Source organism: Leucoraja erinacea, chromosome 18, assembly GCF_028641065.1.
Source record: "Leucoraja erinacea ecotype New England chromosome 18, Leri_hhj_1, whole genome shotgun sequence".
NCBI lineage: Eukaryota > Metazoa > Chordata > Chondrichthyes > Rajiformes > Rajidae > Leucoraja > Leucoraja erinaceus.
In genome coordinates this window covers 18,419,188-18,482,359 of record NC_073394.1, presented here as the reverse complement: position 1 = coordinate 18,482,359, position 63,172 = coordinate 18,419,188, and the positions used below count along the sequence as shown (strand labels likewise).

Below are 63,172 nucleotides of genomic sequence, written 5' to 3'. Positions count from 1 at the left end.
CATGAGTACATTGTTATACGATCAAAAAAACCTTTCTGAAATCCTGAAAAATGTAATTACAATAAACCCTCATTTTTATGAACCTCTTTATAACAGATTTCAGTTATAGAGTACGGACCTACTGACACCTCCTCCAGGGTCTTCCTCGGCCATGCCTGCTGATACCACCCTCACCCACAGAGCTTCTTCGACTGTGCCTGCTGCTGCCACCACCTGTATTATTGTATTTATGTAGCTGTAGCTTTATAGCTTTGAGCAGGTATGGCTTTGCTTTAATGTTTCAGCTGAAATAAGGTACCTCTGGCAGTTCTTGCTCAGCTATATTTTATTGTTGACTCCCTACACATGAAATGCCACATATTACACTTGGTTATCGTGCACAATCGGTGATAACAGACACCACCCCCCCCCCCCCCCCCCCCCCCCCCCCCCCCCCCCCCCCCCCCCCCCCGCTATGGTCTGTTATATCAAGAGTCTTCTGCAACATGGTTTTTGTTGATCTTTTTAATTCGTGATATAGACTGAAAGAACTGAAGTCCTTCACCGTCTGATACAAATATGTCTAACTGGTGCAGAAATGAAACAAAGATGGAAGAATGTTGAACATCTATGCAAGCAGAATTATATAAACTCAGAAGAAATATAGTTTTTATTGTGCTCCAGTGAAACCTTTTGAATTCTGAATCAAGATCTGATTACCAAATATTAGAACCATATTTGGCAGAAGAGATTAAAGGTAATGATTCCAGTTCTATTTCATGTCTTTTTAGGAGGTCACTTGAACGCATTAGATTTTGTTTGTACAGTGCATTCAGAAAGTATTCAGACCCCTTCACTTTTTCCACATTTTGTTACGTTTCAGCCTTATTCTAAAATTGATTCAATTCATTTAAAAAAAAAATCATTAATCTACACACAATACCCTAAAATAAAAAAGCAAAAACAGGTGTTTAGAAATTTTTGCAAAGTAATTAAAAAGAAATAACTGAAATATCACATTTACATAAATATTCAGAACCTTTACTCAGTACTTTGTTGAGGCACCTTTGGCAGCGATTACAGCCTCAATTCTTCTTGGGTATGACGCTACAAGCTTGGCACACCCGTATTTAGGTCATTTCTCCCATTGCAGATCCTCTCAAGCTCTGTCAGGTTGGATGGGGAGCGTCGATGCACACCTATTTTCAGGTCCCTCCAGAGATGTTCAATCGGGTTCAAGTCCGGGCTCTGGCTGGGTCACTCAAGGACATTCAGACATATCATGAAGCCACACCTGCATTGTCTTGGCTATGTCCTGTTGGAAGGTGAACCTCCGAGGCCCAAAACGCTCTGGAGCAGGTTTTCATCAAGGATCCCTTTGTACTTTGCTACGTTCATCTTTCCCTCAATCCTGACTAGTCTCCCAGTTTCTGCCACTGAAAAACATCCCCACAGCATGATGTTACCACCACCATGCTTCACCGTAGTTATTGGCCAGGTGATGAGCGGTGCCTGGTTTCCTCCAGACATGACGCTTGGCATACAGGCCAAAGAGTTCAATCTTGGTTTCATCAGACCAGAGAATCGTGTTTCTCATGCCTTTTGGCAAACTCTAAGCTGGCTGTCATGTGTCTTTTACTGGGGAATGGCTTCCGTCTGGCCATTCTACCATAAAGGCCTGATTGTTGGAGTGCTACAGATATAGTTGTTCTTCTGGAAGGTTCTCCCATCTCCACCGAGGAACTCTGGAGCTCTGTCAGAGTGACCATAGGGTTCTTCATCACCCACCTTCTGGTGGGTGACAAGGCCCTTCTCTCCCGATTGCTCAGTTTGGCTGAGCGGCCAGTTCTATGAAGTGTCCTGTTCCAAAGGTTCCAAAGTTCTTCCATTTAAGAATGACAGAGGCCACTGTGCTCTTCGGGACCTGCAATGCTGCAGAAATTGTTTTATACCCTTGTCCAGATCTGTGACTCGACACAATCCTGTCTCGGAGGTTTATGGAAAATTCCTTTGTCTTCATGGCTTGGTTTTTGCTCGGACATGCACTGTCAACTGTGGGACCTAATATAGACAGGTGTGTGCCTTTCCAAATCTTGTCTAATTAATTTAATTTACCACTGGTGGACTCCAATCAAGTTGTAGAAACATCTCAAGGATAATCAATGGAAACAGGATGTACCTAAGCTCAATTTTGAGTGTCATAGCAATGGGTCAGAATACTTATGTAAATGTGATATTTCAATTATTTCTTTTTAATTACTTTGCAAAAATAAAAAAATTGCAAAATTTTATTTTTAATTACTTTGCAAAAACATCTGTTTTTTGCTTCTTCATTCTGGGGTACTGTATGTAGGTTGATGATTAAAAAAAATAATTTAATCAATATTAAAATAAGCCTGTAATGTAGCAAAATGTGGAAAAAGTGAAGGGGTCTGAATACTTTCTGAATGCACTGTATATGCTTACCTCATATGTAGCAATGAATTATACTTGGAAGGAGAAAACATGTTTAAGAAATTATTTTAAAGCTTTAAATAATAGTAACTACTCACATTTGAAATATTTCCTGATGCTGAAGTCAGCATTTGAAAGTATAAAATGTGCAATATTGGGTCTTATTTCATTTTAAGTTATAAATGTAATCTTTCTAAACACAAGACATCAAGGATTATAGATGAGCATCAGATATATTGAGATTGTTTAAGAAGGAACTGCAGATGCTGGAGAATCGAAGGTACACAAAAAAGCTGGATAAACTCAGCGGGTGCAGCAGCATCTATGGAGCGAAGGAAATAGGCAACGTTTCGGGCCGAAACCCTTCTTCAGACATTGAGATAGTTGATCAACTGTATTGAATGGCAAAGTGGGCTTACGGGGCAAGTCCTGCTTCTATTTCCTGCTCCTTATTTTTTATAATCACAATCCCCAATAGTTAAACAGGTTACAGCAATATAGTACTTTGCATATTAGCATGCAATGAACAAACCTCTCCTAAACGTCTGCCTTAGCCAGATAAACCTTTGGGCCAATTTTCCTAAATAACTATTTTATTTGTTGATTTTGGTAATCTTCTCCTTCCATGTTATGGACACCTCTAGATCGCCACATGGTAAAATATAACTGAGCTGAATTTTTGAAAAGTGATAGCAACTTTAAAAAGCAAATCTAAAATGTCAAAATGTATTATTAATAACCTCAAATAATCGTTTGGATATAATCTTGTTAGATGCAATACCTCTTGAATAAACATGATAATGCCATCCTAAATCCCACCATGGTTGCCATCACAAGAGTTTAGTAATTTTCATATCTAGATTTATAACCTACAGTGGTAGATGGAAATGTGATCGTTAACTCGTTTATTTGAAATGTTCATACTTTTAGTAATAAAAACAATTTCCTGTTTTGTGACTGGTCCAAATGTATCTTACAAATTCTGCTTAGGGGTTTAATTTACTTTGCAACTGTACCAACCAGTAGTTGCTTTTGGGGAGGAGTGAAGAAGGAGGGGCAGGGTGGGGAATAAACCCACGAACAACCCTGAAAAAAGGGAGATAATAATCGACACCTTGTCGGTTTCCTGGCAATGTGATGCAACTGAGCGACGACGATACAAAGGTTTTTAAAAAGATTTCTAACTTATCCTTCTGAAATGCATTAATTGAAAGTAAGATGAGTTGGAGCGTGAAGCGCTGCTATCTTGTCACCATCGAGCGATGTTAAAGGGAAATGAATTGTTTGCAGAGGTGGGGAGGCAGGCAGGAACTTTTTTGTGTACATCCGCAGTTAGAACAGAGGGGATTTAAACATAATTATCTTTCAAAAAACGACTCCTCGTTGAAAATATCGGTCGGTGAAAATCTTTCCCATTGGCTATTTTACTGGAGGAGACAGCTGGTTTTGGAGGGGAGCTGCGACGGTGTGATGGCGGTGGTCCGGGCAGGGGGCGGCGGACTATTTTCCGTGTGCAGCGGGAGCCGCTGTCCGCCCGCCCGCCCGCCGCCATGTTGGATTTTAATGTTAATTTTGTAAAAATTGTCCCAGAAATTGGGATCGAGAACCCCGGCTCACACTGAGCAATCAAGCCAACAACCAAACAAACAAAAACAAGCGAGCTTAAATTAAAACAAAGGAATAAAGGACGACTGTGCGTTTATGTATTTATGATTCCATCCCTACGGCCGCGGAAAGCAGCGAAGTTGGGTAAGGTGTGAGAAATGGTGGCCGGCTTGTCTCTGTTTATAGATTTTAATTTTTTTTTAAACTTGTGATTGTGCTGTTTCGTGAACGAGTGAGAATAGGGACCGGCTGAACGGGTGAGAAGGAAAGGGGAGTTGGCGCCTGCTGTCATGTGGATGGGTTTGTGGCGAGGCTTTGCTTTCGGCCTGAACATTTGTCTTTTTCCTCTCTGTAAGCGCACAAAATGGAACCGGCTTTAACTTCACTTTCTGTCGTTTGCTTTTACTGTGTTTTTTTGTACCTGTAACTTTTTAAAATCCTCCCCTTTTTAGTGTTCCCTAGAAGGCTATGTGATTTTCTTTATTTCTTTATGTTGACAGCTGTATGTTTATATTTCTGCTATCTTTTTATATATTGGTGATTTAAAGAGACGAGTCTCAGTTGTAGAATAAACGCACGCGCCGCCAGGTGGAGGAGAAAGGAAATGTATCTTTGAGTAGAATTAGATTAAATGCAGGCAATTTGGTGCTCAGAGCATTTTCGTACGTTAAAAAAAAATCGCTTTTTTATTCCTATTGTGTCGATTGCCGATAAACATAGGCGACACGGATTTAATTCCCTCTGCGTCCTAGTGTTTCTTTTGGCTGGCTGCAAAGAATCTGGGTTTTAGGTTTTGTACTTGAGGTTTTGTTCAGTCGGAAGGGGGCAGTGGAAGATCATAGGAGTTAGAAAAAAAAGGCTGCAAACTCTGGCAGGCCTGACGTCTGCATTTCGTCTTCGAGGTCAAGGGTAAGAAATTATTCAAAAAATATGCATTCAGTTTGATTTGTGAATTTGTTTATTGCAATGGTTTATGTTTTATATTGATTTTTTCTTTGCAGTGGGTGGGTATTTTTTTGTGAATTAAGGAGAGTATTTCCCTCTAACCTTCCCCTTTTTTTCTTAGAGCCACTGTAATGACTCGAGCTTGTTTGAGAAGTAGGATTCAATTTCCTTTCCACAAGTCTAAGAATTGGTATGTGGAAGTTTTGACTATTTTTGAAGGGGTGCTTCCTTAATATTTTTGTTCAAAATTTATTTACTCTGTATGTGGTAGGCACATAAGAGGTGATCCTGTTTTATGCAGACGCAAGGAACTTACAAAAAAGCCACGAAGTGCTGGAATGGGTTAAGCGGCATCTCTGGAGAGCATGAATTGGTGATGTTTCGAGTTGGGATACTTCTTCAGACTGATTGTAGTAGGGAGGAGAAAGTTGAAAGGGAGGTGGAACAAAACCTGGCAAGTGACAGGTGGATGCAGGTGAGAGGGGTGATTTGATAGGCTTCACCTGTATCCACCAATCGCTTGCCAGGCTTTGAGGGGGGTGATTTGATAGGCTTCGCCTATCCACCCATCACTTGCCAGGCTTTGACCAGCCCCCATTTCTCTGCTTTCTCCCCCTTCTGCAATCAGTCTGAAGAAGAGTTCTGACCTGCAACATTGCCTCTCCATGTTTTCCAGAGATACTGCCTGACCCTCTGAGTTATTCTGGCACTTTGTCTTTAAAACAGTTTTATGTTGGCTTTGCATTGAGAGAGAATACTTTTTGACAATAAAATTAAAACGTCTGTAGCATGTTTATTGGTACTTATGGCAATGGCTCAGATATTTATGTTTAAAAAGGTTTATACATTTGATGCTGGAGAGCTGTATTTTGGTCTGATAAGAAGTAGGGTAAATCTGGATAACTGCCTCAATCAAAGCCAAAGCAAGAGGCACAGGTTCGCAGTACCAAAGGGGGAACTTTAAAATTCTACAGGGAACAATCATAAATAACATTGGCTTTTTGAAAGAGTAACAGTACCTTTTAAAGGAGCATTATCCATGATAGAGGGAGGAAATTATGATATTTCTATATTAATACTGTTATGGATCAAATAATTTACTCTACCTACTTCTGACCTGGGAAAAGATGTCAACTTGGTTTAATGATAGCATGACTTTAGATTATAGAAGAAATATTTAGATTGAATACACAATCCAGATGTTTGAATAATTAATTTATGCGTAAACTGTATTGCAGTCGTGAGGGATTGCTTTGCTGGTGATATATTCTGATTGAAATGTCATCCCAAGCCTGCCCTAAGCAGGTAACGTTAAGGTCCTACATCTCTGGACAACAGGAATTGGAGTGCCTTGACTTAAATAATTTATTGAGTCATTATCTGTCTTTCTGTTAACTTGTTGAATATAGTTCAGCTACTGTTTTTTCTCTGGAGAATATTTTTATTTGGTCACAAAAATTGTGAAAAATATGTATTGTAATTGACATTTTGCCTTACCCTAATTTCTCAGTTGCTAGCATTGAGATGGTTTGCGGTTCTGATCTGAAAACTTTTCTTACAAGAGTTGGGTAGTGATGCAAACTGATCTGGTGGTTCTGTTAGATTTCAAAATTATAGCTGTTCAAGCATTTAAAGTTTCAAAGTCATGTATCAATAGACAATAGGTGCAGGAGTAGGCCATTCGGCCCTTCGAGCCAGCACCGCCATTCAATATGATCATGGCTGATTTGGTATCAATTGCATCAAATTGCCAGAACTTGCATATTCATAAGTTAAACTTGGTCATATAAGAGATGAACGCTTGTGGGAAGTTTCTGACTTTCATATAAAATACTAAAATCAACAGGTGAGGTATCATTCATCTGCTGAGATGAATCACATTCAAAGTATGGAATAACTCTCCCAGTGACTTGGGAAGATTTTTTCCTTTATGCGGTGCAACCAGAAGCAGCATTTTTGTTAGACCTTGATGCAAATTCAATGCTGTATTTGCCCATAGTGCATATGTATATCACAAAAAAGTGTAGATGATTATTAATTTAGTTATTGATATGTGGGATCAATTAGATTTTCCACAGTCAAGAACATAAAAGAATGAGTTGAGACAAATGGATAGATCAAAGATACAGATCAGCCATGGACTTGCAAAATTATAGAACAATCCTGAGGAGTGGAATGTCCTACTCCTGTTGTTTGTTTTTATCATTAAATGGGGTATGCAGTTTTGCAGAAATGTTTATTCAGAATAATATCCATAAAATCATGGCATTTAATTTGAATTTACAATCGTGCTCAACTACAGAAACAACTTGTGCTTAAAAAGTACATTTGAAAGTAGATCAATTGTATCAGTAATCTTGCTATTTTTTTTCGTGAAGAGTGAATATTAAAACCGTCCTATTCAAATTGTTATCAATATACGAACCATTAATCTAAGAAATCATATTTGGTTTTTAAAAAATAATTTCTAAAACTTGACAGCAGCATAATGAAAAAAACATTGAACTTATGAAAGTTTAATGACTTGAAATTGCGTTCTTTCAGCTACAGTATATGTTAAAGACAGTGCCCATCTATGACAATGATTAATATTAAACACTTAGTGACATTTTTTACTTTAAAATCTACCCGTTTAAAATCATAGATTGTACATAGGTGCCTTCCCGAGCAAGTCCCATTTGTCTGCATTTGGTCCATGTTACTCCAAATCGTTCCTACCCATGAACCTGTAAATATGTTTTTATTAATTCTTATTGGACCTACCTCTAGCATTCTCAGATCCCTTTTAAATTCTTACCCTCTTGCCTTAAACCTATGCAGTCTAATTTTAGAAAGACCATCCATAACATACAGGAGTACAATTAAGCCATTCAGCACATCAAGTTTGCAGATGATGCAAAAGTGGGTGGTATTGAATGATACTGAAGTTGGTTGTCAAAAATTGCAGCAGGATCTTGATGGGTTAACCAGCTGGGCTATTGAATGGTTGATGGAATTTAATGCAGAGAAATGTGAGGTGTTGCATTTTGGAAAGTCTAACATGGGCAGTGAATGGTAGAGCTCTGGGGAGTGTATAGTGCAGCGGGATCTAGGAGTGCAGGTACATAGTTCCTTGAAGGTGGGTCACAGGTAGTTTGGGTCAAAAAAAAAGGCTTTTGGCACATTGGCCTTCATCAGTCAGAGTATTGAGAGTATAGACGTTGGGAGGTCATGTTGCAGTAATATAAGACATTTGTGAGGCCGCATTTAGAGTATTGTGTTCAGTTCTGGGCACCGTGTTGTAGGAAAGATGTTGTCAAGTTTGAAAGGGTACAGAGATGATATATGTTGACAGAACCTGAGGGTCTGAGCTCTAGGGAAATGTTGAGCAGGCTGGGACTCTATTCCTTGGAGCTCTGTAGGATGAGTGGTGATCTTATGGAGGTGTATAAAATCATGAGAGGAATAGATCGGGTGGATGCACAGAGTCCCTTACCCAGCGAAGGGGAATCGAGAACCAGATTCCTTTTAATATAAAAGTTTTAATAGGAATCTGAGGGGTAACGTTTTCACACAAACGGTGGTAGGTGTATGGAATGAGCTGCCAGAAGAGGTAGTTAAGGCAGGGACCATCGCAATGTTTAATAAACAATTAAATAGGTACATGGATAGGGCAGGTTTAGAGGGATATAGGCCAAATGCAGGCAAGTGAGACTATTGTAGATGGGACATGTTGATCGGTGTGGGCAAGTTGCACCAAAGGGCCTGTTTCCATGCTGTTTAACTCTGCGTCTACACTGCCCTATCTGCGCCCTTCATAATAATATAAACCTCTCCAAGGTACCTCTTAGTTTACTTCGCTCAAGGGAAAACCGTCTCGGTCTTTGGGTTTAGGTATATTATAGGCACATATACATTGAAATGCTTTGTTCTGCATGCTATCCAAACCAATCAGATATATGTGTTGGAAGGAACTGCAGATGCCGGTTTATATCCAATCGGATATATCATACATGGATACAGATGGAGCAAAGGAGAAGATGTGAAGTGCAGAATATAATTCTCGGTATTGTAGCGCATCAGTTCCATAGACAAAATTTCAATGTGTAGGAAAGAACTGCAGATGCTGGTTTCAATCGAAGGTAGACACAAAATGCTGGAGTAACTCAGCAGGATGGGCAGCATCTCTGGAGAGAAGGAATGGGTGATGTTTCGGGTCGAGACTGCATCTGCAGAAGTTTGTAAGAATCATTGAAATTCCTCAGAAAGTAGATGTGTTGGTGTATATACTTGAATGTCAGATTCAATGTAGTTTGTCTATCCAACCACTCATTACTCAAGTCCACCAGTCTCCACAGCATACTTGCAAATGTTTTCTTCCCCCTTTTGGAGCTTAACCACATCCATCCAATTGTAAGGCACCCTGAATTGCAGACAGTATTCCAAATGTCACAAACATTGTATTTAACTGTGATGCGACATCCCAATTCTTGTACTGAGTGCCCCATCCAATGAAGCCAATCACATTGGATGCCACTTTGCCAGCACTTCCAGGAAATTATGACGTACCGATAGATCTGTTCTACAACACTCTTCAGAGCCCTTTGAAAGTCTTGCTTAACTTCCCAAAAAGGAAACCAACTGACTAGCTCACCATCGATTCCATATGATTTCACCTTCTGGACCAGTTTACCATTGCCAGACCTTATTAAGAGTCTTGTTAAAGTCCATGTAGACAATGTTAACTGCTCTGCCTTCAGTCATCAATCGTATTTTTTAAAACTCCCATCATGAAAATTGAAGTCAAACTAAATGGTGCATTTACATTACTATGACTGCTTTCAACTAACCTATTTTACTGTCTGAAGAAGGGTTTCGGCCCGAAACGTTGCCGATTTCCTTCGCTCCATAGATTCTGCTGCACCCACTGAGGTACTCCAGCATTTTTGTTTACCTTCAATTTTCCAGCATCTGCAGTTCCTTCTTAAAGTATTTTACTGTCATACTATTGTAACACATTCTAGTTCCAGGATGACTCATAAACAAGATCACAAATCACATTTTGAATTCTCAAACTATAATGTGATTGTGAATAATTGCAGAGCTGCCAAGTTTCACAGAGCATTTCTGTATTTTGATGGCTGAAAATCAGTATTTTGTTGGGGAAATCGGTATTTCTCACATAAATGCAATAGAATGTTCTACACAGAAACTGGATTTTTGAAAATCAGTATTTTGCATGCAACCTCATGTATTTTCAAATATCAGTATGGGATACTGAAAATCAGTACAGGTGCACAACCTTTTATCCGAAGATCCAAATAACGAAAACCTCCGAATAGCGACATTTTTTCGGTCCTTGAAGAAAGGTCCTTGAAAACGTTCACCGAGGGCGGCCCGCAGAGGTGACAGCGGAACCTCCGGTCGGTCCTCGAAGAAAGGGGAACTAAATCCCCATTCATAAAAGAGAAGGTGAGGGTATATTGCGCGGGAGGGTTAATAATTGACAATATGCTGCTACCTGCCAGCTGAGTTAAAAAGTTCCCACGGTAGACACGATACACAGTGTATCGTGAGTCTTGCGTGGGAACTTTTTAACTCGGCGTGCAGGCAGCAGTAGATTGTCGCTCCCTTCAGTTTCACCCCACCTACACCCCTCTGCTTCCCAGCCATGTGTGTGACCCCCTTCCCTCTCCAGCTCCCCGCTCATTGCACCGGCGCAGGGGCTTTGTACTGTCCTCACGTCGCGATGCTAGCAGCACAGTGCCAGTCACCGGAGACGTCAGGACCAACGGAAGACCGACCCCCAGGCCCACTACAAGCATGGAGATCCCAGATCAGCAACTCCAGCCCAGCCCCGTTCCAACTCCAGAGGAACACGCAGTGTATGGGCAGAAGCTGATGGTGTGCAAGGGGTACGTCTTGTTCTTGGGGTCGTGCAGCTCGGGCTGTGGGCGAACTGCCACTTGTCGCCATAGCAGCCCATCGGGGAGCGGATTCCTCTGGAGTTGGAGGGGGAGGGGGGTATTGTGCTGTTTAATCGCCCCTTACTATTCCAGGGACAGGGAGACAGGACGTTCACCGAGGGCGGCCCGCAGAGGTGACAGCGGAACCTCCGGTCGGTCCTCGAAGAAAGGGGAACTAAATCCCCATCCATAAAAGAGAAGGTGAGGGTATATTGCGCGGGAGGGTTAATAATTGACAATATGCTGCTACCTGCCCGCTAAGTTAAAAAGTTCCCACGGTAGACACGATACACAGTGTATCGTGAGTCTTGCGTGGGAACTTTTTAACTCAGCGTGCAGGCAGCAGCAGATTGTCGCTCCCTTCAGTTTCACCCTACCTACACCCCTCTGCTTCCCGGCCATGTGTGTGACCCCTTCCCTCTCCAGCTCCCCGCTCATTGCACCGGCGCGGGGGCTTTGTACTGTCTTCACGTCGGCGATGGCAGAAGGCCAGTGCAGTCACCAGAGACGTCAGGACCAATTGGACGTCGACCACCAGGCCCACCGCAAGCACGGAGAACCCAGAGACCTACAGCGAACACAGCAGCCCAGCCCAGCCCCGCTCCAACTACAGAGGAACCTGGGTTGCGGATGACGGGGCGCAACTCGGGGCGTCGTAGGGGCCCATCGGGGAGCGGGTTCCTGTTGGTCCTGACGTCTCCGGCCACCTGCTATCCTCCGGGAACTGTACCGCCCTTGCAGGAGAGTGGAGTTGTTTGCAGTTGCAGAGGGAGGGGGCAAGGGCGGTACAGTTCCCTGTCTCAGCTCCAGTCCAGGGGGGTGGCCGGAGACGTCAGGACCAACGGGACAGCGACCCCCAGGCCCACTGCAAGCACGGAGATCCCAGAGACCCACAACCAGCAGCAACTCCAGCCCAGCCCCACTCCAACTCCAGAGGAACACGTAGGGGCAGAAGCTGATGGTGTGCAAGGTGTTCTTGGGGTGGCGCAGCTCGGGCTGTGGGCAAACTGCCACTTGTCGCCGTAGCGGCCCATCGGGGAACGGATTCCTCTGGAGTTGGAGGGAGAGGGGGGTATTGTGCTGTTTGATCGCCCCCTGCTATCCCAGGGACAGGGAGGCACAGTGGCTTTTTAGACTGGTGGGCAATCACTTCCAAAGTTCTGCCCACACAGTCAGTACACCTCTCCTACACTGCATTTCATACAAACATTTATTCTGCAAGAAAAACCGACATTGAAGACTCAAACTCGCGACCGAGTAACTGCCGGGATCAAGGCGCAAACTCGCGACCTAGCGGATATGAGCCGAGCACTCTACCACTGAGCCAGCCATTAAAATCTACGCTAAAAAATTTCCATTCCGAAGACCGACAAATTCTGAATTACGAAAAGTGTCTGGTCCCAAGGCTTTCGGATAAAAGGTTGTGCACCTGTACTACTGAATTGTGGAACCGTTTTTGAAATGTGAATTTATAATTCTTCATTTTGAACTCAGTCTGAAGAAGGCTCTCGACCCAAAACGTCGCCTATTCCTTCGCTCCATAGATGCTGCTGATTTTCACCAACTTTGCCTACCAACGGGATCACACCACTGGCCACATCTTCCCATCTCCTCACCTGTCGGCTTTCCACATAGACTGCTCCCTCCGTAATTCCCTGGTCAATTCGTCCCATCCCACCCAAACCACCCCCTCTCCAGGCACTTTCCCATGCGAATGCAGGAAATGCTATACTTGTCGCTTTACCTCCCCCCTTGACTCCATTCAAGGACCCAAGCAGTTTTTCCAGGTCCGGCAGAGGTTCACCTGCACCTCCTTCAACCTCATCTATTGCAACCGCTGCTCTAGGTGTCAGCTGCTCTACATCGTTGCGACCAAGTGTAGGCTTGGCGATAGCTTCTCCCAACACCTCCACTCGGTTCGCATTAACCTACCTGATCTCCCGGTGGCTCAGCAATTCAACTCCCCCTCCCATTCCGAATCCGACCTTTCTGTCCTGGGCCTCCTACATGGCCAGAGTGAGGCCCACCGTAAATTGGAGAAGCAGCACCTCATATTTCGCTTGGGCAGTTTACACCCCAGCGCTATGAACATTGACCTCCAATTTCAGGTAGTCCTGCTTTCTCCTCCCTCAGCCCACTCTCCCCCTCTTCCTTTCTTCTTCCCCCCCCCCCTCTGTTGTGCTGCTGCAAGTAAGAATTTTATTGTTCTAACTGGGACGTGAGAGAAAACACTCTTGACTTGCGTCGCTAATGTGTGGGATAGAACTAGTGTACGGGTGATCGGTGGTCGGCGTGAACTCGGTGGGCCGAAGGGTCTGTTTCCACGCTGTATCTTTAAATTAAACTAAAACCAGAGGAAATCTAAAGAAGAGTCTCTACCAGAAACGTCACCCAATTTCTTCTATCCAGAGATGCTGGCTGCTCCATGGAGTCCCCCCGCACAATTAAAGCATGGAATAGTCATCACCCTACCATAGTTACCCAACCAGACACAACTAAATTTAAGGTAGCTCTTATTTCCCAAGAACCCTTTTTTGCTTAAGTCCAAGTCAATTCAAGAAAGTTTTATTGTCATGTGTCCCAGATAGGACAATGAAACTCTTGCTTGCTGCTGCACAACAGAATATGTAAGCATAATACAGAACAGGAGATAAAAATTCAGTGTGTCTATATACCATAGACCATGTATGTACACAATAAATAAACAGAAAAAGTGCAATAGGCTGTTATTTTTTGGAGTTTGGAGTTTGGTGGTGGTGGGTCCACTCCTGTTTAAATTCCATTTGGAATATTTTTGGAGGGCCAGGAAACCAAGAAGCAAGAGTTACTCCAGGGTGTTAATATGCGTTGGTTTTCAGTGGTCGCGGCGAGCGGACAGCAATGGCAGCCAGATCTCCCATAATGCAAAGGGAGGGAGAAAGTGGCCGACGCCGACCAGTTGCCGTGGTTGTGCGCATGTGCAGGAAGGAGGATGTGCAGGCCGCAGCAGTGTGCATGTGTAAGGCAGCCGGCCGTGCCGGCAGATGAGGAGAGAGCTAAGACCCGGACACGGATAAGGATGGTGGGCAGAGACGGAGAGTGACACAGAGAGAGAGAGAGAGATAGAGTAGCAATGTTACAAAATTTTGAGATTTAAAAAATCAAGTCTGTAATTTATCCCATCAGATAAAGCATAAAAATAAGTTTAATTTGACACCTAATTCACTTTCATATCGCAAGTATTTAAAACGTTATGGCCATTTTCATACTCGCAAATTAGCATCTTGTTCCCTATTGATTTTCTATGGACATAACAAAAAAGCTGTGATCGTGTGCTGTCAAAAGGCCATAACCTTCTTAAAAATTAAGAGAACTGAATGAAATTTTCAGTTATCGTAGATTGAACCATTCTGAAACAAATATAAAATAATCTAACTTGGATGACCTGAAATTGAAACATATAATTAGTTAGTTACCCAAGTGTAGCAAATTTCAAACTTCAATTACTAGATCTAAACATCTATCCATTTCTTAATAAATGATTAACATTTTTAAATAGCCCAAGTGTCCAAATAATATTCATAAATAATTCACAATAAAACATGATTTTGAAATCTCATTTACATTAATTTATAGGCCAAATGGAAGGAATTTAGTGTTCAATTGCTGTAAATTAAAGTCCATTTTAAATCGGCTTTCTAGTGGAATCCTGTGAACGCGCTGGTTTAGAACGTTCACATTGCGGTAGATTTGTGCCCTCAAATGCCCAGAAAAATACTGCGGGATATAATGGGGCCAAAATGAGCTACTCGCAATATTAAACTTGTATAAAGGGTTCTAAAGAAGCCCTTTTTAATGTAAAAATAAGGTACATACCTTTAATTGTTTGCTTTATAAAACCCTGGGGCTGCGAGAGGTCGCGGGTTTAGAGAGTGATTTTTAAACTACTATAACTATTATACAAGGCCATAAAAACTAATATTACCTTTTGCGACGGGGTCTTTCAGCGATTTTTCGTTAATGATTTACTAGGCTGAACATTTTCGATTGCAACAGCCTAGTGAAAATCGCGTTTTAAACCCCGCCCCCTCAAAACAGCGCCAAAATCACACACACGGGCTGGGGCAGATTTTCAACGACGCTTCAGGTAGGCTTTGCAACATACCTAGATAGAGAGGGGGCCTGCTCAGAATTAAACAATAGATGTCCTGGTTGCTTGCTAAGCTGGGCAAAATGGCATGGCAATTAGGTTGCCTGGCGGCACTTTAGGTCGCCATTGGCACCTGCGCAACTGCTAATTTTGAGCCCTGATATAGCTTACCAAACAATCAAACATGCTGGTATGGTGCTGCATAATCATGCAGGTGCTCTTGGTAAATGTCACATAAAAGTGAGTTGCATGGTAAGTACAACTTTAAAAAAAAAAAAAAAAAAATTTTAAATCAAAAAAAATAGCATGACTGGAACGAGTTCTTAGTTTAATGTCACTCGGCATGCTGGCATGATGCTGCAAAATCATTCAGGTGCTCCTGAATGTATATTGCTATTTACCACTACTTCTACTAATGCAAGGGCATTCGTTGGCCTTAGCCGATATGCCATCCTTGGTTCCACGAATATACCACCTCAGACCGCTTTATCTAGCATGGCAGTCCTCAGTTCGTTAACACGGTACCAGGCCTGTGTCATTCTGCAGCTAGTAGACTGATCTAGGTGGCCCGACTTCTACCTCTTCTAGCAGTGCCCTGTTTGTGTGAGGGGATTAGCAGACAGTTCAGGGTTCCTCTCACAGACTTTGACAACACTCTAGGCAGACCAGCATATATTGCCATTTAGTCGTAAATCACATTTTCCAGTTCCGAGAATGTAACTGCAAACCTAGTCCCCACTTTGTCCATGTCATGGGCAAAGTCATAGTGAATGTGCATTGAGGCAAGTGCAGACAGCCTGTCATTGCTCATGGAAGTCCTGGTGTTTGCTTCTTCGTGGATGTGAAAATGTATTTGTCCACTTTGGCTGGATCAAAGTGAGATGCCGACCGAGATCGTGTCCACTGCAAGCATGCCGCCCGAGGCGAGTGTCTCTGCCGCTCAGGCTCCTGACCAAAGGTCCTGGCTACCTCTACAGTCAAATGAAGGGGGACAGGCAGGGTCGGCAGAGAACCGTGGAGAGACGGGCTGTGGACAAGGCCAAGTACTTGAAAAGCCAGACGGCGAGGGGGTGCAAAGTGGAGCCCAATGGTTTGGGCAGCTCTGCCTCCGAGGAAGGCAGCAGCAGTGGCAGCCGGGCCAGCAGCAACACAAAGACTTACCTTGGCTCTGGCAGCCCCCAGCAGAGGGGGCAGCAGGGGCTCCCGCCTGACATTGTGCGTCGCTCCAGCTCCAAGAGGCAGCGACTCGCTGATCATGTATCGGCAGAAGTTCGAGTTTGTTCGGGGAACGGAGGCCACCAGCAGCGGCCGCAGTTTCAAGGGCAGTGGCAGCCTGCCCTAGCGGCCGGGGTGACAAGCAGCAGGGGCCGGCAATGGGAGCAGCAACATCGGAAGAGGGAGAGTTAGCAGAGGGTACAGAGGCTGCAGCACCCCAGGGTGCACAAGTAACCACACCAGCAGCACACCAGGGTTCACGAGTAACCACACCAGCAGCACTCCAGGGAGAAACAGCAGCCTCGCCAGCAACACCTCAGGGTGCACAAGTAATTACACCAGCAGCACCCAAGGGTGCACAATTAACCACTCCAGCAGCGCCCCAGGAAGCATCAGTCGCCACACCAGCGGCATCCCAGGGTGCACAAGTAACCACGCCAGCAGCGCCGTGAGAAGCAGCAGCAGGTCCCCCAAGAAGCCGTTCAAGCGGCGGGTTGGTGAAGGTGGATTACAGCGCTCGAACTCCGACCTCAGCTGCCGCTTCTCCGGAGCCTGCTCTGGCTTGGGCAGTTTCTTCGAGCACTGCAGACTCGAGCCCGAGGCGATCGAGAACCTGGCCAGGGAGAAGTTTGCTGCCGACGCCGCCTTCGAAAGCCTTGCCCATAAGTTTTGCAGCATGAAAGGCCCTCTTAGGCGACATTATCAGAGACAGCCTGAAAAGAGGTTGTTGCGTCGAGGTCGGGTCGTGACACGGCGTGATGCGTGGTGACGCGCGGTGGCTCCCCGTCTCCCCTGGATTTTGAATTGTTCAAAATCCAGGGGTGTCATCTGGATGTCTCATCATGTCATGCGCCCCGTCACATGCTGACGTATGCTGTCGTGCGGGTGACGCCCGGTTAGGGTTAGGGTCCACAGATGGGCTGTAAAATATTCTTCCTTCAATGCATGGATTTTAAACAGTACAGGTGCACAACCTTTTATCCGGAGTTCCGGAAACTGAAAAGCTCCGAAAACCGGACATTTTCTCCAGGATGTCGTCTGCACACCAAAGCTCGCGTTTGGCGCCAAACTTGACCCGAAATGACCCATGGTCAACCCAGGTCTGTACTACTGTAGCGGCTGCCTCCGCCCCGGAGACCGGGGAGACACTTAAACATCTGCAAATCATTGCTTAAATGTTAGTCAGTTAGCTTGGAGGGCTTTTATGTGAAGGGGGGGGGGGGGGGGGGGGGGGGCTTTTCACAGGTGGGGGGAACTTTAATTCTTAGTCCCGTACCTGGTCGGAGAGGCGGGGAGCGGGCAATGTCTTACCGGGTCGCCGTGCAGCCGGAGCGCTGTGGCCGCCGACTCCCAACATCCTGGGGCTGGGGCTGCGGGCGTCCAGCCGCGGGGGGCGGCGCTGGTTGTAGCTCCGACCCCGGCAACTCTACCCCTGGCTGCGCGGCGCTCCAAATCCAGCGCCGCCCGCGGCCGGACGCCCGCAGCCCCAGCTCCGCGATGTTGGGAGTCGGCGGCCATAGCGCTCCGGAGCTTACCGCACTGCGATCCGTTAAGGCATTGCCCGCTCCCCGCTGGTATCCCAGCGCTGTGACGCCGCCAACTCCCAACATCGCGGAGCTTGGGCTGCGGGCGACCGGCCGCGAGCGGTGCTGGATTTAGAGCGCCTCGCAGCCAGGGGTAGAGTTGCCGGGGTCGGAGCTACAACCGGCGCTGCCCGCAGCCCCAGCCCCAGCTCCACGATGTTGGGAGTCGGCAGCCACAGCGCTCCGGAGCTTACTGCGCGGCAACCCGGTAAGGCATTGCCCACTCTCCACGTCTCCGTCCAGGTAGGGGACTAAGAATTAAAGTTTACCCCTTCACCCCCCCCCTTCACATAAAAGCCCTCCAAACTAACTGACTAACTTTTAAGCACGGGGAGGAGGCAGCCGCTCCAGACTTTTCAAGCCGCCCGCGCTATCTACCTTATCTACGCTAAAAATCTTCCATTCCGAAATCCGAAAAATTCTGAAATTCGAGAAGTGTCTGGTCCCAAGGCGTTCGGAAAAAAGGTTGTGTAACTGTATATTAAAATAATACAATAAAATCAATTGTGCAAATGAAAAGATGTCCGAGTCTTTCAGTTTTATTTACAGATGTATTGGTCCACTTCCAGATCCAATCACCATCTCTAACTTTTCACAGGGATGGAGTCGGTTAATGTAGACTGAACTCCAGTCTCCCCTCCACCCTCTTCTTCCCCACTCCCGCACCATCCCTCATTCTCCACTCCCCCCTACCCTTCTCCTCTCCCTTTCCTCCCTTCCTCCCTCTGTTTCGCTTCTCTCCACTCCACTCTTCTCCCCCTTCTCCACTCCCTTTCCTCCCATCTCCCCCTTCTCCCTCCCTTCTCACATTCTCCAACCCCCACTTTCCCTGACGCCCCCCCATTTGTGGACCTAGCCTGTGACAGCTAGATCTCACTAATAGTACTGCACAAAGGCCACATCATCTGTTTTAGTAACATTGACTATGGGATAAATGCAGACTTTGGGAACTACACCCCCCCCTTTTTGGAAAAGCTATGTTTATTGTCATGTAAACTGAGGTACAATGAAAAGCTTTTGTTTGTGTACTATCTAGTCAAAGAAGAGACTACATGATTACAATCAAGCCGTTCACAGTCCACAAAGTATTTGGGAGTAGCTGTGATTGAGGGCAAGCTTGTGAGGCTTTGGCGAGGCGAAAAAGCAATTATTATGCCAAAATTAAGATATGGGAGTGTCTTTATAACTTTAATAGTATACTATAATAGTATATAACTTTATATACTATTGTTGTAAGATGTGGGAGAACAGGGAAGCTTTCAGTGACCTTGATGACTGTACCTGTATCCAGCTGCTACTCCTGACTCACCACATGAAGGAACTCAAGCTGAATGTACTCTGGATCATCTGGGATGCTGAGAGCATCATAGAAAGTAACTGGGATATCACCAGGCAACTTAAAGGAAGTAGACACTGCAGGAATCCTACGTGGCTATTCCCCGCAAACAAATATACCATTTTGGATACTGTTGAGAGGGCTGGTTGCTCTGGAAAAAGCAGCAGCAGCCGATTCCCTAGCACCTAAACTGGCTCTGAGGCACAGCAGGAAGGAGTCGTCAGATACACCTATAATGATGGGAGTCTTGATAGTTAGGGGTATAGACTTCTGTGGCTGCAAACTGGATTCCAGGATGGCATTATCACCCTGGTCTCATGTCCACGATATCTCAAACCGGCTGCAGAACATTCTCATGTGGGAATTGCATGGGGGGAATTTTGGGAAACTGCATTGCATCCCTACTTAGTTGTTTAGTGGGGATGGAGGAGTGTTCCAGGAATACTGGAGGGATGCGAATATTGTGCCTTTACTTAAGAAAGAGTGCAAAGCAGAAACTGGGAAATATATATCAGTAAGTTTAACATCTTTTTGCAGGGAAGTTTCTGGAGATGTATCTGAGGGATAAAGGGAGATTTTAATTTTGAAAGACAAGAGTTGATCTTCTTCTTCTTCTTCTTCTTCTTCTTCTTCTTCTTGCGTATGGCGTGCACAGCCAAATGTTGTAGGCCAACTTGTTCTATTTGATCTTATTTGATTGTGCATGCCAGGTTGATTGCATTATTTGAAACATGGTGGACCACGTGAAGGTTGCAATCTCCCACCCCACAAGAGTTGATTAAGCATAGTCAACGGGATTTTGTGTAGGTGATTGTGTCTCACGAATTTGACTGCGTCTTTTGAAGAAGTAACCAAGAAGGTTGACAAGATCAGAACCATGGACATGTCGATATCAACTCCAGTAAACCCTTCGATGATATTCTGCTTAGTAGGCTTTGATCACATGGGACCTTGGGAGAGCTATCTAACTCGATATAAGGTGGCACAGCGGTAGAGATGCTGCCTTGCAATGCCAGAGAACTGGGTTCGATCCTGTTTGCAGTGTTTGTACGTTCTCCCTGTCAAAGCATGGGTTTTCTCTGGGTGCACTGGTTTCCTCCCACATTCCAAAGACATGGAAAGAGGTTAATTGGCTTCTGTAAATTGTTTGTTTTGTTTATTATCATGTGTACCGAAGTACAGCGAAAAAACTTTTATGTTGCGTGCTCTCCAGTCAGCGGAAAGACTACATTATTATAATCAAGACGTTCATAATACAGGATAAAGGGATTAATGTTTGGTACCGGATAAAGTCTGATCAAAGATAGTCTGAAGGTCTCCAATGAGTTAGATGATAAGTCTGGATTGTTCTCTGGAAGTGGCGGCGCTGTTGAACGGCTGCGGCTCGCTTGCAGTCTGTCTGTCTTTACTTTTTTGTTGGTTTTTTTTTAACTTGTTTTAGTCGAATTTTAGTTATTAGGCTGTGTTATGTGTTGGGGGGGGCTGAAACATGGTTTTCTGTCTCTCCCCTCAGGGGAATGCGACTCTTCTTGTCGTATCCCCCTTGGTGTGTTTTCTTGGCCATTAATTCAACATGGCTGGTCCAGGACAAGTTGCTGGTGATATTTACTCCTAGGAACTTCAAGCTTTTAACCATCTTTACTTCAGTTCCGTCAATGTATACCGGGTATGTGCACCACTTTCTTCCTGACGTCGATCACAATCTCCTTTGTCTTGCTGACATTGAGGGAGAGGTTGTGCCAGTGACACCACGTTACCATGTTCCCAATTTCCTCCCTGTACTCTGCCTCATCATTATTTGACATCCAGCCCACGAAGGTGGTTGTCGTCTGCGAATTTGCAAATTGAGTTGGATTTGAGTTGGCCTTAAAGTGGTTGGTGCATAAGAAGTAAAGAAGGGGGCTGAGAATGCATCTTTGTGGAGCACTGGGATTATCATAGGAGAGGATGATTTATCACCTATCCTCGCTAATTGTGGTGTACCTGTCAGGAAGTCCGGGATCCAGTTGCAGAAATGAGTGCTGACTCTATGAATATGGAGATGTCCCTGGTGTGTAGGATAGAACATCTGTACAGGTGATTGCTGGTCGCTGCAGACTCGGTGGGCTGAAGGGCCTGTTTGCATGCTGTATCATTAAACTAAACTGGATATTGAATTGGCTTCATAATGGGAAACAGAAGGTGATAGTGGAAGGTTGTTTTTCAGGCTGACGGCCTGTGACTAGCGGTGTCCCACAGGGATTGGTGCTGAACTCATTGCTGTTTGTTGTGTGCATCAACCATTTGAATGAGAAAGTGCAAGGCACAATTAGTAAGTTTGCAGATCACACTAAAATAGGTGGTATCATACACTGAAGATGGCTACCAAGGGACCTAGATCTGCTGGGCAAGTGGGTCGTAAATGGCAAATCGAGTTTAATGCAGACAAGCGAGTCATGTTGGATTTTGGAAAGTCAAACCAGGGCAGGAACTTTTCAGTGAATGAAGTGCCCTGGGGAGTGTTGTAGAGCGGAAGAATCTTGGAGTGCAAATACATAGTTCCCTGAAAGTAGCGTCACAGACAGATACAGTGGTGAAGAAGACTTTAATGGGTTGACATTCATCAGTCAGAATTAAATATAGTTGAGGATCTGTTTCATGGTACAGTCCTTTATAATTGATAATTGACCAATAATTCTCAATCAGATTTGGGTCAGGCGAGTTACCAGATCAGTCCAAGACACATAACTCCTACTGTCCTATCCCCAGCCCTCACCCCTGTCGTGTTTTCACCCGCCTCCTTCATTGCAAGGAGTGATGACACCTTCTCGTGTCTCTTATTCCTCCTACTCATGACCCCGGCCCATCTTCTACTCTCTCAGGACCTTTTTTTATATCTAACTGCTGGGGAGACATCAACCATCTTTATTTCTCTACTATACTTACCCACTCCAGTCTCACCCCCTCCGAATGCATAGCCCTCCATTCACCTTGCTACAATCCCAACATGTTCATAAAACCTGCCGACAAAGCAAGTGCCATTGTAGTCTGACGAGCTGACCTCTACCTTGATGAGGCCTTGCTCTCGATTACCTCCTTATACCTACCCCTTGACCATGATCCCACCAATAAATACCAGGCCATTATCTCCCTGACTTTGATTTCATCACCCTCCATAGCCTCCAACTCGACACTGCCAGCTTCTACCTCCTCCCCAGAATCCACAAACAGAACTGCCCTGGCCGGCCCTTTGTTTCCGCCTTCTCCTGCCCCCCTGAACGCATCTCCACATACGTGATTCTATCCTATTTCCCCACCCCCACCCTCTTCCAATCCCTTCCCACATGAAAGTTGAATTCTCTCATTTTAGGTCACTTCAGTAGAACTGTAGTAAGTCGTGCTGCTAAAGCTTTTCGTCTCCTTTTCATATATTGTATAACTTCCTGTTTTCCAATAGTTATCAATATTTTGCATCAAAAATTGCTGAAGAAATGGCACTTTACCAAAGGGAAGACCATCTTGAATTTACTTTCATTATTTTCCAATGAGAGTAATAGAATGAAGTCAAATTTGTCCATTTCAATTTGGAGCTGAAGCTTGCAACTCTTCAGAATACAATTATGTGCCATTGTTTTTAACAAATCAGTTTAGGCATCAAATATGGACATAGTATTTTTTAAGATAAACACAAAATGCCGGAGTGACTCAGTGAGACAGGCAGCGCCTCTGGATAGAAGGAATGGGTGATGTTTCGGGTCGAGACCCTTCTTCAGACTGAGAGTCAGAGGAGAGGGAGATAGGGATAAGGAAGAGTAAAGTGTGTGAAAACGAGACATCAAAAGAGAAGAAGTTCCAGGAAAATGTAGAATAGATCAGTGTTAGCTAGGAGAAAGTGACAACAAAGCAAACAGGTAAAATGTAATCTGCGACAGTCGGACCAGTAGGAGAACTGGGAAGGATAAAGAGGGAGGGAATCAAGGGTTACGAAGTTAGAGGTCAATATTCCTACCACTGGGCTGTCCCAAGTGAAATACGAGGTGCTGTTCTGCTAATTTGCACTGAGCCTCACTCTGACAATGGAGGAGGCCCAGGACAGAAAGGTCCATGTGGAAATGGGAGGGGGAGTTAAAGTGTTTAGCAACCGGCAGATCAGGTAGATTTAGGTGGACTTTGGTTTAGCGGAAGATAATTATTAATGGAATATTTATGAACACATTCTTGGTTGCTCATGAAGCTTTTGAAATTTCAAATCACTCTGCAAAGTCCTCAACCAGTTGGGCATTACGGGGCTGGCAAAGAGGAGGGCCATTCAATCCGCAAGCGAAGCAGCAGAGAAAACCATTGGGTGGCTTTGGATTAAAAGGGTAGATCCGTGGGCAGTTGCTGCTGGGATGCTAGTCGGACCTTGATCAACCCCGGCGAGTCGCCTGGATGAGGTGTATCTGATGTTGTGAGACCCGAAACACCCGATGACCCCAGGTCACATCACTGAGGATGCATCCCAGCACATCTAGGCGTATCTTTCACACAATGAAATTAGTTGCTCATGAAGCTTTTGAAATTTCAAATCAGCTTTAAATTATTGCTAATTTTGCAGGTTATTTATTAAAATAGTCTGGTTGATGTAGTAATTTATTTTCTTCAACAGGAAGAAGATCAGAATTTCTTGTAAAGAAAGCTGCCTTGTTCTGATACAGACTAAATGCAACTGCTTCAGCTAGTTTGTGGTTATGAAGTGGTTCGGAGAAACAAATAATATGTTTGTAAATGGCGCCAGGAGAAATGGGGGAAGATTTCCCAGTGAACATCATCAGAATCAATCGAAGTTGCAGCATTCCGGAAGGGGAAATTCAAGGACCAACACAAGACTCGCACTTGGAAAACGCAGCACCCGTAAGTGACTTTAATGATTGTTCTGTTTAAGATGGAACTGCAGATGCTGGAAAATTGAAGGTAGACAAAAATGCTGCATCTATGAAACAAAGGAAATAGGCGACGTTTCGGGTCTGAAGAAGGGTCTTGACCCGAAACGTCGCCTATTTCCTTCGCTCCATAGATGCTGCCTCACCCGCTAAGTTTCTCCAGCATTTTGTCTACCTTTATGATTGTTCTGGTAGTTAATTTTTGGAATTTAATCACACTATAATGTGCATGTACAAATTATTAGCTGCATTGTAAAAGTAGAACTTGAAGAGGAAATTCCTTGGAAATATTTAGTGAGATATTATCAAACTACTTAGTTATGTGACAAAAATGAGGGTTTTTACTCGTTGTTTTCCTTGAAGTGAATGCCATCTCTGTCTAGTTAATGTAACAGTTATAACTGAGGTTGTAATCTTTTATTCCAAATTGTAAATGTCATCCACTTAAAAGTTGACTCATAAAATTGATGATGAAAAAGGACATTTGTATGATATTTATATTTTACACAAAAATCTTGATGGCAAATGTAAATAATGCAAATAACAACTTCAGTAATATTTTTGATCCAATGTAAATGTATATTTATGGATAAATTGGAAATGATTCAAACTTAGCAAAAATGATTACACATGCAAGAATACTTAATTGGCAGTAGAACATCCAGAGGTCGTATAGTGTTAAATAACTGCAAGTTCTTTCTCTAAATACCATTTAAGGCCACAGCCATTGTTATATTTTTGTTTTAGGCATTATGGGTTTTGAGGGTCACTGCTCCCGATATGTACCTTCCACTGGAATGACAGCAAAAGAGCTGTGCGAAAATGATGATCTAGCAACAAGCTTAGTCCTTGATCCCTATCTGGGGTTCCAGACTCACAAAATGAACACCAGGTATGTCAGGCAAGTATCGACCACTCCAATTTTCAAATCTAAATAGATTGCTGAAGCATTAGCGGTAAACTATAATCTATTTATGGATGCGATACAAAATTATTATTTTTTTTCTCCCATTTTTCTCCTGTTGTAGGTTGCTCACCAACTCACAACCTCCTCCAACCAGGAGGGTGAGATGGTCTGGGCCGCGGACTTCTCGATGACCGCCAACAGTAACGACCCGTGTTTGGCAGGCAGGTGTGACTGAAATGGGGTGAGCCTGACGCTGTCAGTTCCTCCTACCTCCCCCGAGATGGAACGCCTCGCTTCTGCGCGACGCTCTTGCAGCCTAGCCAAGAACTGACCAAACTGACCCGATTGAGGTAGGGGGATTCAAGTAGCAGGCAGTCCTGGGACTCGAACCCGCGACCTCCTAGTTTGGAGGCAAGCGCTGTATGGGCAATGTGACTTAAAATGTTCACTATATAGTTTTACTGAAACGAGGTTCAGTCCACGCTACTCCAAAATCCAAATCATTCCCCAAACCCCCACCTTTTTGTTATTTTAAACAATTTTGCTTAATTTTAAAGGAAAGCTGTTTGGTACAAACGGCTGTTGAAGGTACCTTTTGGTATCAAAAGTCCAGACTCCCAATTTTATTTATTTTTTATTCTAGCAATATTTTTCTTGATCTAAGTATGTTTTGTCCAAAATAGCAGAACAATAAAATGTTATGCATCATGGTCAGGCATTTTGACTATTTTCTTACCTGTGCTTTGCAAAAAACAAAATTGTATAGGATGTCATTAAGGTTTCTCATACATCATAATGTGTGTCAATATTGGCACTTACAGAAAATTTGTCATTGACATGATTATGGGAATAAAAATCTGTTGTACAAGAAGAATCCTGCAACTAAAATGTTTCAGGAAATGTTACATATATAAAAGGCTGAAGAAAATATTAAAGTCAAATGTGTGACCATTTGATGCTGAAACTTGTATTGAAGTCAAATGTGTGTGCTCATTTGATGCGGACACTCTCGAATAAAGTGTCCCACAACCTGGAGGTGATCAGATAAGTAAAACGGAATGGTAAGTCAAAGATGTTATTAGGCTGTATGTCATTTTGATATACAAAATGTGTTGTGTTTTCTAAATGGTGAGTATTATTTTTAATGGTACAATTTGTACTTTTATGAAGGCAAACAATTATGGGTGAGTAATTGAAACTCGCACATATTTTTTGAGATGGTCTTAAGAAAGCTTATGGTGTCCGATAATTGGTAACAGTTTTTGTGAATGTTGTTGGATATTCTGCTTTTCTCCAGTCTTTTTTTTCATTATTAGCTGCAGGTCTATTTTTTATTGTGTAATTGTGAACTTGGTCTCATTGGAACTGAAGAGCATCAAAAAGAGATTTAAGTTTAAAGGTTGATCAAACTTGTGGATGAATATGAAATATTAATTTAAGCTAAATAGAATGGGTCTTTAGATCCAGGGAATTGAGTGCAGAGGATGTCGGGTGAAATACACTGAGAAAACCACTGGTTTAAGTTCATTTGAGTATTGTACTTTGGAAAAGATACATTGGTTTAGATCAGGTTCCAAATGATCTGGGCTATGACTGATTAATTAGAATAACTAGTTGCATAGGCCTGACATATTTTGCTCACATTGTATTCATTGACTGGATGTCAAGAGAGTGAGTCAAGGATGTTTTATTTTCAAATGTTCCAGATAGAACAATGAAATTCTTACCTGCTGCAGCACAACAGAATATGTAAACATAGTACACTGAATACAATATAATAAACGAGAGAGAAAAAAGTTCAGTGCGTATATATACACGCATTCCCAAGCATGTGCGCACACAGTCTCGCACACACACTCACACACACAAACATAAACAATTGTAGTACAATAATAATAATCTATTGTAGTTCAGAGCTTATTTGAAGTTGTAATGTTTAATAGCCTGATGGCTGTAGGGAAGAAGCTGTTCCTGAACCTGGGTGTTACAGTTTTCAGGCTCCTGTACCTTCTTCCTGATGGCAGTGGTGAAATGATCCTGATGGATTTGACTGTTATTATCCTTTCCTAATTGTTGTAGAAAACTCTGCAATTTGGTAAGTGGTGATGCCACATAATGGTGTAGCCATAAAACCTGCATTTTATACATTAATGTTATCTATAGCCATGGTGTACCAAATTTCGAGGGAGAGTGTATTTAGGAAATTGGATGCTAATTCGGCAGCTCATTCAGCCTGGATTGGTTTGAACTACTGTGCTATTGAAGCAGAACTCGTCCAGACAAATGGAGAGCATCACATTATGCAGCATTCTTGTGCTTTGCAGACGCTGGGAAATAGTTGAGGTGTTATTACCTAGCAAACTGGTTGGTCCCGTTAGGTTTCTGGTCAATGTTGATGGTAGGGGACTTAGCAATGGTAATTCCGTTGAATGTTAAGAAAATAAGTTTGGAGTCTCCGGTTGGAGATGATCATTGCCCGGCACTGTGACTGGTGGGCTTTCAATCTATGTTTGAATATTATCCAAGTTTTGCTGCATGTTGGCATGGTCTCCTTCAGTTGTGAATAAAATTGAACATTGCGCAGTAATTGGAAAACAATGATACTTCTGACTTTAATAAAGCCAGGTCAGGAACACTGCCTTGGGAAACTACGTTATTAGTGTCTTGTGATAGAAACGATTGAACTGATAACCAGCAGTTGCACAGAGCAGGTCTCAAATCTGTGGAGAAATTGTTCTTATTTCAATTCAATAATTTTACAGAGAATACTTGGTACTTCACTTTTGTGAAGTACTGTCATTCTCATCTTACTTTGAATCCAGCAATTCTGTCCGTGATATGGCCAATGAAATCTGGAGCTGAATGGCTCTAATGTTTACAGTTTTTCTTTTCTATTTAACCCTCAAATAAGATTCCAAACAAATGTTTGCTCCATTCAGAATGCTGTCTTCCACAAAGTCATCCCTTTCCAGCCCTGCCTTGGCTCCACAGCTACTGAGAACGTTGTATGAATCGTTGTTTCCCCCCCCCCCCACACCACATAACTTTTCCAATACAAAGTCCCAAAGATTATGAGAAGCAGTTGGACAGTCCAGATTCGAAGCCTGATGACATTGATTAATTAAAATCTATAGATAATTGGTGATCAATTACGATTGGGTCAATGTTATTGAGGATATACACTAAAATTTTAGCCAAAAGATTACTAATGCTAATATTTATTTGTTCAGCCTTTCATATAACACATCCAAAAATTTGTCATCTAATCCACTCATTGTTATTCATATGCTTGGTGACCTCTGCTCCTAGTTACGTGACACTTGACTGAAATTCTAATCCCTGATTTTACATCAATCTATTGCCTTTCTCCCTCTTTCTCTACCCCCCCCCCCCCCCCCCCCCCCCCCCCCCCCCCCCCCCCCCCCCCTTCCCCCCCCCCCCCATAAATCAATTTTTATTCTTTCATTATTCGCGAAAGAAATGAATATAAAGCCGATTCTTCTGCCAAGGCTATGAAAATAAAAAGGAAATCTCCTCCCGAACCTCGCTGCTTCAAATTCTGAGACGGCTTGTCCAACATTTTGGTTATATAATTAAATACCTCCTTGTGGCTTTGTTATTGTGCTGGGAACAGGTCTTGCAATTTATTACTGCATTAGGAGCTCTATAAATAAGTTTCTAAAAAGTAGTCATAGTAAATGTCCATAAAAGGAGGATAAAGCATATATGTTTTGATCTTCCAATAGCATTTCTCAGTTCAATGCTGCATTGTATAACCGTTATACGATGAATATTAAAACTTACACTTCAATTTTTTTCTCTTCAGATTTCGACCTATAAAAGGAAGACAAGAAGACCTGAAAGAAGTAATAGAGGATTTCAAAAAGAGAGAAAATTTAGAAAAAGCGTTCAAAGCATTAACTACAGGAGAATGGGCGCGACACTATTTTCTCAACAAAAATAAAAGTCAAGAGAAATTATTTAAGGAACATGTATGTGGTGTTTTCTTTATTTGATTTTTTTTTTCCCTTCTAACTTTTTCAGATAATGATATTTGATTAAGAGAACTAATTATTCCAACAACATACTCTAGTTCTCAAAAGTTTTGATATAATTTGTTGAAAGTTTATATTTGTAACATAGAAGCTTTTTAAGATTTAAGGTTTCTACTTTGCATCTGTTCACATTATCAACTGTTAAACTGCTGAAGAACATAATTATAAATGACTTCTGTGCAAAATATTTGAATGTGCTTTCATCTGTTATTGAATAATAAAACTCTGATTGTAAAGCATGCTGTTTTGCATTGTCCATATGGCCCTGTTTCTTAAGCAGAATCACTTTTGGGAGAAGTCAAATTGACTCAATAGATTGCTTTTGGAACAAATGTCATTTGTCAGGGTAATTGGCTTGAATATGTGGTTTGGGGGGAACTACCACTCTGAAGGGTACCACATGTGGACTGGTTTGTCAATATGGAACATGTTTTCAGCAATAGATTTGGGGATGCAAGTAATTTTATGTTGTAGATGACTTCACTTTCACGGTGCACTCCACACATGGTCTTCCATGAACCCATTTAAGAAGTGTCTACCTTAAATTGCTAAAGTTAATGCTGTGGATTTATATTTCTTACAGACTAATAGAGATGATAATCTTATTTGGCTTCTTGCCGTCCTTTGCATTGAAAAGAATCAAACCTCCATGTCTGTGTAGTACAATCAAAAGAATTTAAGAAATAGAAGGAGTGGGCCATCTGGAGCTACAAGCCTGCTCTATTATTCTCTAAAATCATGGTTAATTTTCTACCTGTACACATTTTCCAGTACTTTTTCCATACGCCTCAAATCCCTTAAGGCCCTGGAATCTTTTGGTCTGTTCTGAATGAGGATAAAAATTGAGCTGACAAAAACAGAGAATTCCAATGGTTCGGAGTGAAGAGATTTCTTCTACTCTGTCCAAAATGCTTTATTCTGAAATGGGACCCGTAGTCCTCAGCTGGGGAAATACTTTCATTGTATTCAGCCCTGTGGGGAAAAAAATATTCTCCAAGAGATCTCATTCTTCAGAGAAATACTGCCACGATCTACTCCATCGCTCCTTGTACATTAAACCTGCCATCCCTGGAATAATTCGAGTGATTCTTGCTACAAAGGATTGCATTGCCTTTGTATATATTTTCTGGGGTAAGAAGATCAAAATTGTGTCCAATACTTTGTGTAATTTCACAAAGGTGGTATAAATTTGCGGTACAACTTCCTTTCGCTTGTGTCCAAATTCTCTCAACTTTGATTCAAGTGGTTTGTTATATATTTATGGTCAGGGTAAGTTTGAGCAGTGCTAGCCCCTTCCATTCTCACCAGTACTAATTACGTAGAATGTATACGGAGAGTCTACATCAGTCTGAAGAAGGGTCTCGACCCAAAACGTCACCTATTCCTTCGCTCAATAGATGCTGCCTCACTCGCTGAGTTTCTCCAGCATTTTTGTCCACATAGAATGTATATATTCCTTTTTTGTAAGAGTGGAGTGGGAATAACATGACAAAGGGTTCTGGATTCAAAAAATAAATTGGATGAGGGGTGTAGCCTGTGTTTTGCATGTGCAGTGTTTTGCTGAATTATAGGCCTGAGTCACACAGGTCTTTTGGTCCTCCATGTCTATACTGACCATGCAATACCTAACTATACTAGTTAGATTTACCACTACTTAGCCTATAATCTGCTATGCTTTAGCAATTCGGGTGCTCATCCAGATGCTTCTTAAATGTGAGAATACCCATCACCATTACCTACTCCGGCGTTGTGTCCAGATTGCAACTGCCTTCAGATCCCTCTAACACTTCTTGCTCGACACCTTCAATGTGTGCCCTTTAGTCTTGGACTCCTCAGCCATGGGGAAATATTTTCCCTATTTATTACCCTCATAATTTTGTGCACCCCGTCAGATCCCTTCTCTGCTTCAAGGAAAACAAACTCATGCTATCATCTCTACTAATAATTGATGCCATCCCAAGCAACATGCTGGTGAATCTCCTTTTGCACCCTCTTCAGTGAAATTACAGAACTGCCCACTGTATGCATAACCACAATTTCTTATAAGGCTGTACCAAGACATCCCAGTACTTTTATGCCCTGGCAAATAGAAGTAATGACCCCATATGCCATCTTTGCCAATATACATACTTACCTTGCCATTTTCAGGATTCTTAGACATACGCCATTTTTTTTTTTTTTCTCAATGATCTGTAGAGTTCTACCATTCCTAGTCCATATCCTATTCTTATTTGACTCCACCAAATGCATCACCTCACGTTTATTAGGACTAAATTCCATCTGCCACTACCCTACCTGTTAACTAACTTCAATCTGTAGACAATCGAACTCGCTATCAATAACACTGTATCTTAAAAGCTTTGTTGGATTAATATTTGAGATTGTATTAGGATTTATTGGAAATAGTGATTCATTGAAGTTGGTTAAAGTTTAGCTGTATAAATTAACATTAAAAAAATTGACCCACAAAATGTTTAATGTATTTTGGGCAGGTTTTTATTTATCTGAGAATGTTTGCAGCTGAGAGTGGATTTGAACTCTTACCATGTAATCGGTATTCCTCTGAGAAAAATGGAGCCAGGATAGTTGCAACCAGGGAATGGTAAGACCTGTACTAATGTAAAATTATAGATTAATTTTTGCATGTAATTATTTAATATTTGATGCTGATACCATGTTATGCGGTCACAGTTGGGATTTGTTTAATAACACCTGCAAAGCACTTTGGAACGTTTTACTGCACTGAAGATTATATTTAAAAATATTTACTTTTTAAAGTCACAAACATTGATTCTATTGTTTAAAAAAAAACTATTCACTTTGCTACAAGCAGGATATTGCTTCAAATTGGAAACTGGTCTTGAGTAGAAACAAAATTCAGGACCATTCGTTAGAACTATGTCGGAGATGAATAACATTTAATCAAGTTCAGTGTTGGAAAGGAAGATGGATGTTTGAACAAACGATCAAGTATAGGGCTGGAGGGTGACAGATTGAGTGTAGTCATTGGTAAATGGAAGTGAAAATATGATGCATAAGAACAAGAATTGGTATTGATGGGTTAGCCATTTTTTTTAAAATAGAGACATTTTTAAAATTCGCATTGACTTTATGATGCAGTGCCCAGAGCCTTGCCACCTTGTTAAAGGCACAAGTAGAGTGTGTGTGGGAATGTACTCCATTTGCTATCCAATGCAAAGTATCTCACGGTCAGTGGCAGAGTAGCTACCACACTAAAATGTATTACCTTTTCACCCTTTGGTCATGGTGTATACATATACTAGATGATTTGCAGCAACTCACTACAGCTTCTTCACATACATTTCCTACACCCTTGACCTCTGCCACTCAGAAACCAAGGGTAGCGAATACATATGAATTTCATTACCTGCAATTTCTTTAAAAGCATCTAAATTCTGAAGTATCTCCATTCTGTCATTATTTCCAAATTAAAATCCTGGAAGTCCTTACCCATCGACACTTTCTTCTACAAGGTATCAATACTGTTTGATGAATTTAAACAGGTTTCTCATTGCCCTTAGGAAAGTGTGCTATTTCTGAACAGCGCTTAAACCTTGTGGAGAATTTTTGTTTAAATAGAAGAAGGCACAGAAAACCTGGCAAGAGATTTGATGCTTCAGTGACCGAGTAATGCTGTGGAATTAAAGCAAATAGATCAGCTTGTTTAAAAATTGACATTATATTCACAGATGGGAGATATGTTTGTCAGATCAGTATCCCTCATTATAGAACATTAGTACATGTGAAATCTTAGAAGTTAAAACTTGAGAAATAAACCTGCAAATAAGCTGGAGTTAGGCACAAAAAGCTGAAGTAACTCAGCCGGACAGGCAGCATCTTCGGAGAGAAGGAATGGGTAACGTTTCGGGTCGAGTCCCTTCTTCAGACGTCTGAAGAAGAGTCTCGATCTGAAACGTCACCCATTCCTTCTCTCCAGAGATGCTGTCTGTCCCGCTGAGTTACTCCAACATTTTGTATCTTTGGTTTAAACTAGCATCTGCAGTCTTTTCCTTCACATAAGCTGAAGTTCATGTACTGCTGCTAAAGTTAGAAAATATATTTTGAGGCAACTAACAGGGATTTAGCAAAAGAAAGATGTTTAATTTTAACTTGGATACAGAGGCAGGTTTTAAGGAGGAGTGATTGGAGTATGTAAGTGCAGAGTCATCATGTTGCTGAGTTATTGAAATACGATCTGAGAAGAAGTGGGCCTATTTATGATTGGAATAGGGAGGAATTTCTCCTGAGTGCTGTGATTCTTTGGAGTTTTTTGCTACCAAGACTTGCAGGAGCAGAGACCCTAGATATATTTAGGGCTGAGACCAGATTCTATTCTGTAAAGCAATCATGTTATATAGGATGATGACAAGAAAGTGCATTTGGAATATCAGATCAGCCATAACAAAGCATTTTCCCCTCCCACTGGTTTATAAAATGGGAACAATTTAAGTAAACATGACAATTAGTAGGAGATGGAGTACCGGTAATTTAATCGGAAGAGGGTCATGAGGATATGAAAATAAAATAGATGGTCAAGGTGAGCTCAGAAACTGAGAGCAAGATGGGGTTTCAAGTGTGAACTTGATGAGCAAACTGATAGAAGACCTTGTATGTTATCTGGTATGTTAATTAACTATTAGGCAGGTCCTCGTTCAGTATATGTTTAGAGCTTTGAGTCCTATAATTTTTTTTTGAGGATGTGCTTAAAATATATCTCAATGTGAAGTGGTTTCCATTTGCCTAAATCTAAAGTTAAAAGCACCTTCTCCACAGAGTGAACCTTCAGGTAGTGCTCTCTTGGCCTTAAATGCTCTGTTTAAATCTTTCACTATGCACATTTAGTCCCTCACATAATTTATGCTCAGTTTTAAAGATAATTCATGTTTATCTCCAATATTAGCACAGATAAACTACATGGGTTAGCATTTTGTAATGAATGATAACTTTGAAACGTAATAATATGTTTTCCACATAATCTAGCAGGAATTATGTTTGTCGATTCTGTTAGTACCCATGCGTTTCATATACTAAAGATATTAATTCTATGCAATGTATCATTTGCAAATAGGAAGAAGAATGACAAGATTGAATTACTGGTTGGCTGCATAGCAGAGTTGTCAGAAATAGAAGAAAATATGCTACTTCGGCACGGAGAAAATGATTTTAGTGTTATGTTTTCCACAAGAAAGAACTGTGCTCAACTATGGCTAGGACCTGCTGCATTTATCAACCATGGTATGGAACCTTCTAAGTAATATACATTGCATTATTTTATGAGTAGCATATCTTGAAGAGTAGTTGTATTCTTTAATTTTTGATCTAAACCACTTCCTCCAGCAGTTAATACCATATGCATACTTTTTCCTCGGTATGGAAAAAGTTGCTCCTCAAGTTGATATTAAAGCTTTTCCCCTCTCACCTTAAACCCAAGCCTTCATTCTTGACTCGCCAGTCCTAGGAAAAAGACTGCTTTACCATGCCAATGCTGATTTTGTATACCTCTCTATATAATCAACATTCAGCCACTCCAAGGAAATGCTTCCCAACTGCCTACCGACGCATGGTCTTCAGCTCAAGCCTTGTGGAAAACCCAACACGTGCCTGATTTCCCCATCTCCAGCTGTACACAGAATGTCCAATCCTGTTCTGACCACATAATCAATCATATTTCCATTCTCAATCCCCCGACTTTGATCGTGTCCCCAACCATTTTCCCGTCTTCCAGCTGCACCCAATGATATGCTGTAATGTAGAAAAAATAGTCATTTTTTATATAAAACATGCTGGGAACAGAAGTAGGCCAAAAATCCCTGAGCACTTGCATTTCCATTTCATTGGATCATCGACACCTCTCTTACCTTTCTTGATCTCTCTGTTTCCACCACAGTGGACAGACTATACTAAAATCCTACAAACTCTCTCAGTTATCTGGTCTGCATTGCTCTCACCCTGCCTCTTCCCGTATTCTGAATTTCTCCGACTTCATTGCACCTGCTTCCACGATGAGGTTTTCCATTCTTAGACATTCGAGATATTCTCTTCTTTAGTAAACATGGACTCCCCCTGCTGTCATTGATGTCTATCTCCACCCCGTCCACCTTCCGCAACTCCTTTGTTCACTTATCTTCCCGCCCAAACCACCTGCTCCCCAGGTACTTTCCCCTGCACCCACTAGAGATTTAACACATGTTCCTATACCTCCCTTCTCTCCATCCAGGGACCCCCACAGTCCTTCCAGGTGAAACAGAGATGTACAAATTGGCCTCGAATAACCACATCTACTGCATCTGGTGTTCCTGATGTTGTCTCCTTGACATCAACGAGACAAGTGGAGACTCGGCGTCCGCTGCCCCGTATTCTTGAGCTCTGATGGATCTCCCAGTTGCTAACCAAATCTGACGACTCTTCCCATTCCCGTATTGACTTTTCTGTCCTGGTCCTCCTCCATTGCCAGAGTGAGGCCAAATGCAAACTGGAGGAGCAACACCTCATATTCCATTGGGTAGCTTATAATCAATGGCCTGAACATGAATTCTCCATTTTAAGTAACTACAAAGCCCTCCCCCTCTCCCTTCTTTTCCGCGTACCTTCTACAAGGTATAAATACTGTTTATACCTTGTAGAAGGTATAAACCGTATACCTTCTAATGATAAAAAACAAATTCCACTTACCATCTTAATTACCTACACTGTAATGTAATTAATACTCTGGTTTTCTATTCGATAATCGGTTAGTTATAAATATGAGTTCCTAACATTGATCCCTAATGTACACCGGGCACTGTAGCTGACCAACTTGAAAATAATCCCCATGGGTTAATGCGCAGAGCACAAAAAATATATATATATTATTCTCAATTCCAGGAATCATCAATCACCTTATTGAATGCTGTTTAATAATTGAGAGCAGTAGATTTATTGGCTCTTCTTTGCTCCCTGGGTTGCATCATCCAAGAACTCTACTGCATTTGTAAACAGTATCCCATCTTTCATTAACAATATTAATTCTTGATCAAGCTATGCATTTAGTCATGTTACCGATAACCTGGTGATGGATTCCATGAATGAATCTGAATTACTCTCTTTGCCAATGAGTCAACCTATTTCTTTAACTTTCTCAGAGCAAGATCCACAATCAATATTGTGATAGATTAGATAATCACCTGTCCTGTTGCTGGCTTGAGGGCCAAATGTTAGCCAGGACACTACAAATACTGCTAAACGTGACTAAGAACAGCAATCTAACAAGCAAATTAGTTATTAGTGGGCAGTAGAGAAAGTTATTTTTTTGATAAAAACACATCAATTGATGCTCCTGAACATCAGTGATGTAACCTGGGGTCATTGGGTGTTTCGAGTCTTTCAACATCGGACACCCTCACCCAGTTGACCCAGCCGTGATTGATCAGACCACGACTTGTGTTCAGATGGCATTCGCACCTCCCCATGGACCTCCTCTCCTGAACCAGAGCCATCTAGAGGCTTTCTCCGCTGCCTCTGTGGTGTTTTTGATGGTTTTTCTCTTTCCATTCCGTTGATGTCCAGTGCACTCAAGGCTTTGTAGAGCAATTGCCCTGCAAAACCTCTGCAGCCAACCTTGATGGGCATACACCTTGCCTTCCAGCCCTGCTTACGGCAGTCTATGACCAGCTCTTCGTACTTGGTCGTCTTCCTCTCGCGGGCCTCCTCCAGACGGTCCTCCCACGGCACTGTCAGTTCCAACACGACGATGTTTTTGGTCTGGCCTCAGGGTGGTCGTGGCAATGTGCTGTGGAAACTTCAACTGTTTCACCAGGTCTACAGAAAGCTGCAAGTCCTGCGCAGTCGCCAGGATTCCTGACGGATTCCTGGCTGCTTTGGTTCTTGGCAACTGCACTCCGGCCTTCACAAAGGTGATCATCTGGGTGGTGAGCCGTGCTCGTCTGCAGCTGCTGATTCCCATGCTGATGGGTGTAAGAACCTGGTTGTGACGCCAGGTGTACCGGCCCTGCCCAAGAGCCTTTACTAGACATTACTAGAACCTTCTCCGGAGGTCTGTTCTGAGTGACTAGTTGCGCCACTTGGAAGCTTCGGGCTCTATGGGGTGCTTCCGGGCCCGGCTCCTCCTGCGTCTCACCAGGTAAAATACCTGTGCGATGTGACACTCCCCCTCCCTCCAAACACTTCATCCGGATCTGGTGAATCTTCAGGCCTCGGCTGTTCTTGCAGACTTTTCCACATCTGCATTTCATACTCGTAGTCGGTTGTCCATTGCCATTAGTCATTAGCCTTTGATCCATCAAATTGGGGTGCTCATCCTCACCCCACCTCCCCCCCCCTCCTCTCGGGCACCCCTGGGGGTGTTTTCCCATGCGTTTTTCTGTAGCTCGATTTGGGTCTTCTCTCGGAGGATGCTGTTTGAGCTGCCAACCCGCCCCGCCCTGGTTGCCAACTTTCCGAGCTGTCCTCTGTCTCTCCAGTTGTCGCCACCCTATTCTTGGTTGTCAACAAGTCTATTCCTGGTTGCCACTGATTTCGCCAGGACAGTGATTGATAAAAATACATCTATTGATGCTCCTGAATACATCATCAGTGATGTAAAAAAAAAAAATCAGGTTTCTTTACTAACAAGATGCTCAGTGTACACTGGGGCACAACTCCAAACCAACATTTGTGACTCCAGTTGGGGTCAGCTGGGAGGCATTGTAACTAAACCACTTTCAAAAATACTCTGATAACATGCAATTTCATATTTCAGAAATTCCTATGGTATGACATCTAGCTCACCAGAACTAACTGCACTCTGTTCCAAATTGTCAAAACCCTGGTTCCAGTGAGCCCAGTCTCCTGGGACCGCCTCGCCCGAAGGTCCCACACCCTGCCGTCTCGGTTAAGCCGGTAATTCTGCCCCCCAACTGCTGCCTTGTACAGCAATGTTAACTTCATGACAGTGTTGCACATAGAGCAAGGCATATCTGTTGGAAAGTGAGAGCCTTTCAATCAGACCAAAATTTTAGTAGGCATGCTCATGCATTTTACTATGAATAAAACTCAATTTTCAAAGTTGTTTTAATCTTAATTATGAATTAATTTATTCTGTTTTCTTCCTCAATTTGATGTTCCTTTAAGACTGCAGGCCAAACTGTAAGGTGAGCCATAATTTTACTTTTTGCAAATCAATTATTTTCATGAAAATCTAAATCTGATATTTATTGAACAAGAATTTATGTTTTATTTCTTTCTAATCATAGTTTGTGTCAACTGGTCGGGATACAGCTTGTGTAAAAGCGTTGAGAGACATTGAACCGGGTGAAGAAATCTCCTGTTACTATGGAGATGGTTTCTTTGGGGAAAATAATGAATTCTGTGAATGCTATACATGTGAAAGGTAAAAATGCTGATTCTTAATTTAATTATTTAATACGAATCAGTATCTCTTGAAAGTTGGATAAGAACTCTGTATTTAAAACTCCATATTTCAGACGTATTTCACAAATATCCTTTTTGTTTTGGTGAAGTGGTTTGCCGATGACATCTGAATTAAATTCCCACTTACTCAGATACTTCAGTGAGAACTTGCTGGACAAAGATAGACAAAAGTGCTGGAGAAGCTCAGCGGGTGCGGCAGCATCTATGGAGCGAAGTAAATAGGCAATGTTTTGGGCCGAAACCCTTCTTTAGACTGATGTAGGGTGGGGGGGCGGGGAGAAGAAAGGAAAAAGGAGGAGAAGGAGCCCGAGGGCTGAGGGAGAGCTGAGAAGGGGACGAGACAGCAAGGGCCAAAGATCTTATAGCGGAGCAAGATAGGCTGCTCCTGCTAAATGCAATGGGCTGACGTGTAGTACGCTATGGAGGGGATCCTGGGCATTTTTCCCCGCCCTTTTTAGTAACCTGAACCTACCTGACCCGACCCGACTCGCAGTGTAATCAATGTTGCGGGGCAACAGTTTGTGTGGGTTAGATTCATAAATCTGTCAGTTCAAACTTCTTGTCAAGAATAAAATTTGATTCTGGCAATTGTCTTTTTTAATGTTTTTTAAATCATTTCTTTTTAAAAGGCTCACAAGCAGTGTTTGAGTTGATTCTGTAGTAACCGGAACCGACCCGACTCGCAGGGTAATTGACAGGGGGGGACATTTTGTGCGTGATATAGGGTTAGATTCATAATTCTGTTAGCTCATAATTCTGTTAATTCTTGTTAAAGAATAAAATGTTTATAAACACACATACATGAAAATTATATAAATGTATATAATCATATACCACACACACAATTATATTTCTTCTGATCCAATAATGAACTTTATTTCAGACTAGACAAGGGACATTGTAAACACAAGAAACATTGTAAATAAGAAACATTGTAAACCTCCCCGCAACTTCACACACACTAGGCCTTATCCCCCCCCCCCTGGCACTCCCTCGCCTGCCCCCTCACTACAATGTCTCCCCCCCTCCTATGCCCCTCTCCCCGCTGCCCTGCACTCCCTCTCCCGCTGCCCCGGATCCCACATTCCCTCTCCCGCTGCCCTGGACCCCACACTCCCTCTCCCGCTGCCCCGGGCCGCGCACTCCCTCTCCCCACTGCGGATCCAATCTTTGGCCGGAAGCGAGATGGCTGAGCAAGATGGCGGAACAAGATGGTGGGGGCTGGTTGCTAAAATGAGTCATAAAATCACCCATGAATCCGCCCATGAGCGTACTACACTTTTGCGTGAGAGTAACCCATCTTGCTTCGCTATAAGATCTTTGGCAAGGACTACCGGAAATTGGAGAATTCAATGTTTATGCCACTAGGGTGCAGACTGCCCAAGCGGAATATGAGGTGCTGCTTCTCCAATTTCCGGTGGTGCTCACTCTGGCCATGGAGGAGGTCCAGGACAGAGAAGTACAAAGGCAGCTTCATCCTCAGAAACAAAGCCCTTTGTCAAGGCAGGTGCTCCGAAATGTAAATCTTGTCATTTTAGTGGGGAACTAGCAACAAAACAAGCACTGTCCACAAATCAAATGGGGGAGGATTCTGACTTCTAACCAACATGCTGCCCAGCTTGGATAGCTATCGAAAATTGGACATTCCTAATGTTTAGAAACATTGAAAAATAAAAGTTCAAAAAATTTATCTCATGCCGGCACAATGGCACAGGAGTGAATGATGCTGTCTCAGCTCTGGGAACCTGGATTAGATCATTATCTTGGGTGCATCCTGTGTGGAGTTTGTAAGTGTTCTTGTGATCACATGGATTTCTGTATTGTATTCTGGATTCTTCCCACATCCCAAAGATGTGCTGGGAAGGTTAGTTGGCTGCTGTGAATTATTCTTTTGTGTAGATGGGCAGCGAAGAATCAACTTGGGTTCTCAGAAATGGGCATAGGAGAGAAAATTAAATTGCATGGGTGGAGGAAAGTAGAGCCTGGGACATGATTGAAAATATTGGTTTGCTCGGGGCTGGCATGGTCCGAACAGGCTGAATAGCCTACTGTGTTGCAATATGTCACTCAGTTTTGTTTAGTTTATTGTCAGATGCACTGAGGTACAGTGAAAAGAAGTTAAAATATTCATAAATGCAAACAACTGAACATCTAAAAATATCGATGAATACTTGCATTCCTCAGCCGTTCGCCCTTTGAATTCGATGAGTAAGTTATTGCTGCTGCTTCACATCACTGGGGAGGATTGACATTTATTTCTATGTCGCATTAAGAGGAAACAAGTGGTCGATTGATCCAGCTAAATAGCAGTGTTTGTTTCTTGCATAAAATAGACACAACCTCTGATATATTCAGTCTTGGGTTATACAAAATAGGATAGAGTACCTTGAGTTTTTATCTATTTATATTTTGGATAAACTTAAAGTTAAATCTCACCAGTTTTTTTTAATTTAAGGTATTAAGTATTTCAGCAATTTATCTACTTAATTTATATAAATATGTAACATTGGAAGGGACATGCTTTTGTATTCTAGGCGTGGCCAAGGTGCATTCAGATCAAAGCCTGGACTTCCTGACCCTGTGCCAGTTATAAACAGCAAGTATGGACTCCGAGAAACAGATAAACGTTTAAACAGATTAAAAAAGTTGGGGGATAATGGAAAAAACTTTGATAACCAATCTGTGAGCTCAAACACTGATGCAGAGATTACTCAGGAAAAAGGTAGTGTGATATGTTTTGCTTTCATCTTTCTTGTATGTAGACGTTACAAGAGTTTTCTGCAGTTGTATAATTCTGCCTGCATTAATTTCCTTGATCCTTTCCTCATTTCTATTTTTCTGTGCCTCTTCAATTGGCCATTTTTCATGTATGGGAATGGGCCTAGTGTACCCAGCTGTGTTTGGAACTGGAGCCATCATTACCTTGTCCTTGCCTTGCAATTCCATTAAATAATATTCATGATCATAATCTACAAAGCTTTGATAGTTTCCTTAACCCAAGAGGAACTGTCAATGTAACATTACATCTGATGCCATGAGAGATAGAACATTTGTTCAAGAACATGAACAATATACAACACAGTCTAGCCTGTTTTGCGTTTTTCTTGTGTAATCAAGGAACAGTGACATTGCCATGCTTTCTCTTTGCATGTCTATTTTTGTTCTTCCTCTTTTATCTGAAGTGATCAACCACTCCATGCAGCAGAGCAATTTTACAGAAATGTTCTCGGGCCTTTTGTTTTATTATCTGGCAATTTTAGATTGATTACCCATTGTCACTAACTGAATGAAGAATAAAGTTCCAGTAATTATAATTGCTTTTGAAACGTGACATACTTTGGCAATGTACAACACTAGAAATTCCAGCAAGTGAGGAATTTCCTTCTCAGTCAAATTTCTATCCCTTCCCATTCTTCATCTCTGTTCATGCACATGAACGGCTTCTCAAGTTTGTGTGCCCTGTGCTATGAGGTAATGAGTTTAGAAATGGGAAGGTATAGCAGTTGAATGCATGGCTACGAAGTTGGTGCAGTGGGGGTGGATTTCGGATATTTGGATAATTCGAATCCCTTTTTGTGCAAAGGTAGCCTGCATGAAAAAGGACAGGTTCCTCCTAAACTGGAGGGAAACGGATATTCTGCCAGGGTGGTTTATACCCGTGGCACAGGGGGTGTGGCAAGGTTGAGACCCAAAATAACATGGTAGCAGGAGAAGAGAAGCATATATAATAAATTGAATAGGCGTTTAATGGGTGGGAGGGACGTAATAGAGACTTAACTGCAATTACTTTAGTGCAAGTAGCTATGCAGGTAAGATGGATGAGCTGAGAATGGATCAGCACATGAGATTAAGAAATTGTGGTAATTGGAGAAACACACCTGAGGAAAAGTCAGAAATGGCAGCTCAATGCTCGTGGATACAGTATTTTCAGGCAAGACGGTAAAAGAAGAGGGGTCAAAACGGGAAGAGGTGTTGGGCTGCTGATATGTTAGGCTCAGGAAGAGCATCCAAGCCGTGCTTGTGGTATGCTTCATCTTTGCACTGTACTGCTTGATTGTATTTACAGTGCATTCAGAAATTATTCAGACCCCTTCACTTTTTCAACATTTTTGTTTCGTTACAGCCTTATTTTAAAATAGATTACATTCATTTTTCTGTGCCTCTTCAATAAACAAACAATCAATAATTCAAAGAATACCTTTGAGGGATTGACAAATGATTATCAAACTACACACAATACTCTAGAATGAAGAAGCGAAAACAGGTGTTTAGAAATTTCAGACCCTTTGCTTTGACACTCTTAATTGAGCTTTGGTTCATCCTGTTTCCATTGATTATCCTTAAGATGTTTCTACAACTTCATTAGAGTCCATCAGTGGTAAATTAATTTGATTGGACATGATTTGGAAAGGCGCGCACCTGTGTATAATATAAGGTCCCACAGTTGACAGTGCATGTCAGAGCAAAAACCAAGCCATGAAGAAGAAGGAATTGTCCGTAGACCTCCTAGGGTGGATTGTGTCGAGACATAGATCTGGGGAAGGGTATAAAACAATTTCTGCAGCATTGCTGGTTCCGAAGAGCATAGTGGCCTCCATCATTCTTAAATGGAAGAACTTTGGAACCGCCCGGCCAAACTGAGCAATCGGGGGAGAAGGGCCTTGGTCAGGGAGGTGACCAAGAACCCAGTGGTCACTCTGAGCTCCAGAGTTCCTCTATGGAGAAGGGAGAACCTTCCAGAAGGACAACTACATCTGCAGTACTCCACCAATCAGGCCTTTATAGCAGAGTGGCCAGACAGAAGCCATTCCTCAGTAAAAGGCACATGATGCTGCCACCACATCACGGTGAAGCATGGTGGTGGCAGCATCATGCTGTGGGGATGTTTTTCAGTGGCAGGAACTGGGAGAAGGGAAGATGAACGGAGCAAAGTACAGAGAGATCCTTGATGAAAACCTGCTCCAGAGCGTGCTGGACCTCAGACTGGGGCGGAGGTTCACCTTCCAACAGGACAATGTCCCTAAGCACACAACCAACACAATGCAGGAGTGGCTTCATGACAAGTCTGTGAATGTCCTTGAGTGGCCCAGCTAGAGCCTGGGCTTGAACCCGATTGAACATCTCTGGGTAGGGTGAACAGCTTTAAATACCTGGGAGTCCACATCACCGAGAATCTGACATGGACAACACACACTGCCGCACTGGTGAGAAAGGCAAGGCAGCGCCTTTACCACCTCAGGCAGCTGAGAAAATTCAGAATCTCTCTGAGAATCCTTCAATTCTTCCACTCTGGTGCTGTAGAAAGCATCCTGTCTGTTAACATCTCGATCTGGTTTGGAAACATTTCTGCCCAGGACAGGAAGACTCTGGAGAGAGTAGTGAGTTCGGCCGAATGTACCATGGGAACTATACTCACCTCCCCTGCAGGACCTATACAACCAGGAGGTGCAGATCCAGAGCCAGCAAGATAATGAAGGACCCCTGCCACCCCAGCAACGGACTGATCCAGCTGCTACGGTTAGGCAAGCGCCTCCGCTGTCACACTGCGAAAACAGAGAGGATGAGACGGAGTTTCTTCCCACAGGCCATCAGGACTGTAAACTCTAATCTCACTGGGGACTAATTTACTGTTGTGTCTTTTTGAAAATGTAGATATTGGTTCTGTTCTGTTTTGCACAATCCCGCAGGCATTGCCACTTTCATTTCACTGTACATCTTGTATGTGTATGTGGCAAATAAAGTTGACTTGACTCGACGAATACCCTTGAGCGATTGACAAATTAAGCTTTAAGGATAGAACTTAGAAATAAGAAAGGGGAAATAATTTTTGGATGATTATATTGTAGGCCTCCAAATGTTCTGTTTCTATGTTCAGCTAGATTTAGAAGAACAATTATGTAGACACATGGCAGGAGGATGTAAAAGCAATGGGGTGGAGCAGTGAACGATTTTCTCTTTCCCAAATCCAAGTTCTATTTGACTGAGATTGCATTAGTATAAGGAGCTTGGGTGTGCTAGAATTTGTTAAATGCATCCAGAAACTTTCTAAAGCCGTATGTAGAGAGTACTACATACTGAGAATGAGGATGGGCAAGTGGAATGTCTGTGAAAGAACACTTTGTGAACATTGACCACGATTTGGTAAGCTTCAAGGTCGTCATAGAAAAGGAAATATTTGGATCTAAAGTCATGGTCTTGGCAAAAGATTGACTTTAATCCTATGGATAAAATGTAAAAGTAGACTAGGAGAAGCTGCTAGAGGGAAAAAAACAGAATAAGAGTATAGGTAAGAAGCAAAGATGGTAAGATTAAGGAACCTCGGCTAACAAAGGAAATCGAGGATATGATTTGGGAAATGGAAATGTATGATAAGTAGAGGGGAATTCTTATCAAGTAAGTCTTTTGCATTTTTGGAGGATAAAAGTGAGATCTTAAGAGAGCAAGGCCCCCTTCGGTCATAGCTGACCATGGGTGTCTCCATGGTGCTATTCCCTATATGGAGGATGCCTGTGCGTGACTTTGTTTATCGCGGGACACTGGTGCACAGACAGCCAACCCACTGTCCTTGACCGATCTGGGCCAGGATCCAGTAACATGGAGTCCAAGACGACCAGAGACCCTTTTCTGCTGCAGCCTTCATCCACCTTCCCAGCCGTTGTGACGCTCCACTAAGGTCAGCCATCGTCCTCTGCTTGTTCCACCGTTGAGGTCTTGGTTGGATTGCTCTTTGTCAGGGACCTCCCCATCGACCTTACCGCCATGGGTGGCCCGACCAGGAACATAGCTCCAGACGGCATCGCTCTCGGGCAACACAAGCTTCTCCACCACGACATGGTGACAATCCACGGAGAAGTAGAGAGCAATTCGGATGATAAGAAGATGAAATGAAGTGGCTCTGGACAACAGAAGTAGAGAAATTCAGAATATCTTGTACATATTAAATGCAAGAGGGTAGCCCCTCCTCAGGATCCAAAAGGGAAGTCATGGTGTGGGGCGTTTGTGGTGTCTCAAATGAATACTTGACTGATAGTCAGACTTGACCTCCGGTTATCAAATCCACGCTGACTCTCCTTGATCAAATCTATGCCATTTTCTCAGAATGGAATTTGCTCACTCTAATGTTGAACCAGTTGGCCTATAATGGAAACTTATTACCCTTTCTCTTTGGCTGGTTGCATAGTTCTCCCCTGGACTATTTTATGCTAACAAGCTCAAAGGCCAGTGATTTTGAATTTGATACAAAAATTGGCCACAAGATTGCTTGTGAGGAGAAAAACTTTAGCAATTAAGTAAATCTGGAGCCAGTCGAATAGTCTGGGGGGAAAAACAGCCATATGGAATTTAATCAAGAGAAGTATAAAGTAAAGCAGAGATGCAAAGTGATCTGCTACCCCAAATATAGATTGTTTCATTACTGCTCCTGGCACATTTCTTTACTCTCCGTGTACAACTGTGTTAACTATGGTAGTGCCATAGTGTTCTTTCTTTGCTAGCTGCATTTCCTTCTACCATCTATATTTCTGACTGAAAACTGCTTGGTGTGCAAGATGCTCCTGGGTCCCCTGAGTCTTTGTCTATCTGGCAATCATGCAATCCCTCTCTGCTAGTGCTTTCTTGAGAGGCAGGATGACCAGCTCCAGAAATGTGTAATACAAGTTGCCTGAAACCCTATGGATGGACCACAGTGACGGTTGCTGCTCAAATTTCAAAGCCTAGAAAATTAGCTCCTTTTGTGTTTCAACACTTGTATTCTGGTTGTGCAAGCCACGAGAAGTGTTCTAGATTTGAGCATTAGATGCTGAGCTATGTCCCTATTAGATGAACTCGTTTAGCGGGATTGAATTTTCAAGGGATAGTTAGATATAGCTCTTGGGGCTAATGGAATCAAGAGATATGGGGAGAAAGCAGGAATGGGATACTGATTTTGGAAGATCAGCCGTGATCATATTGAATGGTGGTGCTGGCTTGAAGGTCCGAATGGCCTACTTCTGCACTTATTTTCTATGTTTCTAAAATAAAAACACTCTTCCAGTACTTGGTCTAATTCCCAATATTCCCCACCAAGAGTATCATGAGAGTACCTTCACCAGAAAGGACAGCAGCAATGCAAGAAAGTGGCTCCTCATCACCTTTGAGGGAGTTAGGAATGGGCAATAAATGTGGACTTGCCAGTGAAGCCAGTATAAATGTGCACATGAATTAAGAACAGGAATTTGAGTATAGGAGCAGGGAGGTTCTACTGCAGTTGTACAGGGTATTGGTGAGACCACACCTGGAGTATTGTGTACAGCTTTGGTCTCCAAATCTGAGGAAAGACATTCTTGCCATAGGGGGAGTACAGAGAAGGTTCACCAGATTGATTCCTGGGATGTCAGGACTTTCATATGAAGAAAGATTGGATAGACTCGGCATGTACACGCTAGAATTTAGAAGATTGAGGGGGGATCTTATAGAAACTTACAAAATTATTAAGGGGTCGGACAGGCTAGATGCAGGAAGATTGATCCCGATGTTGGGGAAGTCCAGGACAACGGGGTCACAGTTTAAGGATAAAGGGGAAATCCTTTAGGACCGAGATGAGAAAAACATTTTTCACACAGAGAGTGGTGAATCTCTGTAACTCTCAGCCACAGAAAGTAGTTGGGGCCAGTTCATTGGCTATATTCAAGAGGGAGTTAGATGTGTCCCTTGTGGCTAAAGGCATCAGGGGGTATGGAGAGAAGGCAGGTACAGGATACTGAGTTGGATGATCAGCCATGATCATATTGAATGGCGGTGCAGGCTCGAAGGGCCGAATGGCCTACTCCTGCACCTATTTTCTGTGTTTCTATGAATGGGCCACAAGGTCCCACAAGGCTACTCTGCTATTCGTAAGATTATGGCTGATCTGATTGTAATTTTATTTCCTCATTCCCCTTCTACCCATGTAACCCTTCTCCCCCTTGCTTATCAAGAAACGATCTCTTCCTTAAAAATATTCAGAAACACTGCCTCCACTGATCCTCTGAGAGAAAATATTTGCTTCATCTGTCTTAAATGGCGACCCCATATTTTTATAAAATTCTCCTTCATTCGCATTTCGAAGAAGCGTCTCGACCTGAAACGTCACCCATTCCTTCTCTCCAGAGATGATGCCTGTCCCGCTGAATTACTCCATCTTTTTGTGTCTATCTTCTCTCATTCTAGAATCTCACCATGGAAATGTTCTCTCTAAATCCACCCTATTGACCCTCAGAGCCCCGTTTGTTTCAATCATGTCTCTGATTGTCTCTTAAACTCCAGGAGATACAAGCCATGACTATCCAACTTTTGATTATAAAACAACCTGCTCTTTCTAACACAGGAACAGTAGATGCTGGATTCTTACGCAGGACACAATTCTTACGCATTGTTGGAGAAACTCGGATAGCAACTCGTGCCTCAAACCAAAGCATTACCTATCCATATCCCCCAGAGATGCTGCCCGACCCAATGAGTTACTTTGTGTTCTACTCTTCTACTTCCAAAGCATTAACATCCATCCTTAAATAGGGAGACCAATGCTTTACATGTGGCCTCTTGAATGGCCATTTTAGACTGAAGATTAACCTCCCAACTTTTGTGAACAACTCATTTGTATGATCAATTAATTTTCCAATTTAAGCTAACCCACGCCACCAGGTTTCTTTCCCACTCGTACCAGCCCATCTTTGGTTCCCTCTCCTTTTGTTCACTTTTTCCATTCTCTCTTCTCTTTCCCTCCCCAGGTACATAGATTTCAGACCCTTCCCCACCTGGTTTTACGTGCCCATCACTCACACACCTACCCACTCGCTTTTCTTCTCCCTTGGCCCACCCTTATTCTTATCCCCTCCTTGTCTGGTTCCATAATTTCTCCCTTATCTGTTCCCACTTATTGCCTTCCAGCCTCTGTCTTTACCTACACCTTCCCATCCCCCACTTGGGTCCATTGATTTTCTTTCCTGATTTGTTTCTGCCAATCATCCACTCGCCTCTGTCTCAAACCTCTCCCCTTCCCACCTGACGCCATCTGCCCAACATTCCTATCTCATTTGGTTCCACCTACCAGCCCCTATTTCACTTACATATTTTTCATTTTCATATTCCTATTTCCTTATGAGTTAAAAGGCCATCATGACTGCAGGCTCTCAAAGCAATCCCATCAATACTATTTGCCCTTATTTTCCTGCAACCTATTCTCTCACCCATGCCCATTAATAACCCCCTGATCCACCCTCCACTCTCTGCACTTTACAGTACTTATTAAACTACCATCCAGGATGTCTGTGGAATGTGGAAAGTTTTATATTTTTGGGTTGTATAATGTTAAGCTTTCCCTATTTGAATCACTCATTTATTGTCATACTCTTCTGATTCTGTATTTCATTTTGTAAAAATGTGAACCTGTAGTTCCACGCCTTGGACACCAGGGATTGCTGTGGAACAAAGATTTCTAAACTTTGCATCATCTCTGACCTACAGATTTATTTTGTTATTTTAGTAATTAAATTGCTTTTAACGTTAAATATTAATGGACTGGATTTTCCTGGATTGGAACTATTGGCATTTACCTACTTAAACGGGAGCAAGTCTGGAACAGCAGATACATTTTAGTGACTGATTTGGAATGTTTGCCCTGCTACTGGGTTCCCTCAGCTTTTTCCTGCAACACTTTTGGTCACCATATATGTTAGAGAATCTGGTCCTGCGTCATTTTGGAGCAAAGCAGGATACGTGGTTTTGTGATTTGGATGGGGATTGTGGGTATGTGATGCCCCTGTGGAGGAAAATGAACAGTTGGTGTTTTAGGTTGGGGGCTTCATCAAAACAGAGGTGGGGGGGGTAGATAACTGGTAGAATGAGGTGAGGGGAAGGGGTGGGGGGAGAGCTGGCTAGTAGCGATGGTTGGCTCAGCTAAGGAGGGGCGGATTGGCAGATGGAGAAAGGGTGGAGATAGTCAAAAGGCTGGGGGTGATAAGTAGAGAAATCAAAAGGCTACAGCTGGTGGAATCTGATTAAGAAAAGAAAGGTGAGGAGTCAAATGTATAAACAGAAGGAGGGATGGTGGGAATGAGGGAAACTGACTGGAGAGAAATAGGGGACCCGAAGGAGATAGTAGGTGAAGATCAGATGGAGAAGGGGGGGGGGGGGGAGGGAAAAGGAACTGAATGTTAGGGCAGATGGAGTGGAAAGAAAGTGTGCATGAAAGGAGAGAGTTAAATTTAACTCTTGGGGCTAAAGGAATCGAGGGATATGGGGGGAAAAGCAGGAACGGGGTACTGATTTTGGATGATCAGCCATGATCATATGGAATGGCGGTGCTGGCGCAAAGGGCCGAATGGCCTACTCCTCCACCTATTTTTCTATTGTTTCTATGACCCGGGCAGATTGGAAGGGGAGAGAGAAGGGGGCCATGACCCACTGAGTTCCCCAGCAGTTTGTTTTGCGCTCAAGATTCCATCTGCAGTCACTTATCGAAACATTTTGGAGGTAAATGTTCCTCAGTGCACCATTGGAGATCATGTTGATCTTTAGGCTCTCTTCTCCTCTTCCCCCCCCCCCCCCCCCCCCCCCCCCCCCCCCCGAACTTAGGATGCTAAGATCATCAAGATAGGCCGGATCTATAAGTACAGACTTGGGGAGATGACAAAGTGCAGGCCTTCGCCTGTAAGACTAGCCGAATATCTTCAAGTTTTCATAAAGTGAAGCCCATGAGTTCTTTAAAAATTAGCAAGATTTCTGCTGAAGCTGATGTAATCATAACTAACGAATGATTGCTCTTAAGCTCATGACTAGTGCTTTAATATTTCCCTTGCTCTTTTGAGAAAGTTGCAATCCTAATAAGGATTTGTGATCCATTTAGACATCCATATTAATATCCTTTCAAAATCTCTTTTGTAATCTGTCATGTGAAATCATTTTAATGTGGTCACCTGAGAGTTGTTGATGCTGATTAAAAGCTGAAGCTCCATGTATTGAAAGGAACAGTAAAAGTTTGAGCACATGCATGACAAGTAAAGTGTTCAAGTAAATATTGTAAATTCTATAAAAGTTTTTTTTTTAAATGCTGATGTGCATGACACAAATCTTCCTTGTAACTACTTGACAAGTGGATGGGGATAGGGAAGGGGAAATTATACTGTCCCTAAGAGAGTCACATTATTGTTTTCTTTGCATTTTGAATTGTGTAAAAAGTAAACAAAAGTAATTTAGTCATGATCACACTGCTGATGTATCTACAGTTCCTGCGATTGTAGCTTGTCGGTATTTAAATGATAGAATATGTCGGTATTTAAATGATAGAAATGTATAGTGATGAAAACATTGAAAAAAGTCCTGCAGAAATCAATTCAGTATTTGTGATCCAACATTATGTTTTTCTTGGGAAACAAGAAAGTAGTTTTTGTTGGAAAATCAGCATTGCAAATTATAGTATTTATTTATCTTTTTCAGCTGCAACTAGAAAATCAATCAATCTAAAAAAGGATAGTAAAAGCAGAACAAGGCAAATGTTGCCCAGAACATCAACTGCCTCTAATTCTACCTCATCCTCTTCAAAAATGTGTTCTGTGGGTAATTCAAAGGTACCAAAGAAATTGAAAACCTCAAGGCCGGTAAGGTCTTTGCCCTCAAAATCAAGATTAAGAAGTGAATCTAGGAGGTCGGAACAAAAGACCACTTTTGGAAGTCTTGAAATGGACAACATTGTGCTGAAGGAACCTAAAGTAGTTCTTTATAAGAATTTGCCACTTGAGAAGGACAAAGTCTTGGAGGGGCCAGCAAAATTTGAAGGTTCGGGTAGGTGTCTGACTAGACATGCTGTTGGAGAAAATAACATCAATTCTGTAAAAGAACTGCATAAAATTTCTCGCTTGCGTAATGGGACAATTCCTTGTGCCTACTTGACCCGGCGGGCAAAAAGAACAAGACTTTCCCTTAGAGGGTCCTGTGAGATTCCTCCTTTACTGGATCTTGAACCAAATAAAGTAGACAATGAAAGTATTCATTGCACAGAAAAGAGTGAACTTATGGACTCAATTCAACATGTATGTGATGGCACCCGTGTAAATCCATTAATTCAAGAATCTGATGTAGGTTTAAACTGCCAAAAGAGTGGGGTATGTTTGAGTAGGAGGAAATCACAAGGAAAACTAGAAAAAATTGCTGCACAATTGGATAAATGTGAGCGCACGTTGTCTTGCTCTGTAAAAGAGGATACAAAGGGGGAATCTATACCAGCGTTGGTAAGTCCTCCACTTCGCAATCTTAATGGGGCTGAAAAGGTTGACTTGGTTAATGTTTCTGGTGTTTACAGAGACTGTGTTGGTTCATCAAAAGATGGCACTTCTGATTCATTCATGGCTTCTCACAAATCAAAAAGTTCACAATCTCATAAAATAAAAGGTGATTTATCCAGAGCAACGGGAGAGAGAAACAGAAAGAAACGACGAATCACAAGATATGATGCACAATTAATACTTGAAAACAGTACTGGAATTCCCAAGTTGACTCTGCGTAGGAGACGTGACAGTAGCAGTAGTAAGACTAATGACCAAGAAGTGGATGGAAAGAAATCCAAAATTAGTATAAAACTGAGCAAAGACTATGAAAATGACAAAAGTAACAATTATGTAGCAAAGCTCAGTAATGGATTCACCACAGGCTCAGGAAGTAATTCTACAAAACTCAAGATACAGCTGAAACGTGAGGAACAGAATAAAGGAATTAAGCGATCACAGTCCATCATGGAAGACCTCTGTGACAGCGGTGTGTGTTGTGACAATGCTGTTTTTTTGAGACCTAATGGGGAGTTGTGTCAGCACAGACAACACAGAGATGATGAAGAGGAAGAGGAAGATGATGATGATGATGATACTTCCTCATCTTTGACGTCATCCTCGTCATCATCTTCATCTTCCTCGTCATCTGAGGATGACGATTATGATGATGAATTTGAAGATGACTTTATTCCACTTCCTCAGGCAAAAAGACTACGACTGATTGTTGGTAAAGATTCCATTGATATCGACATCTCATCAAGGAGAAGAGAAGATCAGTCATTAAGGCTTAACGCATAAGTTTTGGTTCTATACTCACCATAATGTACAGTACTTTCCAATCAATTATTCCACATTTGAATGAATTTACTGTAAAATTTTGATGGCACTTCTGTATTCATTATCAACATAAATATTGTAGAAAGTGTACAGTATATTGACTCATTTGATTTTGTTTTTGCAGATTTTTATTGTACTATTAATAGCCTTACCATGTGCAATTCTGAGTTTTGGAGGGAACTCGCTCTGTGGTAGAATTAAGGTATAAAGCAGAATTGTTGTACATAAAGACCAGGTTTCTTCTCATTTATTTCTCCTTTTGAGCCTCAATATTTTGAAACACAATTATGGTGGGTATTCTGATGTTTTAAAATGAAACTTAAGCAGTAGCTTGCTGTGCTTTATAAATGAAGGTTGAAGAAAACTACAAAAAATAGTGGCAGCAAGTACAAACAAGCAACACAACTTTCTAATAGCTGTCTTATCACCAGCAAAGGAATTTTAGATTTTAGGTTCGCTCGTTTTCCCCCAGGTTTTGTCCGTTTTACACTGTATGCTGTCCCAGATGTACTGTTCGTGGCCTTTGTTAGTAGCCAGCTATTGGTTGGAAGTTTAAATAAATGGAGTTGTTTCAATAAAATAAGTGTGAGCAATTCGCTGATGATCTTGGAATACAGAATGATCTATGCAGGGTATAGTTCTTTACAGCCTTAAGTATGGATATAGTTTATATAGCACCTATATATGTAAATATTTAGAATCCATGTATTCACTTTTGACTGTTGATACACTGCAAAACAATATTTGTAGGTTTCCTGGAAAAAAAATGGTCCTGTGATTAACTTTTTAAATCTAAGTCAACACCTTTTTGTAATGATTTGGTATTAAAGTCATAAAAATTGAGCTTAAATTTGAACTTTTTATATGAATAAGAATTGTATGTATTCTGTAATAGTAATGTTCATCCAGCATCTTTTTCCACCTGCATTTCTTGGCACTTTTCAACCTATTGATAGATGTCTGACTTAGTATTTGAATTTCAGTGTCAGGCTTATTCTGGCAATTGAATTAGGCCAAAGATTAAACAGCAATTTGCTTGAAAATAATTATTATCACACATTACTTGTACATAAGGTTTGTGCTTGCATTGAGTGACTATTTGCTCATGTATTCTCATTACTGGGATAACAGTGAGTTATTCTGTAAGTCTCTTGACCTAATGTATAGAATGATATAATGTCTGTCAAATTCTGTTCAGCTAAGATTTGTTGTGAAAGCACACTGATGCTGAAATGAAAAACAATGTAAAGCTAATCAAAATGAATGTAAATTGATTTTTTAAATCTCAAGAACTAGAAATTTAATAAATAAATAGGGACTGGTTTACACAATATGTGTCCTGGTAACCAGCTAGTCCTCAAGACACCCAAGAACTAAGCACTAGACAAATTTGTTTATTTTGTAGAAGCACTTGAGCCCAAAATGCATGTTCTTTTTTTTTAATTCCTGTCATGTTATGGAGGTTAGAGATGGTATACTTGCAAAATAGTTATTCTTCACGTATTTGGATTAGATTTATTCTACTCAAATTTAATATTAGGGTTTTGGTTGTCAGAGTTGTAATCCAGTTCTGAACCTAATATTTGTTTGATGATTCCCTGTCCATCTGGACTCATTTATTGCCTCCATTTGTTTGTGCTTCTGTCACTATTTCTCAACCATAATAACATATGGATATTGTTTTGTTTCTCTCTGTCTTTCAACCTTCTGGTGTGAATGAATTATGTGGATGGAGTTTGTCATGCTTTACTTTTGCTCTTGTAGTCTTTGCCCATCAAAATCCATTTTTCATTCACCTTTGTCTATGCGATGACATCCATTTTGAAGGCACCCCTCTTTCATTCACTTGTTTCTCTTCAGTTTTGTCTCGTGCCCATTTTGCATTGCCACTCCAGTTTTTTGTTCCAGATTTTACACTGCAGTGTCCTCTGTCACCTTATGAAATTTAGTTCTCCAAATATAAAAGCAAATCTGTTTAGTGTTTTGTTTCTTTTGGCCATACTTTAATACTCTTATTTCTGATATTTTGTTGCCTCTTAACCTCAGGTATTTTGCAGTCCCCTTTTGCTCACACTTTGTTGTTGAACCAGTCTGTTTATGCTTGTTTAGGGTTTACAGGTGGCTGAAATAACCTTGTTAATAAAGAATTACATTTATTACTTTGGTCAAAAAGGGCACTTTTCCCTATTTGTAATATTTGTTGTTTGAAGGAAGAATAATATGATTATTAAGAACCCTTTTATTTGTGTGTATCTTTATGCATTTAAGGAACAGTTACTGATGGCAGGAAAGAGGAGTTATAGGTAGAATGAGTTGCCTAATAGGATAAGGAATGGGTGTAAGACTGACTATGGTTTTGTAGACTGCTGACCCCCGAGGCCATAGATGTGCTTGGTTTGGATTCTGACTATCTATGTTTATGTCTCTCATAATTTTTAAAAAAAAAAACCTCTATCTGGTTTCCCCTCCTTTGATGCTCCAGAGAAAATAATCCAAGTTTATCTAACCTTTCCTTAAAGCTGATACTACCTAATTCAGACAGCACCTAATAAACCTCTTCTGCACCCTATCCAAACCTCCACATTCTCTCTGCAATGGAGGAATTAGAGCTGCACGCAATGCTCCAAAAGCAGCCTTACCAAATTCCTATAAAGCTGCAGCATGACTTCCTGTCTTTAATACTTAACACCCCGACCAATGAAGGCAAGCATACCATTCATTACCACTTGATGTACTTGGGTGGCTATTTTCAGGCTACTTTCACATCAATGCTGTTGAGGATCCTGCCAGTAACTATGCTTTCCCCTCATTTCATGTCCCAACGTAGTGCACCACACATGCCAGAATTAAACTCCATCTGTCATTTCTCTGCTGATATCTGTAGCAGATCTATATCCTGTTATATCCTTTAACCACCTTCCTCACTGTGCCCAACTGCACTGATCCCTGCATGATCTGCAGTCACAGTAATTCCCTTCCACTACTATCTTCTGCCTTCCATGAATAATATTGTTCTGAATCCAAACTACCAAGCCACCATGGTTCCCATGCATCTTAATCTGTTGGGTCAGCCTACCATAAGGGGCCTTGTCAAATGTCTTAGTGAAAGTCTATTTTGGCAACATACAATGTCCTACCCTTATTAATCACTTTTGTCATCTCAAAAAAATTCAAACAAATGTGCAAACTTGGCCATCTCTGCCTGTGTTCCTTTCTAAATGTGAGTGAAATCTACCCCTCACTTTTGTAGCTACACTACCACTGAAACTGGGCTTATTGGCCTTTAAAACCTTATTTCATATCTTAAACAAAGGAATATTTACTACTCTCCACTCCTGCAGGATCTCGCCTATGGCTGGAGAGGATACAAAAACCATCATCGTCTCCACCGATCTTTCTTGCCTCTCAGATAGAACCTGTGACAGATTCTATCTGGACCTGGGGATCTATCCATCTTAAAGGTCTTCCAACACCACCTCCTCCATAATCTCAAAATGCTCTAGCATCTTGGTATATGCCAAACTGATCTCACTATGCTCCATGTCCTTGATGAAAAATGATCTGTTTTGTTACTTGCCTACATCTTCTGACACCAATCATTAATTCCCTCTTTTATCCCTGAGTGGTAGCACCCTCTCCCTTGTTGCCCTCTTGTCTTTTGTGTACAGACATGATATTTTAATGTATATAAACAATATTCTTATTGTCTTTTGCCATCTGTGGAATCAGCCAAATAAATCTAATAGCATTAATTTACTAGCAGCCCTATAATATGTGAACACTATGCCATAATAAAGGGAGATAAATAATTCACTGTTTGCTGTCACCCCTTTTGCTGTACTTTTATTTTGTTTATATGGACTAAATTTTTTTGCGTGTTAATTTCATTTGTTTATCATTTATTCAGTATGGACTTTGCTCATAGTAATTTTTATTAAAATAGGTGATATTGTCTTACTTAAGAGGTTGCAAATCATGTGCTTTTAGCCAACCATGTGAAGGTGATTGACGCTCCTGTAACTTTAAAATGTCCTGTTGAGAAAATATGTATGATGCACAACTACAAGGGAAATTATTAAAGTGCTCACCGCCCATTGCATTTGATTCCAATGAAGGTTGGCACTTTCAGAAGAAGGAGAATTTAAACTCAAAGGCAATCATGATGACGTGACTTTCATAAGATCATAATGGTCCATGGTGTGCACATGGATTGAATCTATTTACAGAATTAAAAAGAAGCTGATGTCTACTTTTATTTTTATTAGGCTGTAGGCTGGCGGAAAGTATTTTTAAACAAAAGAATGTGTGAATGAAGAAGGGTTGTTCAAGATTCAGGATACATTTGTTTGGCGCATGGGCCAGTTGGCACAATTAAATGTTATTACCATACAGCCATACCATAAAAATAAAGAACACAACACACGATAGAGTTCAATATAAAACATCCCCACATAGCAGAATCAAAACGTTTCCCACTGTGAGGGAAGGCACCAAAGTCAGTCATCTTCCTCTAATGTTCCTGATGTTCACCCGTGGTCGAGTCCTCTCCGAGCCCTCCACAGTCGCTGCTCCGTTCAGGCCCCGCTCGCCGGTTGATGGAAGTCCGACGTTGGGACTGGAGAACCTCCTAAGCGGCCTGGCCATCAGAGTCGGGCACCTCCTACCGGAGTCCGTGGCTCCCAAAGTCCACAGGCTTTTGGGCGGAGATGCAAGGCTGGCGGCCCTCGGCAAAGGGCCCCGGGACTCCGCGATGTTGTTCAGCGTCGGCCACGCTGGGAGCTCTCCAAACCACAGCTCAGCGATGTTGGAGCAGCGGCCCAATGCTCCGGAGCTCCAAACGGCGATCCAGGTAGGCATCGCCCGCTCCGCGGTGAATCCAGCGCTGCGCCGCCGCTGTTGTAGCTCTAGTTAGGTCCCTGGCAGGAAAGGCCACGCCAATCCAGGTGGTAGGCCGTGAGGAGGGGGGCGAGGACGCGACTTGGAGACAGTGTTCCCCCTTTACCCCACATAGAAAAGTTAAAGATTCCCCCAAAACAGACTTTAAACTAAAAGTTTAAAAAAAGATTGAAAAACAAACGAGCTGTACGCAGAGGCTGCCGTCAATGCGGCGCCCCTAGTGGCATTTGTGTCTTTGAAGAAGGGTCTCGACCCGAAATGTCACCTATTCCTTCTCTCCATAGATGCTGTCTCACCCGCTGAGTTCCTCCAGCATTTTTGTCTACCTTTGGACATAAACACAAGATGGATTTGTTAGTAAGTTTGAAGATGACATCAAGATTGCTGAGGTGACAGACTGAGGGAGGCTGTTAGAGCATATAGCAGGATATAGATCAGCTACAGAAATGGGTAGAGAAATGGCAAATGGAGTTTAATCCAAGCCAGTGTGCACTTTGGTAAGTTGAATGTAAATTATGAGAGGCAAAAATAGGATGGGCAGAGGTTTTCTCAGGATGGAAATACCGAATACTAGAGGGCATAGCTTCAAGATGAGATAGACAATGTTTAAAGTAGATGTTTCAAGGTCTTAAGGTCAGTTTATTGTCAGGCAATTTTATTTTTATACAGAAAATAGCAATGCGCTGTCGCTGGTGGTGGAGGTAGATATGATGATGGCATTTAAGAGATTTGGATAGACAGAGGGATATTGATTATGTGCAGGCAGATAGAGAGCAAAAGCATAGTTAAAGAAATGAATCCAACCAAGGGCCTGGAAAACATTTTGCCGAAGTGGTAGAATCGCTATATTACAGCACAGAGCCAGACCATTAAGCCTGTCAAACCTATTTGGAAAATCACCTAAGCTTAGTGCCACAGGCACACTTTCTCTACACTTTTCATAATTGTCACCGTTATGTTATCTTGTCCTTCCATATTGGTCTCCCCTAAGCGTATCATGACATCCTTATATATTAAATTCCAACTTCCATGCCCTTAATTTGACTTCTCTGTCATATTGAAATCTGCAGTTTTATTACAATTGTTCTGCAGCTTCTGCAATGTTCAAAATGCCACTGGATATGTCTGAGTGACTATTTTATGGAAGAAACAAATGAAACTGAAATGGGCCTAAAATTAGAGAAAAATAAGGAACTGCAGATGCTGGTGTTGTATTTTTTGGTGGCCTAAAATTAAGCAGATTTAAGGGATTGTCCCAATTGGGTAAATTGGATTAGTAAGTATGCAGATGATACCAAGATAGGGGGTGTTGTGGATAATGAAGAGGATTTCCAAAGTCTACAGAGTGATTTAGGCCATTTGGAAAAATGGGCTGAAAGATGGCAGATGGAGTTTAATGCTGATAAATGTGAGGTGCTACACCTTGGCAGGACAAATCAAAATAGGACGTACATGGTAAATGGTAGGGAATTGAAGAATACAGTTGAACAGAGGGATCTGGGTATAACCGTGCATAGTTCCTTGAAGGTGGAATCTCATATAGATAGGGTGGTAAAGAAAGCTTTTGGTATGCTAGCCTTTATAAATCAGTGCATTGAGTATAGAAGCTGGGATGTAATGTTAAAATTGTACAAGGCATTGTTGAGACCAAATCTGGAGTATGGTGTACAATTTTGGTCGCCCAAATTATAGGAAGGATGTCAACAAAATAGAGAGAGTACAGAGGAGATTTACTAGAATGTTGCCTGGGTTTCAACAACTAAGTTACAGAGATAGGTTGAATAAGTTAGGTCTTTCTTCTCTGGAGCGCAGAAGGTTAACCATATAACCATATAACAATTACAGCACGGAAACAGGCCATCTCGACCCTTCTAGTCCGTGCCGAACACATAATCTCCCCTAGTCCCATATACCTGCGCTCAGACCATAACCCTCCATTCCCTTCCCATCCATATAACTATCCAATTTATTTTTAAATGATAAAAACGAACCTGCCTCCACCACCTTCACTGGAAGCTCATTCCACACAGCTACCACTCTCTGAGTAAAGAAGTTCCCCCTCATGTTACCCCTAAACTTCAGTCCCTTAATTCTCATGTCATGTCCCCTTGTTTGAATCTTCCCTACTCTCAGTGGGAAAAGCTTTTCCACGTCAACTCTGTCTATCCCTCTCATCATTTTAAAAACCTCTATCAAGTCCCCCCTTAACCTTCTGCGCTCCAAAGAATAAAGCCCTAACTTGTTCAACCTTTCTCTGTAACTTAGTTGCTGAAACCCAGGCAACATTCTAGTAAATCTCCTCTGTACTCTCTCTATTTTGTTGACATCCTTCCTATAATTAGGCGACCAAAACTGTACACCATACTCCAGAATTGGCCTCACCAATGCCTTGTACAATTTTAATATTACATCCCAACTTCTATACTCAATGCTCTGATTTATAAAGGCCAGCACACCAAAAGCTTTCTTTACCACCCTATCTACATGAGATTCCACTTTCAGGGAACTGTGCACAGTTATTCCCAGATCCCTCTGTTCACCTACATTCTTCAATTCCCTACCATTTACCATGTACGTCCTATTTTGATTTGTCCTGCCAAGATGTAGCACCTCACACTTATCAGCATTAAACTCCATCTGCCATCTTTCAGCCCACTCTTCCAACTGGCATAAATCTCTCTGTAGACTTTGAAACTCTACTTCATTACCCGCAACCCCACCTATCTTAGTATCATCTGCATACTTACTAATCCAAGGGGGGACTTGATAGAGGTCTTTAAAATGATGAGAGGGATAGACAGAGTTGATGTGGACAAGCTTTTCCCTTTGAGAATAGGGAAGATTCATACAAGAGTACATGACTTCAGAATTAAGGAACAGAAGTTTAGGGGTAATATGAGGGGGAACTTCTTTACTCAGAGAGTGGTAGCGGTGTGGAATGAGCTTCCAGTGGAAGTGGCGGAGGCAGGTTCATTGATATAATTTTAAAATAAATTGGATAGGCATATGGATGAGAAGGGAATGGAGGGTTATGGTATGAGTGCAGGCAGGTGGGACTAAGGGGAAAAAAAATTTGTTCGGCACGGACTTGTAGGGCCTAGATGGCCTGTTTCCGTGCTGTAATTGTTATATGGTTATATGGGTGACCTAATTGGCGAGTTTAGAAGAGTTTGAAAAAGTGACATGTTGAAGATCTCAGTCTGAAGACGGGTTTCGGCCCGAAACATCGCCTATTTCCTTCGCTCCATAGATGCTGCTGCACCCGCTGAGTTTCGCCAGCATTTTTGTGTACCTTCGATCTTCCAGTATCTGCAGTTCCTTCTTGAACAACATGTTGGAAGATCTCCTTTGACTATGCAGACCTCTTTCGACTATATTGAAGACCAGCTTCAACTAGCTACGATTAACTTCGGGAAAATTGGACACCGAATAGTGGAGTGAAGACGACCTGACCTCCCTTTGACTATGATGAAGACTATCTACGACTACCCTTGATTACCTACGACTAAACCTACGAGTAAAAAAGTATCGATTTTTTCCCAAGGCGACCTTTTTTTTACTCGTGGGCATTTTTTATCATATTGAAAAAACGCCGCAACCTAGCTGAGGCCTCGAATACACAGAGACCACTCGAGCCTGAAGGAGAGTTGCGAAGATCTCCTACGATCTCATGTTGACCATGCTGCGAGTGTGAGCCGAGGGCAAACTCGCCAGAACTCACGGATTAGGTTGCCCAATTGGGACAGGCCCTTTAGGCCTGTTGCACTGGAGCCCCATTAATTTTGGATGTTTTCTTTATAAATCGGAGATCACTTCCTTTTTTAGCCTAGATCAAATTTGGGTAGCTCAATTGTTCTCTTATTATTCACTGCCAAAATGTTCTTGTATGCTATTTGGAGCTCAAGTTTTAATGATATACCATGCAGTGTAATAGCTTCTCTTCTCCCTAATGGAAGCCAATGGATTAAGACCTAAACCCATATGGTATTGTCATTCTATTTATAACTAACATTAATCTTAATATCACTAATCTTTACCACTCCTTAATCCTTGGTAACCCAAGAATATTCCAAACCTATTCTTGACTTTGGTCAATTCCTCTGTTAATGCAACCACTTCATAATGTCTAGAAATTTGTATTTCCAGCTCCGAAAAGTCACACAACACTACATTAGTCACTTTCCCTAATGTTCTTGCACTTATCTCACCAATTAATAGCTCCCTATCTTCACTTGTAAAGTGTGAAATGCATCTAGCATTCTTGTTGAAAAGGAGCCCCTGGGAACGAATGACCAGAATTGGGTAAAATGTTAGATTGTGTGCAAAATCAAGTAGATTTAATCAATCTAACCAAAGAAAACTGGAAGGTTTAGGGCAGGTGACAGTGATAGGTTTGGAAACAACATTATTATTTGATGAGCATTAGGTGAAATATTACATCACTCGCAACAAATATGCATTTTCTTCAGGTTTGCCCACAGATTGTAGGAGAAATTGCATTGTCTAAGGAAAATACATGAGAAAGGATGACCAAGACATTGATCCTTTAAAAAAAAAAAAAAAGAATTATACTAGAGAGAAATATAAAAGCATATTTTTGGAACTAATACATCGGTACCATGCTTAGTGATGCCGTGCAGAATGTTAATTTGATGTAATGCAGGGAACCTGGTCTGAGCCCAGGTTTTCACTGATGCACTCACTGCACAGGTTGCCTATGGCTCAGTGCTGAGAGGCTGATGTTAGAGGGGCTGGGCCTTTACACAGTCACTTGATACTGAACTACTAGATGAAAAGCTGCACGCTGGACGGCGTAGTAAGAGTGGCTGTTGGAGATTTTCAGTGTGTGTTGACTGATTACCTGCATCCTATGAGTTTTTCACCTCTTGGTTGTGGTAGAAGCTGCAGTCTTGCAGTCAGGAGTCAAGCTCAACTGAATTGCCCTGGGATGTAGTTAAATGTAGACCTTTGGGCGACACAGTGGTGCAGTGGTAGAAAGTACCACAGCCCGCAGGGAAAGCCGTCGAGCCGGAGAACGACAACGGGACGCAACACCCGGCAGGCCTCAGCCGAATGTAGGAACCCCGTGGTCTTGCCTGCAGCAGTTGGCAACCGAGCTGGCCCATGCTCGGAGGACATGGCAGACCACGGCCTGGAAGTGATGCCTGCCAAACTACCATTATTGGCCCCCCTTAAAAACCAGAGAGGGGAAGATGGAGCCAGCGACGACGGAAGTGACTGGAGAGGAGCAGGGCTTGTAGTAGAGGAGAGGAAACCAGGGTCTGGCCCACTATGCCCTCAAGGTCAGCTGCCCTAGGCGCTCCTGGGGCACAAAAGAGGACGGGTGAGGAAAGGGACGTTGGTTGTTGGTCGATTGATGGCTGGAGGGCTGCAGCAGCCTGGGGTTTTCCTGAATCGGGCACCACTCATAACAACTGGAGAGTGAACTGGACTTGAGAATATCTCTTCCCTCTTGCAGTGAGGTCAGTAGACTATTTCTGTACAATTACTAATCGGGACTGTGCTTATGTATGTCAATACTCTACTGGACTGTTTGTAGGAAAATAATTTCACTGTTGTGCTTTGCTCATGTAACAATAAAGCACCATTGTTCCAGAATAGAGATTTCACTATTGTGAGAAGCTCATTGATCAATCACTGACAGAGACCGCAGTC

General features: G+C 42.3%; 1 protein-coding gene across 8 annotated transcripts; it reads left to right on the top strand.

The window, feature by feature from the left end:
• The first annotated feature begins 3,451 nt into the window (after positions 1–3,451).
• Positions 3,452–52,829, top strand: kmt5b (lysine methyltransferase 5B). Of its 8 annotated transcripts, none has more exons than XM_055649447.1 (11): positions 3,481–3,597; positions 5,105–5,173; positions 23,819–24,063; positions 24,840–24,993; positions 28,826–28,991; positions 31,547–31,656; positions 34,144–34,310; positions 38,184–38,203; positions 38,306–38,442; positions 41,018–41,205; positions 50,937–52,829. In XM_055649447.1, the coding sequence occupies exons 3-11, from the start codon at positions 23,901–23,903 to the stop codon at positions 52,559–52,561; spliced, it is 2,730 nt and encodes a 909-aa protein (XP_055505422.1). In that variant the 5' UTR covers positions 3,481–3,597; positions 5,105–5,173; positions 23,819–23,900; the 3' UTR covers positions 52,562–52,829. The 8 variants fall into 8 exon arrangements, with proteins under 8 accessions (XP_055505424.1, XP_055505422.1, XP_055505426.1 ...); XM_055649451.1 differs by lacking the exon at positions 3,481–3,597 and adding an exon at positions 3,955–4,182 and having other exon boundaries at positions 24,840–24,984; XM_055649445.1 differs by lacking the exon at positions 3,481–3,597 and adding an exon at positions 3,955–4,182.
• Positions 52,830–63,172: the final 10,343 nt, after the last annotated feature.

Excerpts from the sequence above, each read along its gene's own strand:
- kmt5b (XM_055649449.1), top strand. The coding sequence starts at position 23,901 with ATGAAGTGGTTCGGAGAAACAAATAATATGTTTGTAAATGGCGCCAGG. Across the intron at positions 24,064-24,839 it reads ACTTGGAAAACGCAGCACCC|GCATTATGGGTTTTGAGGGT; the intron begins GTAAGTGACTTT and ends TTTTTGTTTTAG. Across the intron at positions 24,994-28,825 it reads ATGAACACCAGGTATGTCAG|ATTTCGACCTATAAAAGGAA; the intron begins GCAAGTATCGAC and ends TTTTCTCTTCAG.